This window comes from Somniosus microcephalus, chromosome 6 (assembly GCF_052327205.1).
Source record: "Somniosus microcephalus isolate GS21.2 chromosome 6, FLI_Smic_1.0, whole genome shotgun sequence".
Classification (NCBI taxonomy): domain Eukaryota; kingdom Metazoa; phylum Chordata; class Chondrichthyes; order Squaliformes; family Somniosidae; genus Somniosus; species Somniosus microcephalus.
In genome coordinates this window covers 189,454,682-189,526,770 of record NC_140992.1, presented here as the reverse complement: position 1 = coordinate 189,526,770, position 72,089 = coordinate 189,454,682, and the positions used below count along the sequence as shown (strand labels likewise).

Genomic DNA, 72,089 nt, shown 5'->3' with positions numbered 1-72,089 from the left:
GTTAGGGGGGAGCCCGAACAGCTAGGCCCCGCCCCTGACACGATTCTGGAGGAGGTGGAGTCGGAGGATGGAGGTCCCACCCTCGGCTCAAGCTTAGGGGAGGTAGAACTTGGGGGCGGAGATTCTCCACCTGTAGGGATAGGTAGGGAGGAGTCGTCTGCCACAGACCCAAATCCCAAAGGGGCGGAGTCTGAGGGAAGGGAGCCAAAGCCGACAGTTGTGGAGAAGCCACGGGCTGTGAGGGCTAAAGTCCCAACCAAAGGTCCACTCGCAAAGGGAGCCTCGCCAGAGGTACCCCCTTGCAGGTCGTCTGACCCGAGCACAGTTAGGGGGGAGTCCGAACAGCTAGGCCCCGCCCCTGACATGATTCTGGAGGAGGTGGAGTCGGAGGATGGAGGTCCCGCCCTCGGCTCAAGCTTAGGGGAGGTAGAACTTGGGGGCGGAGATTCTCCACCTGTAGGGACAGGTAGGGAGGAGTCGTCTGCCACAGACCCAAATCCCAAAGGGGCGGAGTCTGAGGGAAGGGAGCCGAAGCCGACAGTCGTGGAGAAGCCACGGGCTGTGAGGGCTAAAGTCCCAACCAAAGGTCCACTCGCAAAGGGAGCCTCACCCGAAGTACCCCCTCGCAGGTCGTCTCGGATGCCTCAGCCAATAAAACTCTGGCCCGATTCCCCCTACTTCAGCAGACACCGACTTGGGAAATCCCTAGAAAGACGCAGTCCCCAATTGGCAGCAAAAGGCTGCGGGGGACTCAAGCTACAGGTCAGTGCGGCCCCGCCACAGGGAGCGGTGAGCTGCAGTTCGAACAGGGATTAGGCAGGCCACCCGGGGACGGGCGGCACTGTACATAAGTTTAGTTAAGTTTAAGTTTGGTTAAATATAAGGTGTGCAAATTTTTAAGGTGATGGGTGTTATAAGAAATAGTTTTGGAATCTGCCCAGCATGTGTGTTTGTTTTGGATCGAGGTCGAAAGACCCGATCATGCCTTCACCTAGGCCAGAATCTCTCGGGAGCCTGGCTGTATCGTTTAATCTGTTGCAGGAACCAAAAGTACCATGGAGAGGATTCTCATCGTGTTCACGGTGATCGGGTGTAGCTTGGCCTATCGGGGCTACACCAAGGACTCCATCGTGTATAGATGTTCCGGGGACACAGCCCCCATCGCGACTGATGGGACAGGTGAACGGGACGTTGAGGAAACAGCCACCTACTTCCACAAAGGGAGGTGGCCAGGATGGCTGGGGTCGAACTCTACGGGATACTCCAGCCAGTCCGGGTTTGCATACGGAGAGACTTCTCTAATGTGTCCCAGGGTGAGGATCATCACACCCAGAGTCAGCGTCACCGTCGGAAGGAAGATTTGTTTGGTGTGCAACGGACATGTTCCTTTGGACAGATGGTGGTGGCTCCGGAAGCTGAGTAAAACCATGAAAAATTCCACGGTCGAGTGTGAGTGACTGGGTAACAATACCCATCGGGCTATTACAGGGACTCATGGGGAATTGAGTGTCTGTTGGGACAAATGGTAGAAACCAGATGAGGGGATTTACATCTGCATGTGGGGTTCAGAACGCGTCTGCCCCACAGACGTCTCCATCTTTTTCCAAAGCCAGTGGCAGGATGCTGGGAAAGGGATGAGGTGGGACGTCAGCACACGGGCGTGCGGAGTCCCATACTCTCAGATCCCGATAAATGCCACTGAACTCATCACCCGCCCCCACAAGCCCCTGCCCACGATTCCGGTTGCCAAAGCCCGCAAGGTAGGGTGCCATGCCACTACCAAGGGACCCGGGAACAGACTGGTATTAGTACCCACAGGTCAGGTGCTGTACCAAGGGGTGCACTATGCGGTGGCCTCGGTGATTTTAAACCTCACCGAGGTGCGATTGCCAGAGTGGTGCCCCAAGGAAACGGAGCAATTGTACCAGGTCCTGTTAACAAATATGATCAGACAATTTTATAAGTTCGACTTTGCCGATGTCGAAAGAGCCGGATTGTACACCACACCACATGAGGTCTTGGACAGGGTAGGGAGACAAAGAAGGGGTACAGCCAATGATATTTTTACCACTTTTAACACAGGGACTTCCGTCATCAACACTCTGGATGATGTGGAGCTGCAGACTCAGATCAATGGTTTAAAAGCGCGGTTAAGAAAGGTACTGATGGACGAGAATAAGGTAGTGGGATCTGAGTTACACGAGGACCAGGCCATGACACTACACTTAAAAGAAATCATAGCTGAGCTGGAGAAACACACTAAAATGGTAAATGCTCTCATCAGAGAGGATCGGAATGCGTCAGATCAGGCTGCGCAGAACGAAGCGTGCATGCTGTATGGGGCGTGGTTATTGGGCGAGGGCCGCAGTAATCTGGAGGATTTAAAACAAGGTTTGGTCCCCTCCTGGATCAGCAATAAGCACCTCGCAGCCTTCCACCCTTTTGAGAACACATTAAGTCCGTGCCAGCTCAGACTAGCTTCAGAGGCCTACCCAGTCCCAGTGGACTGTGGGTGGTCTAATCACACCATTATGGGTATAGTGGTAAGAATGCCGGTTATGGGAAAGACAGCTAAACCCGTCCCGGTATACAGAGTGGAGAACATTGGAGTCATTCAAGGGGGTGCACACATTCGCTACACAGCGGTCCCACCTTACGTCATTCGATGGGAGCACGCAATGAGGGTACCGACCTCTCGGGGTGCCGGAGCCAGGGAGCACACATCATCCTGTGTCCCCAGCGCTTGAATGCCTATTCGAAACCACAGTGCGGGTTCAGAACTGCTGGCGCGAAGCCTATAAATTGCACCATGGAGGCAATGGCACAAGGCCATGTGCCCCCCCAGGTGGCATATATAGGAGGTGGGACATACTGTGTCACCACTGCAGCACCCCACTACCAACATGGACAGCACGGCTGGTGTCCGGTCAGTGACAGCAGTTTCTGCTTCAAACCCAAGGCAGAAGTTCAAGTGGCCCAAGAGCGAATTGTCCCTATTCCTGAACCTTCCACTGTTCACTTCACTGTCAAGGAAAATTTCACCGATCTGCAACGATTCGTTGCACATTTTGGCTACGTCATTCCCCCTCTCCCTGAACACCTCACCAAGATACTAAAAGCAGTTGCCATTTTCACAGAAACATTTTTACACACTGGAGCAGAAGACAATAGAAATAGGGGCAGACATATTAGATATAGTGACCCCACAGTGGTGGGACCTGTTCATTAATATAGAAGTCCCTTCATGGATTAGGATAGCCTCCCACATCCTCGTAGTATGTCAGATTTTTATTGTGATTTATTTACTCTTTGTACATTGTAAGAGGGACAAACGTTTCCAGAAGTATGAGAACAGAGGAGAGTGGAGGGAGCATAATGTGCGGGTAGATGAGGAGACACCTGTTTAAATTTTTGCTGCTATGTATAGAGTTAGAGCTTCCCTCCCTCCTCTATTTTTTATAGTATTCACGTGTGATTTTGTGTGTATTTTCTTTGTTTATTATTTTTATTGAAGTTTATTATGTGTGTTGTTATTAATAAAAATAATATGTATGAACCAGGTGGTGTAGGGGTATTAGGCCCCCCTCCACATCTGGAAATGTGTGTGTCAGATTTTAATTCCAATGTATTGCCATCTATAGATGCTTAATGTACACTGAAACTTTACATAAGAACATAGGAAATAGGAGCAGGAGTAGGCCCTACTCCGCAATTCAATGAGATCATGGCTGATCTTCTGCCTCAACTCCATTCACCGGCCCTATCGCCATATCCCTTGATGCCTTTACTAGTCAGAAATCTATCAACTTCTGTTTTGAATATACCAAATGACTGAGCCTCCGCAGCCCTCTGGGGTAGAGAATTCCAAAGATTCACCACCCTCTGTGTGAAGAAATTTCTTCTCATCTCAGTCCTGAATGGCCTACCCTTTATCCTGAGGCTGTGGCCTCTGGTTCGAGACTCCCCAGCCAAGGGAAACATTCTCCCAGCATCCACCCTATCAAGCCCTGTAATAATTTTGTATGCTTCAATGAGATCCCCTCTCATTCTTCTGAATTCAAGAGAATACCGGCCTAGTTTACTCAATCTCTTCTCATATGATAGTCCCGCCAACCCAGGAATCAATCTCGTGAACCTTCATTGCACTCCCTCTATGGCAAGTATATCCTTCCTTAGGTAAGGAGACCAAAATTGTACACAGTACTCCAGGTGTGGTCTCACCAAGGCCCTATATAATTGGAGTAAGACTTCTTTACTCCTGTACTCAAATCCTCTTGTAATGAAGCCCAGCATACCATTTGCCTTCCTAATGGCTTGCTGCACCTGCACATTCACTTTCAGTGACTCATGTACAAGGACACCCAGCTCCCTTTGAGCATCTGCATTCCCCAATCTTTCATCATTTAGTAAATACTCTGCCTTTCTGTTTTTTCTACCAAAGTGGATAACTTTACATTTATCCACATTATATTCCATCTGCCATGTTCTCGCCCACTCACTGAGCATGTCGAGATCCCCTTGAAGCCTCTTCACATCCTCTTCACAAATGACACTGCCACCTAGCTTTGTATCATCAGCAAATTTGGAAATGTTACATTTAGTCCCCTCATCCAAATCATTGATATAGATTGTGAATAGCTGGGGCCCAAGCACCGATCCTTCTGGTACCCCACTAGTCACAGCCTGCCATCCTGAAAAAGATCCGTTTATCCCTACCCTTTGCTTTCTGTCTGTTAACCAATTCTCAATCCATGCTCGTATATTACCCCCAATTCCATGTGCCCTAACTTTGTTCACCAACCTCTTGTGTGGTACCTTATCGAAGGCCTACTGAAAATCCAGATACACCACATCTACCAGTTCCCCTTTGTCTACTCCACTAGTTACATCCTCAAATAACTCCAATAGGTTTGTCAAACAGGATTTCCCTTTCATAAATCCATATTGACTCTGCCCAATCTCACTATTAGTTTCTAAGTGCCCAGTTATTGCATCCTTTATAATAGATTCCAGCATTTTCCCAACTACTGATGTGAGGCTAACAGGACCTCAAAGGTAGTAATCTCAGGATTGCTACCAGTGCCACGTGCTAGTCAGAGTAGAAATAGAAGGATATTTCAGATGAATACGTGGCTAGAGGAATGGTGCCAGGGGGAGGGATTCAAATTCCTGGGACATTGGAACCGGTTCTGGGGGAGGTGGGACCAGTTCAAATCGAATGGTTTGCACCTGGGCAGGGCCGGGACCGATGTCCTAGGGGGAGTGTTTGCTAGCACTCTGGGGGAGGGTTTAAACTAAAATGGCCGGGGGTTGGGAACCTGAGCGGGGAAACAGAGGAAAGGGAAACAAGGATAAAAGCAAAAGACAGGAAGGAGAAAAACAAAAGTGACAGGCAGAGAAATCAAGGGTTTAAATCAAACATGGCCACAGTAAATAATAATTCTAAAAGATCTAAGAGCGTTAAAAAAACAAGCCTGAAGGCCTTGTGGCTTAATGCGAGGAGCATTCGTAATAAGGTGGATGAATTAGCTGCGCAAAGAGAGGTAAACAACTATGATATGATTGGGATTACAGGGTGGTCAAGGCTGGGAACTCAACATCCAGGGGTAGTCAATATTCAGGAAGGATAGGCAGAAAGGAAAAGGAGGTGGGGTAGCATTGCTGGTTAAAGAGGGGATTAACACAATTGAAAGGAAGGATATTAGCTCTGATGATGTGGAATCTGTATGGGTAGAACTGAGAAATACCAAGGGGCAGAAAACCTTAGTGGGAGTGGTATATAGACCTCCAAACAGTAATGTGGAGGTCGGGGATGGCATTAATTGGGAAACTAGAGAAGTGTGCAATAAGGGCACAGCAGTTATCATGGGTGACTTTAATCTGCATATAGATTGGGCTAACCAAATTAGTAACAATACTGTGGAGGAGGAATTCCTGGAGTGTATACGGGATGGTTTCCAGGACCAATATGTCGAGGAACCAACTAGAGATCAGGCTATCGTGACTGGGTATTATGTAATGAGAAAGGATTAATTAGCAATCTTGTTGTGCGAGGCCCCTTGGGTCAGAGTGATCATAATATGATAGAATTCTTCATTAAGATGGAGAGTGAAATAGTTGATTCAGAGACTAGGGTCCTGAATTTAAATAAAGGAGACTACGATGGTATGAGGTGCGAGTTGGGTAGGATTGATTGGGGAATGTCACTCAAAGGGTTCACGGTGGATGGTCAATGGCAAACATTCAAAGATCGCATGGATGAACTACAGAATTTGTTCATCCCAGTTTGGCATAAAAATAAAACAAAAAAGGTGACTCAACCATGGCTAACAAGGGAAATTAGGGATAGCATAAGAGCCAAGGAGAGGCCCCAATAGTTGGCCAGAAAAAGCAGTAAACCTGAGGATTGGTAGCAGTTTAGGATCCAACAAAGGAGGACAAAGGGATTAATTAAGAGGGGGAAATAGAGTATGAGAGTAAGCTTTCAGGGAACATAAAAACTGACTGTAAAAGCTTTTATAGATATGTGAAGAGAAAAAGATTGGTGAAGTCAAGCATAGGTCCCTTGCAGTCAGAATCAGGGGAATTTATAATGGGGAACAAAGAAATGGCAGACCAATTAAATACATACTTTGTTTCTGTCTTCACAAAGGAGGACACAAATAACCTCCCAGAGATGTCGGGGATCGTAGGGTCTAATGAAAGGGAGGTACTGATAGAAATCAGTATTTGCAGAGAAATGGTTTTAGGGAAATTTATGGGATTGAGGGCCGATAAATCCGCAGGGCCTGATAATCTACATCCTAGGGTACTTAAGGGAGTGGCCCTAGAAATAGTAGATGCATTGCTGGCCATCTTCCAAAATTCGATAGAATCTGGAACAGTACCCATGGATTGGCGGGTAGCTAATGTTACCCCACTGTTCAAGAAGGGTGGTAGAGAGAAAACGGGGAATTACAGACTGGTAAGCCTGACATCGGTAGTGGGGAAAATGCTAGAGTCCATTATAAAGGATGTAATAGCAGAGCACTTGGAAAAAAGTGACCGGATCCGAGAAAGTCAACATGGCTTCACAAAGGGTAAATCGTGCTTGACTAATCTACTGGAATTTTTTGAGGATGTAACTGGTAAAATAGATAAGGGAGAACCAGTGGATGTGGTGTATTTGAATTTTCAAAAGGCTTTCGATAAGGTCCCGCATAAGAGATTAGTGTGTAAAATTAAGGCACATGGGATTGGGGGCAAGGTATTGACTTGGATAGAGAACTGGTTGGCAGACAGAAAGACAAGAGTTGGAATAAACGGCTCTTTTTCCGAGTGGCAGGCAGTGACTAGTGGGGTACCGCAGGGATTGGTCCTTGGACCCCAGCTATTCACAATATATATTAATGATCTGGACGAGGGAACTAGATGTAATATCTCCAAGTTTGCAGATGACACAAAGCTGGGTGGGCGTGTGTGCTGTGAGGAGGATGCCGAGAAACTCCAGTATGATTTGGGCAGGTTGGGTGATTGGGCACAAGCATGGCAGATGCAATATAATGTGGATAAATGTGAGGTTATCCACTTTGGTTTCAGAAACAGGAAGGCAGATTATTATCTAAATGGCAATAGATTGGGCGAAGGGGAAGTGCAATGAGACCTGGGCGTCCTTGTGCACCAGTCGCTGAAAGTAAGCTTGCAGGTGCAGCAAGCGGTTAAGAAGGCAAATGGTATGTTGGCCTTCGTAGCGAGAGGTTTTGAGTACAGGAACAAGGATGTCTTGCTGCAGTTGTACAGGGCCTTGGTGAGGCCACATCTTGAGTATTGTGTGCAGTTTTGGTCGCCTTATCTGAGGAAGGATGTTCTTGCCATGGAAGGAGTTCAGCGAAGATTCACCAGGCTGATACCTGGGATGGCAGGAATGACGTATGAGGAGAGATTGGGTCGATTGAGCTTGTACTCGCTGGAGTTTAGAAGAATGAGAGGGGATCTCATCGAAACTTATAAAATTCTAACAGGACTAGACAGACTAGATGCTGGAAGGATGTTCCCGATGGTCGGGGAGTCCAGAACCAGGGGTCACAGTCTAAGGATAAGGGGTAAGCCATTTAGGAGAGAGATGAGGAGAAATTTCTTCACCCAGAGAATGGTGAACCTGTGGAATTCTCTGCCAAAGAAGGCAGTAGAGGCCAATTCATTAAATATATTCAAGAAGGAGTTGGATATATTTCTTAAGGCTAAAGGGATCAAGGGATATGGAGAGAAGGCAGGAACAGGGTACTGAATTTGGATGATCAGCCATGATCTCATTGAATGGCGGAGCAGGCTCGAGGGGCCGAATGGCCTACTCCTGCTCCTATCTTCTATGTTTCTAAGTTTATATGTCTGTAGTTCTCTGTTTTCTCTCTCCCTCCTTTCTTAAATAGTGGGGTTACATTTGCTATCCTCCAATCTGCAGGAACCATTCCAGAACCTATAGAATTTTGGAAGATGACAACCAATGCGTCCACTATCCCAATGGCCACCACTTTCAAAACCCTAGGGTGTAGGTCATCTGGTCCTTGGGATTTATCGACTTTTTGTCCCCTTAATTTTGTTAGTACTGTTTTTTTAGTAATAAGAATTTATTTAAGTTCCTCATTCTCGCCACACCCTTGGTTTTCTCGTATTTCTGGGTGGTTTTTTGTGTCTTCCTCCATGAAGACAGAAACAAAGTATTTATTTAATTTGATAGCAAAATACTGCAGATGTTGGAAATCCGAAATAACAACAGAAAATGCTGGAAAAACTCAGCAGGTCAGGCAACATCCGTGGAGAGAAATTTGAGTTGACGTTTCGGGTTTGACCCTTCTTCAAAACTGGAGAGAAAAGGAACTAGATCGAAGGCAGGGCTGCGATCGGACAAAAGAATAAAAGAACCAAAAGAAGTAAAAGAGATTAGATGCTAGACGAGATGGTAATAGGCTGGGATTAGGTGTAAAGTGTACTGGCAGGGCAAAAGATAGCTGCCAGGTGTGAGAGAGAAACAAAAGGAAAGGGGGGGGGAGGAAAGGAGTGGAAAAATATAAGTAAAAATGAAATAGGGGCCGAGGTTATGATCTGAAATTGTTGAACTCGATATTGAGACCGGAAGGCTGCAGAGTGCCTAATCGGAAGATGAGGTGCTGTTCCTCGAGTTTACGTTGAGCTTCCGTGGAACAGTACAAGAGGCCAAGGACGGTGAGGTCCGAGTGGGAATGGAGCGGTGAATTGAAATGACAGGCGACCGGAAGCTCGGGGTCACCCTTACGGACTGAACGGAGGTGTTCCGCAAAGCGGTCACCCAATCTGCGTTTGGTCTCCCCAATGTAGAGGAGACCGCATCGTGAGCAGCGAATACAGTATACTAGATTGCGAGAAGTACAAGTAAATCGCTGTTTCACCTGGAAGGGGTGTTTGGGGCCCTGGACAGTGGGGAGGGGGGAGGTATAGGGGCAGGTGTTACACCTCCTCCGCTTGCACGGGAAGGTGCCAGGCGAAGGGGAAGGGCTGTTTGGGGTGATAGAGGAGTGGACTAGGGTGTCTCGGAGAGAGCAGTCCCTGCGGAATGCTGAAAGGGGAGGGGAGGGGAAGATACGTTTGGTGGTGGGATCACTTTGGAGGTAGCGGAAATGCCGGAGGATGATCCGTTGAATGTGGAGGCTGGTGGGGTGAAAGGTGAGGACAAGGGGAACCCTATCGTGGTTCCGGGAGGGAGGGGCAGGGGTGAGGGCAGAGGTGCGGGAGATAGAACTGACACGGTCGAGGGCAGTGTCCACCACGGTAGAGGGGAATCCTCGGTTGCGGAAAAAGGAAGACATGTCTGAAGCACTGGTGTGGAAGGTGGCATCGTCGGAGCAGATACGGCGGAGGCGGAGAAACTGGGAGAATGGAATAGAGTCCTTACAGGAAGCGGGGTGGGAGGAAGTGTAGTCCAGGTAGCTGTGGGAGTCAGTGGGCTTGTAGTAAATATTGGTCGATAACCTATCCCCAGAGATGGAGACGGAGAAGTCGAGGAAGGGAAGGGAAGAGTCAGAGATGGACCATGTGAAGGTGAGGGAAGGGTGGAAATTGGAGGCAAAGTGAATGAAATTGTCAAGTTCGGGGCGAGAGCAGGAAACGGCACCGATACAGTCATCAATGTATCGGAAAAAGAGGTGAGGGAGGGGACCCGAGTAGGACTGGAACAAAGATTGTTCCACATAGCCCACGAAAAGGCAGGCATAGCTAGGACCCATGCGGGTACCCATGGCAACACCTTTGATTTGGAGGAAATGAGTGGAGTTAAAGGAGAAGTTGTTCAATGTGAGAACAAGTTCAGCCAGGCGGAGGAGGGTCGTGGTGGATGGGGACTGGTCGGGCCTCTGTTCAAGGAAGAAGCGGAGTGCCCTCAGGCCATCCGGGTGGGGGATGGAGGTGTAGAGGGATTGTACGTCCATGGTGAAAAGGAAGCGGTTGGGGCCAGGAAACTGGAAACTGTTAAAGTGGCGGAGGGCGTCCGAAGAGTCGCGGATGTAGGTGGGAAGAGACTGGACAAGGGGAGAAAAGATAGAGTCAAGATAGGAAGAGATAAGTTCCGTAGGGCAAGAACAGGCTGAAACGATGGGTCTACCAGGGCAGTCCTGTTTGTGGATCTTGGGAAGGAGGTAGAAGCGGGCTGTGCGGGGTTGGGGAACTATGAGGTTGGTGGCAGCGGGGGGAAGATCTCCAGAGGAGATGAGGTCAGTGACAGTCTTGGAAACAGTGGTTTGATGTTCGGTAGTGGGGTCATGGTCCAGGTGGAGGTAGGAGGAGGTGTCGGAGAGTTGGCGTTCAGCTTCCGCTAGGTAGAGGTCAGTACGCCAAACAACAACAGCACCACCCTTGTCAGCGGGTTTAATGACAATGTCAGGGTTGGATCTAAGAGAATGGAGTGCTGCAAGTTCAGAGGGAGGTAGGTTGGAGTGAGTGAGGGGAGCAGAGAAATGGAGACGGCCGATGTCACGTCGGCAGTTAGCGATGAAAAGATCTAGAGAGGGTAAGAGGCCAGGGGGAGGGGTCCAGGTAGAATGGGAATTCTGCAAGCGGGAGAAATTTCTTTGCCATTTCCTCATTCCCCATTATAATTTCTCCTGTCTCTGACTGTAAAGGACGTACATTTACCTTCGCCAGTCATTTCCTTTTCACATACCTATAGAGGCTTTTACAATCCATTTTTATATTTTTCGCTAATTTGTGCTCATATTCCATTTTCCCTTCCTTTATCAATTTCTTGGTCCCCCTTTGCTGATTTCTAAAAAACGACCCCAATCCTCAGGCTGACTGCATTTTCTGGCAACTTTATAAGCTTCCTCCTTTGACTTAATACTAGCTTTAATTTCTTTTGTTACCCATTGTTGGATCACTTTACCTTTTGGGTTTTTATGCCCGAGCGGAATATATGTTTGTTGCAAATTACGCATTATTTCCTTGAATGTTAGCCATTGTATGTCCACTTTCATACCTTTTAGTGTAGTCACCCAATCTACCATGGCCAACTTGTCCCTCATACCCTGGTAGTTTCCTTTGTTTAGATTGAAGGCCTTAGTTTCAGATTGGACTACATCACTCTCAAACTTAATGTAAAATTCAATCATATTACGGTCACTTGTCCCTAAAGGCCCCTTTACCACAAGACTATTGATTAGCCCTTTCTCATTACACTGTACCAGATCCAGAATAGCATGTTCCCTGGTTGGTTCCTCCACATACTGACCCAGGAAACCATCTCGCATGCATTCCAAGAATTCGTCCTCCACACCATTAGTGGTAATTTGATTTGCCCAGTCAATATGTAGATTAAAGTCCCCCATGATTACCGTATTGCCCTTGTTACATGCACTTCTAATTTCTTGATTGATGCTGTGCGCTACATTACCACTACTGTTGGGTGGCCTATACACAACTCTCACCAATTTTTTCCACCCTTTGCTGTTTCTTAGCTGCACCCAAACTGATTCCACTTCTACATGGCGATCTGCTGAGCCAAGATCTTTTATCCAATTCCAATTCAAATGCTTTATTGGCATGAAAGTTTACAGAGAACCATATTGCCAAAGCTTACATAGCAAAAAGGTACAGTTTTCCAACAGTTATCTCTACTGTACCGATCTCATCCCTTGTTAACTGCGCTACGTCACCTCCTTTTCCTTTTTGTCTGTCCTTCCTAAATGTTGACTACCCTGGAACACTCAATTCCCAGCTTTGGTTACCCTGCAAGCACGTCTCTGTAATGGCAATTACATCATACCCATTTACTTCTATTTGTGCCATTAATTCATCCACCTTGTTGTGACTGCTATGTGCATTTAGATAAAGTGCCTTCAACTTTGCCTGTTTAATATTTTTCTGCACTTTGACCCTCTTTAATGTTGGCCTTTGTTTCTGCTCCCTACTAGTTTTGCTGACTACTTTTCTAACTTGCACCTCCAGCTTTGTTTCTCTCCGTTCTGGGCCCACACTTAGGTTCCCAGCCCCCTGACAAACTAGTTTAAATCCTTCCCAACAGCAATAGCAAACCCTCCTGTGAGGATATTGGCCCCGGTCTGCCAAGGTGTAACCCGTCCAGCTTGTACAGGTCCCACCTTCCCCAGAATCGGTCCCAATGCCTCAGGAATTTAAATCCCTCCCTCCTACACCATCTCTCCAGCCACACATGCATTTGGTCTATTCTCCTATTTCTGCTCTCGCTAGCATGTGGCACTGGGAGTAATCCTGAGATGACTACCTTTGAGGTCCTACTTTTTAATTTATTTCCTAGCTCCCTATATTCTGCTTGCAGGACCTCGTCCCTCTTTCTACCCTTAGGATGTCTTTCTACTTTAAAGGCATTATTTCAATGTAGGTTGTCATTTGTGTCTCCTGCTTTAAATGCTATTTATCTTTATTTTTCCAGTTCTGATGAAAGGTTTGACTGAAAAGTTGGGGCAGTAATTCCTCCCCAAACGGGTGAGTATGGAAGGGGTACTCACGCGTCTGGCCGGAGGAAATGCCGGTTTTCAGCATGCACAGCGCATGCGCTGAAAACCGGCATTTCCTCTCCTGTAACCCAAGAGTTGAAGAGGCTAGCACGTGCGCTGTAGGGGGCAGCGCGTGCGTCTTGGATTTCCTCTGTTTTGGGGGATTTGCGCATGTGTAAAGGCCTCCGGTCTTTACGCTTGTAAAAAGCACACATAAATATTTATTTTTACAGGTAAGTGGTGTTTTAGTGCAATTTAGAATTTTTTTTCCCACAGGTTTATTATTTTAAAGAATCTACAATAAGGTAAGTTTAGTTTTAGACCCTTTTTATTAAAAATTTATTTTTTTCAAAAAAAAAATTATTGTTTAAATTATTTTTTTAAACTTATTTATACTTAATTTAATGATTGGGATGTTTTTTAAAATTTTATTTAAAGTTTAAGTAGTGTTTTGGGGTGCAGTACTTCTCATGAGTTTGACAGTTCTTACTCAAACTTATGAATGAAGTTTCCCCTCCCCTGATTGGCTGAACAGTGCTCACCTGATCCCAGCCAGCACATCGCACTAACTACGCCACTGGGTCAGGTTAGCACAGCGCGCCAACATCAGAACCGGGCCACTGACAGGAAATCCACTGCGGGCCAGGTTTCAGATGTCGGCGCGCCGGGTAAGTGCACATCGGGGGCTTGCACGCACGGCAAGCCCCTGACACCAAGTTCTGGGCCGTTAACTTGACCCCAGGACGCAAGCGTGACCCCAAGCTTCCGGTCACCTGTCACTTTAATTCTCCGTTCCACTCCCACTCTGACCTTTCGCTCCTTGGCCTCTTACACTGTTCCAACGAAGCTCAACATAAGCCCGAGGAACAGCACCTCATCTTTCGATTACGCACTTTACAGCCTTCTGGACTCAACATTGAGTTCAACAATTTCAGACCATAACCTCTGCCCCTATTTTTTCACATGGCAGCTGTTGATGTTTCTGCCATTCCCATGTACACCTCTTCTAGACTCACCTTTTTGTTTCTTTACTTGTCCCATTACCATCTCCTTTTGCTTTGTACTATCATACCTTTGTCATTTAATCTCTCCTGCCTTCCATCCTATCACAGACCTTCCCTTTGTTCTTTCCTCCCCTCCCCCCTCATCTTTACATCTCTAACTTTTTCCAGTTCTGATGAAAGGTCTTCGATCTGAAACGTTGGCCCAGAAATTCGGGTCGGGGGCTTCCCACGGGTGCAAGCCCCCGACCTGCACTTACCTTGCGCACCGGCAGTTGAGCTGTAGGGCCCCATGGAATTCCGCTCCGGGGCCTGGCCCAGCTGCCGGCGTGCTGTGCTTGCGTGTTCCAGGGGCGTAGTTAGTGCGATGCATCCCCTGGAATCATATAAGCCATGGGCAGCCAATCAGAGGAGGGAAAAGCACATTCATAAGATTGACAGGTAGACCTGTCAAAACTTGTAAATACTACGGGCCCAAAATAGCAGTAAACCTTCAAATAATTTTTTTTTTTAAATCACACTTTTTAAATAAACTATAAATTACATTAAATAACTATTTTAAACAATAATTTAAATTTTTGAAAAGAATAATTTTATAACGGAGCTAAAAATAAACTTACCTTGCTTTAAAGTATTTAAAAATAATAAACCTGTGGAAAAAATGTTTCAATTTTAATTAATTGACCACTTACCTTGCAAAAAGCAGGCCTTACACCTGCTTTTTAAATGTGTAAATCCTGCAGGCTTACCCTCCTGGGAAAACCTGTAAAAAAAAACCTACGTTCAAAGCGCATGCGCAGCCTCCCCTGCACGCGCGTTCGACCTCTGAACCTCTTCGTTCAGAGGATCAGAAGTGACGGTTTTCCGCGCATGCGCAGTGCATGCAGGAAACCAGCAATTCCATTCGGCCTACGGGTGAGTACCCCATGTGTACTCACCCGGGGAGAGCTGAATTTCTGGGCCGTTGTTTCTCTCTCTACAGATGCTACCTGACCTGCTGATTATTTCTAGCATTTTCTGTTTTTATTTCAGATTTCCAGCATCTGCAGCACTTTGCTTTTACATTAACTTGCCTGTACTCTTGGCAGATGTCGATTGACCCACTGAGTGTTTCCAGCATGTTCTGGTTTACATTACATATAATTACATAGAACTACATAAAGTCTACAGCATAGAAACAGGCCATTAGGCCCAACTGGTCTATGCCACCATTTATGCTCCTTCGAGCCTCCTCCCTCCATCTTCATCTATCCCTATCAATATATCCTTCTATCCCTTTCTTCCTCATGTGCTTATCAAGCTTCCCTTTTAATGCATCCAAGCTATTCATTTCAACGACTCCTTTTTCTAGTGCATTCCACATTCTTATCACTCTTTGGGTAAAGAAGTTTCTCCTGAATTTCCTATTGGATTTATTAGTGACTATCTTATATTTATGACCTCTAGTTTTGGACTCCCCACAAGTCAAAACATTTTCTCTAAGTCTACTCTATCAAACCCTTTCATAATCTTAAAGACCTCTATCAGGTCACCCCTCAGCCTTCCCTTTTCGAGCGAAAAGAGCCCTGGCCTTTTCAACCTTTCCTGAGAAGTAAATCCTTTCCATTCTAGTATTGTTGTGAATCTTTATTGCACCTTCTTCAGTGCCTCTTTTATAATATGGAGACCAGAATTGTAAACAGTATTCCAAGTGTGGTCTAACCAAAGTTCGATACAAGTTTAATATAACTTCTCTGCTTTTCATTTCTATCCCTCTAGAAATAAACCCCAGTGCTTAGTTTGCTAATTTTTATGACCTCCATTACCTGTGTCACTACTTTTAGTGATTTATGTATTTGTACACTGGCAGAGACCCACAGGTAGGTGCTCGGAGGGGGGTGGGGTGGGTTGGTCACGATGCTAAGGTGGTGCAAGACCAGGCTGGCAAAGACCTGCAATAATTCTGTGAAGCCAGGAGGTGCACTCCTGCTCCTTCCAGCAGTTAAAAGGATTCCATAGGGTACATAAGGAGGAACTATTTCCTCTGACGGAGAATCCAGAACAAGGGGGCATAATTTTAAAATTAGAACCAGGCCATTCAAGAGCGAAATCAGGAAGAACGTTTTCACACAAAGGGTCGTAGAATCTGGAACCATCTCCACAAAAGGCTGTGGATGCTTGGACGATTGAAGCGTTCAATATTAAGATGATAAGGTTTGTATTAGTTAAGGGTATCAAGGGATATGGAGCTGAGGCAGGTAATTTGAGTTGAGGTGCAGATCAACCATTGGGAGGAGCAGGCTGCAGAGGCTGAATGGTCTATTCCTGTTCCTAAGGTAGGGCGACAGAAACCATTTTAAGACCCATACCACCCCGTTAACGACGATTTTCTCAAGTAAAAGTCTTCTGTGGCGACACGCCACCACTGGACACAATCCGCTCACGGCGGTACGAACAGTTTAAGCAGACGCCCCCAACCGGGGGCCCTTTCCTCCAGCAACTTGTTTCCCACAGGGACAGGCTGCCGGGAGCACTTCCTGTCTGGGGAGTATTTAAGTCAGGCGCGGGCTCTTCCAGTTCCTGTTTTGCCATGAGGCTGAAATAAAAAGCTGTTCTGTTTTACTAGCTCTGGTCTCGACTCCCACGTTTGCCGCGGTATCTCAACACTGGTGACCCCGACGCTCAGGACGACTCCTAAGCTAGCATGGCGGATACAAATGCAGTCACGGTTAAATTACCAGACTTTTGGGAAAACTTGGCCGAAGCCTGGTTTGTTCAAGCCGAGTCCAGATTCTGGCTGAAAGGCATCACAGGCGACACCACGAAGTACGACTACCTCGTCTCCTCGCTCACGTACGCTACCGTCCCCAAAGTTTGGGCAGCGCTGCAGGACCCACCACAGACTGGCAAGTACGAACATCTGAAGGCTGCGCTCCTTAAAAAATTTCAAACGTCCTCTTACCAGCGCCACTGCCAACTCCTTGACCTCCCCGGTCTCGGTGACGCTTCACCATCAGACCTGCTTTCCCACATGCTGTCCCTCGCGGACGACAAGCCCCCCGGCGCCCTCTTTTGCACGCTTTTCATTCGGCAGCTTCCCGCCAGCATCCGCCTGCTCATTGTGGAGTCCGGCTCCATGGACCTGAATGACATAGCAGAAAAGGCCGACCGGCTGCTCTCTGCACAGTCCGCGCGCGACGTCACGCCCGACCTCGCGGCAACGACCACGCGGTCTCCCCGGCCCACCAGGCCCGCCCGCCCTACCACTCCGGGCCACTGTTACTACCACACCCGTTTTGGCACTAGGGCCCAACGCTGCACGCCACCGTGTACCTTCAATTCCCCCCCCGCACCGGCCCCCGCGATGGCCGTGGGGCAAAAGGGGCCTCTACTGTACGTCACTGATGACAGAACCAACCGCCGATTTCTGTGCGACACAGGGGCCCAGCACAGCATCACCCCCGCCTCCGCCCTCGAAATCCAACGCGGCACACGAGGTATCACGCTGGCCGCCGCCAATGGCTCGGACATCCGCACATATGGCACCCGCATGGTCACGCTCGACCTCGCGGGCCACCGCTACCGCTGGGAGTTCCTCACCGCCGAGGTCCTCTGCCCACTCATCGGCGCCGACTTCCTACGCGCCCATGGCCTCCTTGTCGACATTCCGAGGCACCGCCTCGTCGACGCCAACACTATGGCCACCATCCCCGGCGCCTTTACCCCGGACCATTCGGCCGGCCTGACGACCTACTGCCTCGCCAGAGCCGTGGACGACTACTCGGCACTCCTAGCCGAGTTTCCCGCCCTCACCAACCCGACCTTTACGGCCAAAGCCGCCAAACACGGGGTGGAGCACTATATCCCCACCACCGGCCCTCCAGTTTCTGCCCATGCCCGCAGGCTCAACCCGGCCAAGCTGGAAATCGCGCGGGCCAAGTTCACCACCATGGAACAACTCGGCATCATCCGCCGCTCCAGCAGCCCCTGGGCCTCACCCCTCCACATCGCCCCTAAGCCCGGCGGAGGCTGGCGCCCTTGTGGGGACTACCGCCGCCTTAACGACGCCACCACCCCCGACCGATACCCGGTGCCTCACATCCAGGACTTCTCGGCCCGACTGGCCGGACGAACCGTCTTTTCCAAAGTCGACCTGGTGCGCGGTTACCACCAAGTCCCCGTACACCCCGCGGACATCCCCAAAACGGCCATCATCACCCCATTCGGCCTGTTTGAGTTCCTGAGGATGCCCTTCGGCCTCAAGAATGCAGCCCGGGCTTTCCAGCGCCTTATGGACTCGGTCCTGCGGGACCTGAACTTCCTATTCATCTATCTAGATGACATTCTCGTGGCCAGCTCCTCCAAACAGGAACACCTCGAACACCTTCGCGTCCTGTTCGGGCGCCTAGCCCAACACGGGCTCATCCTCAGCCCGGCGAAGTGCCAATTCGGCCTAACCGAGATCGATTTTCTCGGTCACCACATCACCCCTGCTGGGGCCGTCCCCCTGCCCAACAAGGTGCAGGCCGTCCAGCAGTTCCCCTGCTCCACAACCATCAAGGGCCTCCAGGAGTTCCTCGGGATGGTGAACTTCTACAACAGGTTCATCCCCAGAGCTGCAGCCCTCATGAAGCCCCTATACAACTCCCTCCAAGGTAAATCCGGCAAGATGGCCGTAGCCTGGACCACTGACACGTCAGCCGCCTTCGATGCCACCAAAAATGCGCTCGCCGACGCCACTCTGCTCGCGCACCCGAGGGCCGACGCCCGGGTCGCGGTCGGGGCCGTGTTCGAGCAGTGGGTTAATGGCGCGTGGCAGCCACTTGCCTTCTACAGCCGCCAACTGCGCCCCCCGGAGGTCAAATACTCCACTTTCGACCGCGAGCTTCTCGCGCTCCACCTGTCGGTCTGCCATTTCAGGTTCCTCCTGGAAGGCCGCCCCTTCACCGCGTACGTGGACCACAAGCCACTCATATACGCGATGGCCAAGCACACCGAACCCTGGTCCGCTCGGCAGCAATGCCAGCTCGCGGCCGTGTCCGAGTTTACCACGGACATCCAGCACGTCTCCGGTAGAGACAACGTTGTCGCCGACTGCCTTTCCCGTCCCGCCATCTGCGCAAATCACCTCGCAGTCGACAACGCGCAACTAGCAGCGGCCCAGCTCACGGACCCAGACCTCCTCTCGGCGGCTACCAGCCTGCCAGGGCTACGCCTAGCCAAGGTCGCGCACGGGCCCGAAGCCACGGCAGTTACTTGCGACATCACACTCAGCCAACCCAGGCCGGTCGTCCCTGAAGCCTGGCGCCGCCGCGTCTTCGACGTGCTCCACGGGCTCTCCCACCCGGGTTCCCGCGCGTCCGTCAAACTCCTCTCCCAGCGTTTCGTCTGGCGCGGCCTCAGCAGAGATGTTCGGACTTGGGCCACCTCCTGCCTCACCTGCCAACGGGCTAAGGTACAACGGCATACAAAAGCACCCCTGGGAGACTTCGAGGTACCCAGCCACTGCTTCGACCACGTACACGTCGACATCGTCGGGCCCCTGCCGCCATCGCAAGGCCAGACCTATCTCCTCACGATGGTCGACCGCTACACACGCTGGCCTGAGGCAGTGCCGCTGACCTCCACCACCACAGCTGACATCGCCAGGGCGTTCGTTAACACCTGGGTAGCGAGGTTCGGCGTACCAGCTGACATAACCTCCAACAGAGGCGCCCAGTTCACCTCCGAACTCTGGACGGCCACAGCACGCAACCTCGGTGTGACGTTCCACCGAACCACGGCGTACCACCCACAGGCCAACGGGCTTTGTGAACGCTTCCACCGGTCACTCAAGGCCTCACTCCGCGCCGGCCTGCAGGACAGTACCTGGACTGACCGCCTACCGTGGGTACTACTAGGCCTACGCACCGCGGTCAAAGAAGACCTCCAGTCCTTGGCAGCGGAGTTAGTCTACAGACAACCGCTGCACGTCCCAGGCGAATTCCTTCCGGAGGCTACCACGCCTTGGTCGGCCGACCAGCAGCGGCTCAACTTTTTCTCTTCCGCTCAGCAGTTCGCCCCACTTCCGGTCAACCGACACGGCGAACTCGCACCTCACGTTCCGCCAAATTTACAGCAGGCGTGCTTCGTCTTCGTGCGACACGACGCGCACCATGGACCCCTGCGACCCCCGTACGACGGACCGTACGAAGTACTACAAACCGGGGACAAGGTCTTCAAGCTGCGACTCGGCGACAGGGTCGAGACAGTCTCCATCGACCGGCTCAAACCAGCACACACAGAACCAGGGGAACAGGTCCCCGTGGCCCGGCCTCCAACTAGAGGCCGTCCCGCCAGCAAGCCAGCACAGCCGGCGGCGAACCGCCAGGCCCTGCCAACTAGACCGGTGATCACGCAGAGCCGCTGCGGCAGAACCATCAGACCACCGTCACGACTCGTCCACTCCTCCTAAGCGGATTCTGGGGGGAGCTCTGTGGCGACACGCCACCACTGGACACAATCCGCTCACGGCGGTACGGACAGTTTAAGCAGATGCCCCCAACCAGGGGCCCTTTCCTCCAGCAACTTGTTTCCCACAGGGACAGGCTGCCGGGAGCACTTCCTGTCTGGGGAGTATTTAAGTCAGGCGCGGGCTCTTCCAGTTCCTGTTTTGCCATGAGGCTGAAATAAAAAGCTGTTCTGTTTTACTAGCTCTGGTCTCGACTCCCACGTTTGTCGCGGTATCTCAACACTACCCTTTTTTCTTCGGATTTCATGGATCTCCCACAGAAGTTACGTGGGAGACCGGAAGACCCCTGTCTGAATTATTGGCTTATATCTCTAGAACTGACCAACCGCGCTGCAAATTACACAATCGAGCTGCTCGGGTTTGAATTTTCTCGTCCGATGGTCGGCCCTAACTGCCGCGGTAAATCTGCGAAACCACGGAGAAACGCTGTAAATAGCCATTTAACCGGTTTTTCCGGGGATTCCAATCTGTTCCCAAAGTTAGGGCGGGGAATCGGCGGAAATTCTACCCAGTGAACCTATTACCCAATGGCGGCATTGGTCGCATTGCATAAACTACAATGTAAAATCCTGACATCAGTCTTATTCATCAGGGATGTCTTGAAATGTATTGGATTTCATTATCTAGTTCAGACAGTTCATTTTCAAGGTCAAATAGCTTTAGATTTATTGAACTATTTGTTTTGGGCAACATCATCAGGCAGTTGCTGAGAATCCATTGCATTCACTTTGGTGAGGGCGGCGCACTGGGCAGTGCCCGGATTGTTGAGCGACTCTCTGCCCATGTCCTCAGTGTGCAAATTGCACTCTGGGATTAGAGGGAGTGTGTGAGGGGAGGGCGGGGGGCGGGGGGTTTGTTGCTCCATATTCCTGTATTTCACATACATCTTCGGGCACTGGTACAACTGTTCAGACGAGGAGGACCAGTAGGGTAAGTTCAACACCCTTTGGAAAAGCAGGTCCATTGATCAGATCCCCAGAGGAAATCCTTAGAATCTGTTACTTATATTACTCTAACTAGTAGGAGCCCAGGGAGGGAAATTAACAAAACATCAAATTAAGAGAAACATGGGGGCAATTTTAACTTTGGTATAAAGTAGGCGATATTGAAGAGACCGTCCCTTATACACCAAGCCCGATTTTCATTTACTTCAAAGGAAAATCAGGCGCGGCTAATTCAAGATTGCCCGGTTCACACGATAGCCCGAAGTTAAAATGAATTCCATGGACACTGAAGACCGCTGAATTTTACATCCAAACAATTTCATTTCCGGTAATCTTACCATTGCTATCAAGGACATAATTGAAATAATCACTTTGTTTGAGGGACATTGCATTGAAAATATGTTATTGAATAAACTCCACGATGTTACAAACAGGAATAGCAGATTCCAATAAAGAGCTGGCATTACCCGACATGATGGTTAGATTTTCAACTTACCGCCCAGGCGGTTTCTACAGGGACGGCTGATTCGCAATGCCAGTTTTACACCTGGGTGGCAAATTGAAAATCTATCCCACGTGCTCTGTGGCGAAGGTAATATTCTCAGTACATTGTATAATGCGGATGCTAATTTAAACACAACTGGGCTAGAATCATCCCGCGTCTCCAAATGTATCATTAGAAGTATTTTTTTAAACAAGACAAAGTTTATTCATAGTAAACACGATGGAAATTTTTCCTCTGAGGAGAAAATGGACTAGATCTTGAATTTGTGCGATAGTGTAAGACGGTTGATAACCAGGTAGCAGCCCGCTTTACAGCTCTCCTGATTTTTATTGCCACTGACTTCAATTGGGAGATATATAAATCAGGCTGCCAACTTGCTATCACCGTTTTACAAGAGCTATCTCACCATCCTTTGCTTTTATTAATCCAATCACTACTAATACACTGGTTGCATGTCATCATTATTAAATATTTTATTTCTGTGATTTTAATCACAAGCTCGGCTACCAATTTTTTAAAATGACCATATATCGCTAAAATTAAATTTGCATTACTTGTAGTAGAACTCATGGAGGCTCACAGTTTAACTATTGTATCCAGATACCTGATGCTACAGGAAACATGGGGCGAAACCTTGACTTTGTGCGTCCTAAATCTAAACAAAGGAATCTACGATGGTATGAGGAGTGAGTTGGCTATGATAGATAGGGGAGCTTCATTAAAAGGCGTGACGGTGGATAGGCAATGGCTAACACTTAAGGAATGAATGCATGAATTGCAACAGTTATACATTCCATTCTGGTGCAAAAGCACAAACGGAAAAGCGGCCCAGCCATGGCTAACAAAAGAAATTAAGGATAGTATTAGATCCAAAGAGGAGTCATATAAAGTTGCCAGAAAAAGTAGCAAGCCTGAGGATTGGGAGCAGTTTAGAGTTCAGCAAAAAAGGACCAAGAGATTGATTAAGAGGGGAAAAATAAAGTATGAGAGTAAACTTTCAAGGAACATAAAAGCGGATTGTAAAAGCTTCTACAAGTATGTAAAAGGAAAAAGATTAATGAAGACAAATGTAGGTCCCTTACAGTCAGAAATGGAAGAATTTATAATGGGGAACAAGGAAATGGCAGAGCAATTAAACAAATACTTTGGTTCTGTCTTCATGGAAGAGGACACAAATAACTTCCCAGAAATGCTAGGGAACCATGGGTCTAGTAAGAAGGAGGAATTAATGGAAATTAGTATTAGTAAAAAAATAGTGCTGGAAAAATTAATGGGACTGAAAGCTGATAAATCCCCAGGGCCTGATAATCCCAGAGTACTAAAAGAGGTAGCCATGGAAATAGTGGATGCATTGGTTGTCATCTTCCAAAATTCTATAGATTATGGAACAGTTCCTGCAGATTGGAGGGTGGCAAATGTAACCCCACTATTTAAAAAAGGAGAGAGAAAACAGGGAACTACAGATCAGTTAGCCTAACATCAGTAGTAGGGAAAATGCTGGAGTCCATTATAAAGGATGTGATAACAGGACACTTAGGAAATATCAACGGGATTAGACAATGTCAACATGGATTTATGAAAGGGAAATCGTGTTTGACAAACCTACTGGAGTTTTTTGAGGATGTAACTGGTAGAATAGATAAGGGAGAACCAGTGGATGTGGTGTATTTGGATTTTCAGAAGGCCCACATAAGAGGCTAGTGCGCAAAATGAAAGCACAAGGGATTGGGGGTAATATACTGGCATGGATTGAAAATTTGTTAACAGACAGGAAACAGACAGTAGGAATAAATGGGTCTTTTTTGGGGTGGCAGGCGGTGACTAGTGGGGTACTGCATGGATCTGTGCTTGGGCCCCAGCTATTCACAAGATATATCAATGGTTTGGATGAGGGAACCAAATGTAATATTTCCAAGTTTGTTGATGTCACAAAACTAGGTGGGATTGTGAGTTGTGAGGAGGATGCAAAGAGGCTTCAAGGCGATTTAGACAAGTTGAGTGAGTGGGTAAATACATGGCAGATGCAGTATAACATGGATAAATGTGAAGTTATCCACTTCGGTAGGAAAAACAGAAAGGCAGAGTATTATTTAAATGGTGATAGATTGGGAAATGCTGATGTACAAAGGGACCTGGGTGTCCTTGTACACCAGTCACTGAAAGCAAACATGCAGGTGCAGCAAGCAGTTAGGAAGGGAAATTGTATGTTGGCCTTCATTGCAAGAGAATTTGAGTACAGGAGCAAGGATGTCTTACTACAGTTGTACAGGGCCTTGGTGAGACTACACCTGGAGTACTGTGTGCAGTTCTCATCTCCTTACCTAAGAAAGGATATACTTGCCATAGAGGGAGTGCAGCAAAGGTTCACCAGACTGATTCCTGGGATGGCAGGACTGTCGCATGAGGAGAGATTGGGTCGACTAGGCTTGTATTCACTAGAGTTTAGAAGAATGAGAAGGGATCTCATTGAAACATATAAAATTCTGACAGGGCTAGACGACTGGATGCAGGGAGGATGTTTCCTCTGGTTGGGGGTCTAGAACGAGGTGTCGCAGTCTCAGGATATGGGGTAGGACATGAGGAGATGTTTCTTCACTCAGAGGGTGGTGAACCTGAGGAATTCTCTACCACAGAAGGCTGTGGAGGTCAAGTCACTGAATATATTTAAGAAGGAGATAGATAGATTTCTAGACACAAAATGCATCAAGGGGCATGGGGAGAGAGCATCAGCCATGATCATATTGAATGGTGGAGCAAGCTCGAAGGGCCGAATGGCCTAGTCCTGTTCCTATTTTTCCATGTTTTTATGTTTTATGATACTGAGTTGGCAGCCTGTTTTACAGCTCTCCCGATTTTTATTTCCATTGACTTCAATTGAAATCGAACTATCGAGAGATCTAACAGATGCTGCCAACTCGCTATCACTCATTTTACACTAGCTCACAAAGTCAAAATCTACCCCCTCATACGTTGGGGCTTGAGAGTCATACTCTGTTCAGAATACCAGACCCACAATTTTCTTGAAGACAGTGAAATCTTCAGCACAGTGTGTCATGTTCCAGTCAGTTGTTTCTTGCATGACCTGCTGAAGAAGCACAACATTTTACACTGGCAGTGAATTGAATTATTGATTACTTTGATCAATTACTACTTCCCCCACACCTTCCTGTCAATCTTAACCCGTCTTCTCCCAAATGCGCTGACTCCTAGTCAGGTCCGTTTCAATGTCCGTAGTACACTCTGATACATCGCCCGAGTGGCCAACTTTCAGGGGTGAGTCTAGACAGTAAGGCGACAGTGGGCGACAGTGCAAAACTGGCGATAGCGAATTATTTTTGAATTCTGCCTGATTTTAATTTCCATCGATTTCAATGAAAAAGCAAATGGGACAGAGTGTAAAACGAGCTGTCGATTCGCAAAGCCCGTTTAACGCCACTGCCCCAAACTATTTTATATCCCTCAGTGTCAGCAGGATTTTGGAATGAAGGGAGGGGGACCTCACAGCCAAGCACTATCCTGAACTCCACACCCGAAGTCTTTCGGAAGGAGTCACTGGACAGGGATCAGGAGTTTGACCTTCCCAGCCAAGAACAATGTCATGGGGACCCACTGCATAGTTCAGCATAGTCCCGGGATGGAACCTGCGACCTTCCTAATCTGTGCACACAGCCTTTGGCGACAGGGCTATTGGTTACTGGTTATTTTTAACCAGAAGCAGATTGGGAAATATATTTGTTTCAACCTTTAACGAGTTTATCAGATTATCCCCAGTCTGCAATAATCGCAGTGTCATCAGTGCAATTCATCTCGGCGCTGAACATGGTTAAAGTCAGACTCCAATCCAACCATTGGAACAAATGTAATCTACTTTCAATTTACCAATAAACAAACATCTGGTAGATTGACTATATTGATCTTTGTGGACACATTATCGGCACCCACGCCTACACGTAAAATCTGGTTCTGAATATTTTACTGAGTTACACAATACGCATTGAAACAAGAAAAACAACTTCACAGCTGAACAGACCGGGAAACTCTGTGCGGAGGAAGGAACCCGCTCTGGTTAGGTGCAGCCAATTCACAAACACTCTTTAAAAACGCATTTACCATGTCCCCACACAATCACCAGAGCAATCCTTCTTCATTTAAAATCATTGTTCTGAAAGAAAAAATTGGTCCGATAACGAGGCAGTTGGATTTGAATTCCCATTTAATAAGGGGGGGGGGGTGGGGGGAGATTTCCTCTGGTTGCTATTTCTAGTGAAATCCTAAACGCCTTCTCTTAAAACACTTCTACTATTTCCCCAGAACATGGACATCCTCCAAATATCTTCGCAATGTTACTAACCCACAGGGACCAGAGGAGGTCGTTGTCCTTTGTGAGGTACTGTTGGTCTGGAGCTATAGTTGACAGAACTCTGCACCAACTATTGCCCGGGATAGACATCCTCTTACTTCCAATGTTTAAATTGTGGTCCAAATGTCTCCGATCAGTTAACACGACGTTATTTGCTGATTTATAACACAGATTTGCTCTGTAAAGCGACGATGCGCTCTGGTAATAAACGAGTGTCTCACCTTTGACAGTATCTTAGCTTAAAATAATTCCCAACGATGGCTACCAGCAGCATTATGACCAATGTAACCCCTAAATATCGAATCGCCAAAAAGAGGGCAGAGACGCGCAGAGTCAGAGTAACGGAGATATAAAGCCGACGGGCAGTAATGTCAATTAAACCAGCGAGAAAACCCTGGGGCACACGGGATCAGAATTAATCGTGTAAAGGCCATACCGATATGTTTCAAAAAATATTCAAATCAAATGCCTACAAATGAAACAATTCACAATCGGACAAATAGACCCTCAGTGTAATAAACGAATGCATCAAATGTTAACAAAAGTGTTCACAAACTTATCTCTGTATTTAAAAAAACTGTAAACGAACGAACGTTTCTGAAAAATGTATTGACCGTACCTTCAAAGTTGTAATTAACCCTGGCTGGAGTCTGAAGAGAGGCATGAGACACTTGGCAGCTGTACACAGCTCCACTGTGGACAGGCGCCGTATCTTTCAAAGTGCTGGAAACCTCATACAGTCCCACCGCGTCGCGCTGTTTAGTAGTATTGATTCCGGTCACAAGCGTTTCGTTGTTTTTATACCAAGTCACATTGAGATCTTCAGGGTAAAACTTAGCTGTTTTACACACGAGCGTCGGGGAAGTGGGTGCATGGAATTCAGACCGAACCAAGGCGATCCTCAGAGGAGTGGGTCGAGCTTGGGAGGAAAAGAAAATGATTTTGTGTTTGAAATACTAATTATTATTTTATTTCTGTAGTCTATAATTTAGAACACGAGTTTACGATGGGTCCGTTGTTCATCGTGTTTCATCCGAACGTTCTTAATTTCTGTTTTTTCGAATATTACTAAACGTTAAACTGGAAATTACATGGGCACCGTCACGGAGAGAGAAAAGTGCAATGTTTGGTAGATTCATAGAATCATCGAGCACGGAAGGAGGGCATTCGGCCCATTGTGCCTGTGCCGGCTCTTTGAAAGAGTTATCCAATTAGTCCCACTCCCCTGCGCTTTCCCCACAGCTCTGCAAAATGTTCCTTTTCAAGTATATATCCAATTCCTTTTTGAAAGTTACAATTGAATCTGCTTCCACCGCCCTTCCAGGCGGTGAATTACAGGTCATAATAACTTGCCATGTAAAACAATTTTTCCTCATTTCCCCTCTGGTTCTTTTGCCAATTATTTTAAATCTGTGTCCTCTAGTTACCGGATTATAGTTATCTGATTATAAAATCATAGGACTTTACAGTACTGGGGTCCATTCGGCTCAGTGTGCTTGTGTCGGCTCTGAAAGAGCAGTCTAGTTAGTCCTATTAATGTATGTATCCACTTTCCTTAAAGAAACACTTATAGATTCTGCTTCCACCACTGTTTCTGAAAGCATATTCCACGCCCTTAGAACCCTGTGTGTAAAAGAAATTCACCCAACTGCTCCCCTCAGCTCTTTAAGTATTCGCGTCAGAACAGTGGAGCTGCTTATTTCTGCTCTAATATATTCCATTCGTTCCCAAACAGCTTGAAACCTCCGTTTATGTCGTATAACTTGTGTACATATGATTATCAAGAACCTGCTAACATTTCAGGAATTGTAAAACTTCAAAACAAAGGACGATTCCTCATTTCACAAGGATAACTTAACAACTTCCACCGGGGTGCTCCCGCTGGTCCGCCGTAACTTCGGCGGACGAGCCGCGGAAACCCAGGAAAAACGGAAGTTCCGCGGTTCTTCAGCCGAAGTTAATCCCCCGCGTAGTGTGGAGAGGAACCTGAAGAAGGGTTTCCTGTGGCGGCTATTTGCAGGGACATAGTAAATGTATTCACTGAGGTCCCTTGTGGTTTTGTTTCTAGTGAAACCATAAAGCTGCTCCAAAAGACTTACCTTTCATGCCAATATTAACAACGTTGCTACACACGTTGCGACCAGTCCAACATTCCTCACACAGCAGAAATTCCCCGTGTTTGCAATTTCCAGTGAAATTGTAGGAGTTTTCTAAAATAATATTTAGCCACAGGCGATCTTCACCCCAGAAATCAGCCCATACTTCGCTCACATTGGAGTAGATTTTGACTTTGCGCGATAGTGTAAATTGGGCTATCGTCCGTCGGCAGCCCCTTTAACATCTCTCCCGATTGTAATTTCCATTGACGTTGGAATCACCAACGTGCTGTTTTACGCTATCCCACAAAGTCAAGATCTACCCTTTGTCACTGAAGGGGGAAGATTTACTCCCTTGCACTGCGTAAGAAAATTGCAAACCATTTTTTAAATATAAAGGATGAGATTGCACAGAACGTACGCAGAAAAGCTTCCCCGTAAATTTGTCACATTTGTCCACCCCAGTCCAACTCCGGCATCTCCACACCGTAAATCGACAACCTCACCACTGGACTAGCTTGGTGCTGACACTGGATGCAAAAACCTGGGCAGGTATCCTATTCCGGCACGCTTCTCTAACTCTTTGGTATTCTACCAAATACCTATTGCGCAATTGACACTTGTGAAATCAGCATCAGCGACTCACCAGGCACAAGGAGCTCTGAGCCGGTCCCGTTCCCAAACAATCTTCCCCGGCGGTACACGGAGCAGTAATAGCGGCCAGAGTCTTTGAAGCTGACATTCAGGAGATGGAAGACGGCTCCCCCTTTTTTCAGAAGCTTATACTGTCTCTTGTTCGCTTCCCCGTCGTCCAGGAACTCCTCATCACCGTGTCTCCACCAGTGAACCGTTACACCTGACTCCTCTTGAAAGAGGGGGAGCGTGCAGTAGAAGGTGATGTTTGTTCCTTTGAGCGCAACCGTGAGTGGAGGGATTTGGCCGACTATGTAACCCCCAACAACTATCAGAAAGCAAATGTAAACACAAATGTATCATTGTACGGATAAATAGAGAAAAGAGGTTAAAATAATAATAATATATGAAGGATGAACCGTGAATGGAAATAAGTGCACTGATCAAATAATATAACTATACATCGATTCTTATCTCTACCTATCTTGTAAATAAATATATATATAAAGGTACCGGTGTGTGTAATCCCCAGGATCAGTATGCATGGAAGCATTTCGGTCAATGGAAGTTGAATGGATGCCAGTAAGCAAGGGAACCTTGATATTTTGGAGTGAGTGGGTTTACGGAAGACCGGACCAGAAATAGTTAGAGCTTGGTGACATCACGCGTAGAACTGTGGTTTCAATAAAACCGTGTATTTCCGGAGATCATCATAATAATAAAGACGCGCCTAATGACAAGGGCGGCGTCAATCGCGGTTTCTAACCCTAAACCCTAACCCTAACCACTAGCCCCACCCCTAACGCTAACCACTAACCCTAACACAATAACCCTAATTCTATCAGCCTAACCCCTAATCCTAAACCATGGTGCTCACCCTAACCCTAAACCTAAACCCCGCGGTGTCAATAGCACGAAGCATGGCAGGCCAGGCGTCAATCGTCAATGTGACACCATCATTGACACAGGTCGGCTGCTTTATCAACAGTTACTTCCTAACTGGGTGTTGGTAGAATTTTGTGCGGGAATAACATTTTGGGATGCAGTATATGAGTAATTTGAGTCATGACATGTGAGTGTAGCATGATTGGGAGGGACAGGTGCTTTGGGCTCCCAAAGCTCTCCAGCACTGGGGATTTCCTCCTGTCATTTCTGGGTCTGTTGTAGACTAATTGATAGAGATTAAATGCTGTGATTAGTCAGCAACTCTATTATCATGTGACTACCAGGATGGTAGAAGGGGAGCTAGATGGAGCTTGGTCTTTTTTTGTCTAACAATTCCTATGTTCATATGCGAAGAGTTGGCCATGACATAGACCTGAATTTTCCGGGGTGGTTGCGGGCGCGATCGGAGGCGGGTCGGGTGGGAAAGTTGATAATTTTGGGAGCGGGTCGGGAACCTGCCATCATCCCGCTCCCACGCGCCTTTCCCTCGGGCGTGTTCGCCGGTGTGGCAGTGACCCAACCGGCAGAGGCGGGCGACCAAATTGAAATCATTATAACCTTGTTTGCAAAACACTTAAGCGTCTTTCTCCCCCTACATTTTAAATTTGCCTGGATGGCCACGGGAACCATGCTGTTCGGGGACCACATCTGTCAACCTGAGGCTGGTGTTGAGTGGCCATTGTTCCAGCTGATTAGTTGACAGCATGAAATATGTTATAAAAGCTCCCCCCTGACAGCTGATTACTTTCCTTAGCAGATGCTGTTGCTCACTGCATTCTCTGCACAGATTCTGCAGGCTGCAAGTCTCTCCAGCAAAGTCTCCATCCAGTGTCACCTCATTGAAAGAACCTCTCTTGCCATTGACAGGTTGCTTCTGTCATCTCTACTTCACCTGCCATCTATTCCATCAACATGGGTGCCATTTATATTGTCTCACCTTGGTCCTCAGAATCTGAACACGATGAGCTCCAACACCAGCAGCACCAGGCACACCAGCAGCACCAACAACACCACCACCAACCTTCTCTGCAATCGCCTGACACTGCACAGGACAGAGGGCATCAGCACCTGAGCACATTGCTGCCCAGGAGGCCAGGGATGGCCTCATTATGGCCAGATTTACTTAACTTGATGCTGTACACCCATTCAGCTGCCAAATGATGTGCCAGGTTGACACCACCACACACCAACACCATAAAGCATCTCTGCAATGACCAAGCCATTGCTGGAGGTACCGTTATGTCTCACCCTACACTGCAACTCACTAAGCCACTTCCAAAGGTGCACACAAATGTGTCCAAGATGGGAAAGTGGTGAAAATAAAGATTATGGGGCTAGGAATTCATCTGTTGAGCGCCACTCCGTAGCGCCATGAAATGGCGATAAAATGGCGGCAGCTGATCTTTCGCCAGCTGGTGGTGGGTCCCGTGGCAGCTGCCATATTCCTCTCCCCCATTGCGCTGCCAGTAACTGGCAGCACCCTGAAAAAAAATGGCAGCGTGGTGACGTCAATTGGCGTGCAACATAACGTCACCAATGCGAACTTTGATCCTAGTGATGAATTCAGCGCTGCGTCCTGTAAGAAATCGTAGACTGGAAGAAATAATAATCTGTTACGGGTTCCCTAGATCAGCAGTTTGCCTAAGTTGATGACACAGGATTCCAGTCATGTCAGAAAAAGAGTTGTACAGGAAGCTGAATTGAGGTCAGAACACAAAAACAAGCCTTCAAGGCATAGCTATGCTGATAAGGGATTTAACAAGGAGCCTTAAAGATAAACAAGCTGTCTCTTGAAAAGGCAACAAGACATTCAGACAGAGATAAGGAGGAAAATTACCTCATGAGGCTGGGAGGGGGCTGCCATAGGTACCTACTCCTCTGTAATTGGACAATTGAATGGGTAAAATTGATTGACGTGAGGTAGCCACTGGCCCACTGAAATAAGGTATATCAACAGGCAGCTGAAAGCCAGAAACAGGCAGAGAAGGGGAGAGTGTCCTCTGGGGTGGATCTCATGCTAGCTTTGGCTTAACACCTTGTTCAAGCTCAACATCTGAGGTGGATTTTATGCTGGCTTCGGCCTAACACCTCCGCCAGCCTCGGGAGATGACCAAAGAGGAAGAGACCGCTACCACAGGCTATAGGGATCTGATCTGAGACCACCGTTCTGCCTCAACGTCCGTCTGTCCATCTGTTCCTGGGCTGGTAAACAGCTCTCATCTGTTACAGGTTGTATGTCTACTATTGCATGCTGTACTTAACTTAAACCACCGCTCCTTAATAAAGTGACCTATGACTCCTAAGATCCTTTGGATAATCTGTGAGTGACCTGTGATCCAAATCTTACAGTCCTAAGCACGCCAGGTTAACTTGGTGTGCAAGCACGCTGACAGTGGCGATGTCTGCAGCCATTAAAGGGACACACACATCATTCAAGTAAGTTTGAATTTAAGGGTTTGGACATTTTTTTATTTTATTGAAATGGTTGCTTGCTGCAATAGATGTTAAAAGTTTTTTTAAGTGTGTAGGGAGTGCTGCTGGACGTCTGCAAGGGCACAGCTGGTAAGTAAAGATCTTTAAGAAGACAGAACATGCTGCAAATACTCAGCAGGTCATGCAACATCTGTGGAGAGAAAAACAGAGTTCACGTCTCAGGTCAAGATGCTGCCTGACCAATTGAGTATTTCCAGCATTTTATGCTGTCATTTCATATTTACAGCGGAAGACGCAGTAGAGGAAGACACAGAAGAAGAGGAAGCTGAAGAGGAGGAATCAGATGGAAGGATGCATGCCAGACAGCCCCTTTGTAGCCAGATTACCCGGGATGGAATCATCTGCCTGTGGTCCCACTGGCTGGGCAGGCTGCCTCTTCTTGTTGACCCACTGGCTGGGCAGGCTGCATTTCTTGGGAGTGTGAAATGAGGAAGGCACAAAGGTGGAGTTGTGCTGACGGAAGGGCGGAAAAGGAAGAGGTGCATGCCAGAGGGAGGATAACGTACAAGGATACCCGTATCTTGTATCCTTTTAGCCCCACCACTGGCCAAGAGCTCAGCCATGCCCCTGCCAAGAATGGCCAGCACTATCTCCTCCAAGGGGGTGAGGTGAGGCTAGGAATGGGAGTTTTGCCTTGTCATTGGTGCAGATTGTTGTTAGGTGAGTGATTGGAGGTTGTGCATTGAGCAGTGTGTGAGGCTAGTGGTGCAGTTGGTAGGAGATGGCTTTTGAAGATGCATTCACTGGCCTTGACCAGTGGTCTGAGGTCATGAAGCTTCTTTGGGCACTGGAGCCAGGTGGTGGGGGCGACACCGCTGTCAGTGACAGCCTTAGTGATGTACTCCCACATCGTTCTTTCTGGAGGGCCTCCTGGCCCCTGTGGGTAGAGGGTCGCTCTTACAGTGTTGACCCCCTGCACAAAGCTGGAGTGCTGTGTGTGAGACCTTTGGTGCCCCGTCCCTGACTTGTTGAGCCATTTGTGTTAGTGCTGAGGCAGTTTTTCCATTTGTTGAGGTTAGGAAGGTAATTCAGCGTTAACAGCTGAATATTCACATTTGGAACTTCTTTTAAATATTGAACATTTCTTAAAATGCAGAAAGGGCTTAAAAATGTCTTGATTCACTGCATTTTATTTTGTATTGCTTCAGTGGGCAGACCTCTTCATTGCCCACAATTCCTTATGAGCTCCACAGCTTCACTCACAGAGGCTGTGGGAAGCTGCAACGCCGGACCTGGACAGGAACTTCATCCCAGATCCCTCCAGCAATGCCACCAGGATGGCGTTGCATGGAAGGTGAGTGCTGAAATGGCTACCCTTGTGAATCTACCCTTATGAATCTACCCTTGTGAATCTACAGTGGTTGGAGTCAGGAGCTGAGAGGCCACAGACCCGGTGAGTATAAAAACTCACTTTCACAGGCTTTTCTTACAGCGGTTGGAGTCAGGAGCTGAGAGGCCACAGACCCGGTGAGTATCTCAGACCGGCGGTGGCGTTCCAGAGCCATGTCACGATTCAAAAGTGACGCGGGCAGGAGGGAGCAGCTGATTGGGTGAGTACAGCCAGGATAGTTTGACAGTTAAGGTTCATAGTTTATAAAGTTTAGAAGGTCTTAATTTTTTTTGTGGTTATTGTTTCTAGTGCTAGTAACCAAGGGCCCTTGAGTATATCATTTAATTGGTGGTATTGCTTTGATTTAAGTTAATTTAAATTAATTGAAGGGTAAGTCATGGCAGGACAGCCTGGCGCTGTAGTATGCTCCTCCTGCACTATGTGGGAAATCAGGAACACTTCCTGTGTCTCTGACGACCATGTGTGCAGGAAGTGTATCCAGCTGCAGCTACTGGCAGACCGCATTGTGGCGCTGGGGCTGCGAATGGATACATACTGGAGCATTCGCAATGCTGAGGACATCGTGGATAGCATGTTTAATGAGTTGGTCACACCGCAGGTAAAGGCTGCACAGGCAGGAAGGGAATGGGTGACCGCCAGGCAGAGTAGTAGGTGCAGGCAGGTAGTGCAGGGGTCCCCTGTGGTCATCCCCCTCTCAAACAGATATATTGATGCGCTATCAATTACTCATAAAAGACTGAGAGTTAGAAGAGTAACCAAAGGCTTTTATTAACAACAGAATGGAGGTCTGCCTCGAATGGTCGACCGGTCCAGGATACCAAGGGCTGGGGAGCAGTCACCTTTATACTAGGACCTGTGGGAGGAGTCAGCCGAGGCATGTCCAGGCATGTACACAGTGGAATACAAACAGGACAAACAGGAATACAAACAGTGGTTTACCACATTCACCCCTTGTTTAAAATTGAGTCCGGCGGGGTGAAGTGTATTAAAAGTTAGTGTATTGGAGTCTCTCCGGAGGTCTTGTCTGCCGCTGTGATCTGCATGGCGACGGCAGGGGTAGTGAAGTTTCCGGCGTCGAGTTCAGCGTAGGCTGTGGCACAGGCGTGTCGTCCTCGTAGATGTCGAGCGGGTCGCGGGGCCCAGGCCTGCCGTCTGCTGGGGCTGGATATCGGATCGTGGGGGGGGGTGGTAGTGGGTAGTGGGTTACTGCGGCCCCCGAGGGTGCAAGGTCTCTTATGGAGACTGTGTCCTCCCGCCCGTCCGGGTATGCGATGTAAGCATACTGGGGGTTGGCGTGGAGGAGGTCGACCCTCTCGACCAAGGGGTCCGTTTTATGGGTCCTCACGTGTCTTCTCAGTAGGACCGGCCCTGGGGACGTCAGCCATGGCAGTAGCGATGTCCCCGATGTGGACTTCCTTGGGAAGACAAACATTTTCTCATGAGGGGTGGCGTTAGTGGCAGTGCAGAGCAGTGACCGAATAGAGTGGAGCGCATCGGGGAGCACATCCTGCCAGCGGGAGGTTGGAAGGCCCCTAGACTTTAAGGCTAGCAGGACGGCCTTCCAAACTGTCGCATTTTCTCTTTCCACCTGTCCGTTCCCCCGGGGGTTGTAACTGGTGGTCCTGCTTGTGGCAATACCCCTAGTTAGCAGGTACTGACGGAGTTCGTCGCTCATAAACGATGAGCCCCGGTCGCTATGGATATAGCTGGGGAAGCCGAACAGGGTGAAGAGGTTGTTCAGACATTTAATGACCGTGGCACTGGTCATGTCCGGGCAGGGGAAGGCGAACGGGAAACGGGAGTACTCATCAATAATATTGAGGAAGTACACATTGCGGTCGGAGGAGGGGAGAGGCCCTTTAAAATCGACGCTCAGGCGCTCGAAGGGGCGAGTGGCTTTTATCAGGTGGGCCCTGTCTGGTCTATAAAAGTGCGGTTTGCACTCAGCGCAGACTTGGCAGTTCCTGGTCATGGTCCTGACCTCCTCAATAGAGTAAGGCAGGTTGCGGGCCTTGATGAAGTGGAAGAACCTGGTGACCCCCGGGTGGCAGAGGTCATTGTGGAGGGCCCGCAGTCTATCGATCTGCGCGCTGGCGCAGGTGCCACGCGATAGCGCATCCGGGGGTTCATTTAGCTTCCCGGGCCGGTACAAGATCTCGTAGTTGTAGGTGGAAAGTTCGATTCTCCACCTCAAGATCTTGTCATTTTTGATTTTGCCCCTCTGCTTGTTGTTAAACATAAAAGCAACTGAACGCTGGTCAGTGAGCAGGGTAAATCGTTTTCCGGCCAGGTAGTGCCTCCAATGACGCACAGCCTCCACAATCGCCTGGGCCTCCTTCTCAACAGCGGAGTGTCTGGTCTCCAGGCCTTGGAGGGTTCATGAAAAGAAGGCCACGGGTCTCCCCGCCTGATTGAGGGTAGCGGCCAGGGCAAAGTCAGACGCGTCGCTTTCCACCTGGAAGGGGATGGATTCGTCCACTGCGTGCATGGTGGCTTTGGCAATGTCCTCCTTGATACGGTGGAAGGCTAAGCGGGCCTCTGCCGTCAAGGGAAAAGAGGTGGACTTGATCAGCGGACGGGCCTTGTCCGCATAGTAGGGGACCCACTGGGCGTAATAGGAGAAAAACCCTAGGCACCTCTTCAGGGCCTTGAGGCAGTGGGGCAGTGGAAGTTCCATAAGGGGACGCATCCGGTCGGGGTCGGGGCCGATGACTCCGTGTTCCACAACACAGCCAAGGATGGCGAGGCGGTTTGTGCGGAATATGCACTTCTCCTTGTTATATGTCAGGTTTAGGAGTTGGGCGGTGCGGAGGAATTTTTCGAGGTTTGCGTCATGGTCCTGCAAGTCACGGCCGCAGATGGTCACATTGTCCAGATATGGGAAAGTGGCCTGCAACGCATTTTGATCTACCATCCGGTCCATCTCCCTTTGGAAGACGGAGACCCCGTTGGTGACGCCAAAGGGAACCCTAAGAAAGTGATAGAGGCGGCCGTTTGCCTCAAAGGCAGTGTACTGGCGGTCCTCAGGGCGGATGGGGAGCTGGTGGTACGCTGATTTCAGGTCAATGGTCGAGAAGACGCGGTACTGCGCGATCTGGTTGACCATATCAGCTATACGGGGGAGTGGGTAGGCGTCCAGCAGGGTGTAGCGATTTATTGTCTGGCTGTAGTCGATGACCAGGCGCTGCCTCTCGCCGGTCTTAACGACCACAACCTGGGCTCGCCAGGGGCTGGTGCTGCCCTCAATAATCCCTTCTTTCAGGAGCCGCTCCACTTCGGTTTTAATGAAAACCCTGTCCCCGGCACTGTATCGCCTGCTCTTTGTGGCGATGGGCTTACAGTCGGGGGTGAGGTTAGCAAACAGTTGGGGGGGGGGTGACTCTGAGTGTGGAGAGGTTGCACCTGGTGCGCGGCGGGCAGTTTGGAAGCTGCTGGCTGCGGACTGTGAGTGGGGGTAGGGGTCCACCGTACGCCATCGTAACACTTTTAAGGTGGCACTGAAAATCTAACCCCAGCAGGACGGCAGCGCAGAGGTCAGGCAGGACCAGAAGTTTAAAATGATCGTACACGGTCCCGTCTACTACGAGTGTCACCACGCAGTAGCCGCCGATGTCCGCCGACTGGGACTCGGAGGCCATAGAAATCCGCTGTTGCGCAGGCAGGACTGGGAGAGAGCAATGCCGCACCGTGTCGGGGTGGATGAAGCTCTCCGTGCTCCCAGAGTCAAAAAGGCAGATTGTATCGTGACCATTTACCTTAATGTCCATTGTGGAACTGGCCAGTTGGTGCGGTCTCGCTTGGTCCAGTGTAACGGATGCCAGCGTAGGGGTCGGTGTGTCGCTGCGGGTATCAGATGAGGTGGTGTCGGGGGCCTGCTGCGTCCCGGCTGTCGTCCAAGATGGCGGCGTCCATGATCCCCATGTGGCTGGAGGCGTCCAAAATGGCTGCTGTACCGGTGATTCGCACATGGCCGGGGAGGTCCAAGATGGCGGCCCGCATGGCCCACACGCGGCGCTGCTGGGGTTCGGGGTGGCTTTGGCCCTGCAGACGCTAGCGTAGTGTCCCTTCTTCCCGCAGCCCGAGCAGATCGCGTTTTTCGCCGGGCAGCGCGCTCTGGGGTGTTTTGCCTGGCCACAGAAGTAGCATTTCTGGCCTTGGGGCACTGCTGTCTGGCCTTGGGACACTGCTGCAGTAGTTGGGCCGTTGTTGGGGTGTGGCTGGGGTGGCACGGCGCTATGAGGCGGTCCTACCGTGTCCCAGGCTGTCATTCGCCGCGGCGTCCACGGTGCAGAGGAGTAGGCATCCATGCCCTGGTAGGCTGCATCCAACGATAGTGCGAGTTCAGAGGCCTTGTTGAGGTCGAGGTTACTCTGCTCCAACAGTCGCTGTCGGGTGTAATTGGATCTGTGGCCCGCTACAAAAGCGTCCCGGATAAGTTCCTCTGTGTACACGGTGGCCTTTACATCCTTACAACCACAGGCCCGGCCAAGCACAGACAGTGCCTGAAGGTATTCCACGGTTGATTCCCCAGGTTGTTGTTTACGACTCCCCAGGAGGTGCCTGGCGTACACTTCGTTCACTGGGCGCGTGTACTGGTCCTTGAGGAGCTTGATAGCGTCCGCGTACGAGGTCGCGTCTTGGATGACCGAGTACACTCGCTGGTTCACTTTGGAGGTCAGGACATCCAGTTTGTCCTCGTCCGATTTGATTGCTTCGGAGGCGGTCAGGAATTTTTCAAAACACTTAAGCCAGTGAGTAAACTTGGTGGATGAGTCCGCCTCCCGATGATCTAAGTCCAGGCATGCTGGTGTGAGGATCTTCTCCATTATAAAAATGTTGTTAATAAAATTGATGCGCTATCAATTACTCATAAAAGACTGAGAGTTAGAAGAGTAACCAAAGGCTTTTATTAACAACAGAATGGAGGTCTGCCTCGAGTGGTCGACCGGTCCAGGATACCAAGGGCTGGGGAGCAGTCACCTTTATACTAGGACCCGTGGGAGGAGTCAGCCGAGGCATGTCCAGGCATGTACACAGTGGAATACAAACAGGACAAACAGGAATACAAACAGTGGTTTACCACATATACCACTTTGGATACTGTTGGGGACAATGGCTTATCAGGGGAAGGCAGCAGCAGCCAACTTCCTGGCACCATGGTGGTTCTGCTGCACAGGATGGGAGGAAAAAGAGGGGTGGAGCTATAGTAATAGGGGATTCTATTGTAAGGGGAATAGATAGGTGTTTCTGCAGCTGCAAATGAGACTCCAGGATGGTATGTTGCCTCCCTGGTGCAAGGGTCAAGGATGTCTCGGAGCGGCTGCAGGGCATTCTGGAGGGGAAGGGTGAACAGCCAGTTGTTGTGGTGCATATAGGTACCAATGATATAGGTAAAAAACGGGATGAAGTCCTAAAAGCTGAATATAGGGAGTTAGGAGGTAAATTAACAAATAGGACCTCAAAGGTAGTAATCTCAGGATTGTTACCAGTGCCACGTGCTAGTCAGAGTAGAAATAGAAGGATATTTCAGATGAATATGTGGCTAGAGGAATGTGCAAGGGGGAGGGATTCAAATTCCTGAGATATTGGAACTGGTTCTGGGGGAGGTGGGACTAGTACAAAACGTACGGTTTGCTCCTGGGCAGGACCGGGACCGATGCACTAGGGGGAGTGTCTGCTAGTGCTCTGGGGGAGGGTTTAAACTAAAATGGCAGGGGGTTGGGAACCTGTGCAGGGAGGCAGAGGAAAGGGAAACAAGGATAGAAGCAAAAGACAGGAAGGAGAAAAGCAAAGGTGGCAGCCAGAGAAATCAAGGGTTTAAATCAAACATGGCCACAGTAAATAATAATTCTAAAAGGTCTAAGAGTGTTAAAAAAACAAGCCTGAAGGCTTTGGGGAAAAAATTCAGTTGTTAGCACCACCCGTTAGTGCCTTAAGAGGGCGGTAAGTGGGGCGCGATGCGGCTAGCGTCCGGGCGCGGCGAGACCTGCGCCTCTCACAAAATTGAGCAGACATTTAGCGGTGGCGCAAAACTGCAATGCCCGCTCAGCTGCGCGCGCAGATCCTGACGTCATTTCATGGTGCAACGCCCTTGGGGCGCCCCGAACCAGAACTTTAGTGGTACCCCCTTCCTTTCCACCTGGCGTTCCCAGCGACTGGTTGACTGGAACGGTTCCCAGTCGCTGTGGGGCTGGGGCGGCGCTATTTAAAGTTGGCTCTTCCTGGCTTCTTTGTGGTAGCCATTTTTGGACCACTCCTTCTGTGAGAGAGAGAGAGATTTGCAGAGAGACAAAGGGAGAGAGCTTTCTGCATTGAGTCAGCGCTCACAGAGGTACTTCTGGCTTCGGCCCAGAACTTTGTAGTTGGTTTGCTTTTTCACTGGCATAACCTTGAGTGGCCACATACTATGGGGGCTGCAATGGGTGGACATGTTGGGCTTCTCCATTACATTGAGAGGGCTCAGAGACGCCGAGAGAGAGTGCCAATCATGGCCAGACAGTGGAAGGCCAACAGGCATCGACACAGGAGACCTTACCCTCCCAGGGTATTCCGCCAACAGTTCTCATACCTCAACATGTCTGAGAAGCAGTGTTTTCGAGGCTTCAATTCAGCAGGGAGGTGGTCACTGAACTCTGTCACCTGCTTCAGCCAGATCTGCAGCCCAATTGAGGAGCAGGACGTCTCTGTCAGTGGCAGTGAAGGTGACAGTGGCTCTCAACTTCTATGTCACCGGCTCCTTCCAATCCGCTACTGGGGACATTGCCAATATCTCCCAGTTCGCGGTGCATTGCTGCATCCGTCAAGTCACGAATGCCCTCTTTAAAAGGAGACATCAGTACATTTCCTTCCCCATGACCCTGGACAAGCAGCAAGAGCGCACAATGGGATTTGCAAGAATAGCAGGCTTCCCCATGGTCCAGGGCGCCATTGACTGCACACATGTGGCTTTGCGGGCACTGCAAGAGAATGCCGAGGATTACCGCAACTGGAAGGGGTTCCATTCGTTGAACATCCAGTTGGTGTGTGACCACAGACAGCTGATACTCATTGTCAATGCCCGCTTTCCAGGCAGCAGCCACGATGCCTTCATCCTGTGCCAGACTTCTGTGGCAGACCTTTTCGAAGCCCCGGCTCACCCAGGAGGCTGGCTTCCCGGGGACAAGGGCTATCCTCTGTGCACCTGGCTGATGACCGCGCTCCGTGTGCCCAGCACCCCTGCTGAAGAACGATACAATGAGAGCCATCAAGCAACCAGGAACATCATTGAGCACACAATCGGCGTGCTAAAGCAATGGTTCCGCTGTCTGGACCATTCCAGGGGAGCCCTTCAGTACTCACCTGAGCGAGTCTCCCATTTTGTTGTAGTGTGCTGCATGCTGCATAACCTGGCAATCCTCAGGACTCAGCCACTGCCACCAGACATTGGAGTACCAGCAGAGGAGGAGGAGGAGGAGCACCAGGATGGGAGGGAGGCACAAAGTGCAAGGGCCGTCCGTCAGCAGCTTATTGCAAGTCGGTTCTAGGCCCCCTCTGAGGGAATGGCTTGTGCCATTGAAAGAACATGAATGGAACCGTTCCGCAACCCCTGAGCCGGTCAAGGCAACAAATAGTTCAAAGAGCAAACATGCACAATCTGAATAAAGACAATTCTTTATTTAATAAACTGTGTGCCCTTCCCACATGACAAAGTAACAGAGAGAAACCCCCAAAAAAGCAGTCAGACACATAACTGGCTCTCACAACCTGGAGACAATGAACAAAAGAGTAACCAAAAAATGACCATGATCCTCGGCCTTCAGTAAAAAAATTTACAGCATTTTGCCACACCTCCTACTTTTTGCCCTTCGAGGGTGATCTGCTTCACTTGCGAGATTGGCCCCTTCCCACCCTGCAGCTCCTCCTCAATGGGACCCCAATGGCTGCAGCAAGGCTGGGGGAAGGCTGCTGAGTGTCAGAAACTGAGATGGCAGATGCCCTTGAGGTACGGCCTGGACCAGCTCTGGGCCTGGAGGGCCCGGCTGCTGACTGCTCCAACTCTGCATGGGCAGCAGCAGTCTGTCCTACAGGTGGTGGCAGCTGCAGTGGCCAAATGACAGTGTTGGCAGCAGGAATGCTGCCATCCTGACAGAGGACAGCCACTCCCTGGTCGGACGACACACTGGCATTCCCATGGGGCAGCATGGAGCATGCAGAGCAATCTGCTGAAGCACAGACTGCTGGCCTGCTGTGGTGCGGTGAGGGCCCCGGCGATTCGTGCCCGATCCAGTGAGGGTGGCAGCAGTCAGTGCTCGTGTGGCCTCAATCTGCGTCTGCATCAGACCAGCCACTGACTGCATTGCACCACTAAGCACTTGCGTGGAAGCCGCCTGTGCTACACCGAAGTCCTGCAGACTCCTTGCCAGTGCTGCGCCAAAGTCCTGGACACTCCTTGCCAGTGACTCAATGGATTCAGGCATCCTTGCCACTGCAGCCATGAGCTCAATGTGCCTGTGCTCCGCCTGGGCGTCCATTTCAGTGAGGAGCCACACCTCTTCTGCGCTCACTGTAGCAGGACTTGAGGCCAGACTCTCCCTCCAGGGACAAGGCCGCTGAGCTTCCCTACCCCCCTGCATTGCTGCAGCCCACTGGGCCCCGGAGCTTCACCCTCCTCAGACCCTTCCCCCCTGCTCCTCTCCAGGGAAGACGTGTCCCCATTATGGCCATGGGTTGCCTCGGCTGAGGCTGGCACTGATGGTCTGGCTTCCTCTTCCTCCTCGCCTTCAGACTCACTCACAGTGGCAGCTTGAGGGCCCACCTCCTCACCTGGCGAATCAGCATCTGAAAGCAGGGAGGTACAAGAGTTGCTTTAGCGTGAGGAAAGGGCAGCAGCAAGGGAGGCATGAGTGCTGCAATGCACTGTATTGGTTTGATAGTGGCAAAGGATGCTGGTGTGAGGTACAAGTGGAAGGAGAGAGGTCAAAAAGGTGATGACCTTATCATTGCTGTCCGGAACGGGGTCGGCATCTCCAGTGGCGACGGGGCCAATCATCTGGCCTGCCATAATCCGCTGGACTCGCTGCTCCAGATCGCTGAGGTCTTGAAGGTGAGGCCGGCCTCCCCCGGTCCATTGCTGCTGCCTCTTGTTATGGGCCAGCTTGCCCTGCAAGAGAAAGGACAGGCTCTGAGTACAGTGTGAAGCCCTGATCTTGGCTGCACTGCCTCCCATGGTCGAATAGCCCTTACAGCGTGAAGCCCTGATCTTGGCTGCACTGCCTCCCATGGTCGAATGGCCCTTACAGTGTGAAGCCCGGATCTTGGCTGCACTGCCTCCTATGGTCGAATAGCCCTTACAGTGTGAAGCCCTGATCTTGGCTGCACTGCCTCCCATGGTCGAATAGCCCTTACAGTGTGAAGCCCTGATCTTGGCTGCACTGCCTCCCATGGTCAATTGGCCCTTACAGTGTGTAAAGTGCTGAATGTGCGTGTGAGTTTCATGAAAGGCCCATAGGTGTTGGATGAGTGCTGGGCATTGGGGCTTTCAGGACCCTTTGGCCATAAAGTGAGGTGGACATGCAGGGATGAAGAGGATACTGAAAAGGGTACTCACCCTGATGACCCGAGTGAGGTCATTGAACTTCTTCCTGCATTGCACAGGTGTCCTAGGCACCATGCTGCTGGAGGTCACTCTGTGAGCCACCTCACTCCAAGCTTTGCGACAGTTGTTGGGCAGCGGCCTCCTGCCACTGTTTGGAAACAGGATAGATCGCCTGCGCTCCACTGCGCCAACCAGAACCTGCAAGGCCCCCTCACTGAACCGCTGCGCTCACTCCCTGGCCCTCTCCGTGGTCCTAGGCGTTAGAATGTGGCAGCAGATCTGTCCAGGCCGAGAATCAGGGCTCCGATGCGCAGGGTGTGGCTGCAATCCAAGATCGAACATCCCCTTTAAGAGCTGACCGGCGCCAGCGTGTCTGCGTGCAATCACTAACTGGCCGCACCTGCGCTATGCCCGCCCTCGGTGGTAGCGCCTTGCTTCTCCGGCTTAGCACCTTCAGACAGTCGTGCAGCGCCTGTTTTAGTGCTCCAAGCACCTCCTGGGGCGAAGCAGGTCAATTTAGCAGTAGGTGGCGATAATTTGCGCCGGGTGCTAAATTTCGCGCCCGCTCGAGTACAACGCCCCAAACGTGGCGATATTGAATTTCTCCCCCTTTGTGTCTTAATGCGAGGAGCATTCGTAATAAGGTGGATGAATTAGCTGCGCAAATAGAGGTAAGCTGATATGATATGATTGGGATTACGGAAACATGGCTCCAGGGTGACCAAGGCTGGGAACTCAACATCCAGGGGTATTTAATATTTAGGAAAGACAGGCAAAAAGGAAAAGGAGGTGGGGTAGCATTGCTGGTTAAAGAGGGGATTAACAACAGTAAGGAAGGATATTAGCTCTGATGATGTGGAATCTGTATGGGTAGAATTGAGAAATACCAAGGGGCAGAAAACATTAGTGGGAGTGGTATACAGACCCCCAAACAGTAATGCGGAGGTTGGGGATGGTATCAAACTGGAAATTAGAAACATGTGCAATAAGGGCACAGCAGTTTTCATGGGTGACTTTAATCTACATATAGATTGGGCTAACCAAATTAGTAACAATACTGTGGAGGAGGAATTCCTGGAATGTATACAGGATTGTTTCCTGGACCAATACGTCCAGGAACCAACTAGAGATCAGGCCACCTTAGACTGGGTATTATGTAATGAGAAAGGAGTAATTAGCAATCTTGTTGTGCGAGGCCCCTTGGGGCAGAGCGATCATAATATGATAGAATTCTTCATTAAGATGGAGAGTGAAATAGTTGATTCAGAGACTAGGGTCCTGAATTTAAATAAAGGAAACTACGATGGTACGAGGCGCGAGTTGGGTAGGATTGATTGGGGAATGTTACTCAAAGGGTTCAGGGTGGATAGGCAATGGCAAACATTCAAAGATTGCATGGATGAACTACAGAATTTGTTTATCCCTGTTTGGCATAAAAATAAAACGAAAAAGGTGACTCAACCGTGGCTAACAAGGGAAATTAGGGATAGCATAAGATCCAAGGAGAGGACATATAAATTGGCCAGAAAAAGCAGTAAACCTGAGGATTGGGAGCAGTTTAGGTTTCAGCAAAGGATGACAAAGGGATTAATTAAGAGGGGGAAAATAGAGTATGAGAGTAAGCTTTCAGGGAACATAAAAACTGACTGTAAAAGCTTCTATAGATATGTGAAGAGAAAAAGATTGGTGAAGTCAAGCGTAGGTCCCTTGCAGTCAGAATTAGGGGAATTTATAATGGGGAACAAAGCAATGGCAGACCAATTAAATACATACTTAGGTTCTGCCTTCACAAAGGAGGACACAAATAACCTCCCAGAGAGGTCAGGGAACATAGAGTCTAATAAGAGGGAGGAACTGAATGAAATCAGTATTTGTAGGGAAATGGTGTTAGGGAAATTGACAGGATTGAAGGCCGATAAATCCCCAGGGCCTGATAATCTACATCCTAGGGTACTTAAGGAAGTGGCCTTAGAAATAGTAGATGCATTGCTGGTCATTTTCCAAAATTCTGTAGACTCTGGAACAGTTCCCATGGATTGGAGGGTAGCTAATGTTACCCCATTGTTCAAAAAAGGTGGTAGAGAGAAAACGGGGAATTATAGACCGGTAAGCCTGACATCAGTAGTGGGGAAAATGCTAGAGTCCATTATAAAAGATGTAATAGCAGAGCACTTGGAAAACAGTGACAGGATCGGACAAAGTCAACATGGATTTACAAAAGGTAAATCGTGCTTGACTAATCAACTGGAATTTTTTGAGGATGTAACTAGTAGAATAGATAAGGGAGAACCAGTGGATGTGGTGTATTTGGACTTTCAGAAGGCTTTCGATAAGGTCCCACATAAGAGATTAGCGTGTAAATTTAAGGCACATGGGATTGGGGGCAAGGTACTGACTTTGATAGAGAACTGGTTGGCAGACAGGAAGCAAAGAGTTGGAATAAATGGGTCTTTTTCCGAGTGGCAGGCAGTGGCTAGTGGGGCACTGCAGGGATCGGTCCTAGGATCACAATATATATTAATGATCTAGACAAGGGAACTAGATGTAATACCTCCAAATTTGCAGATGACACAAAGCTGGGTGGGCGTGTGTGCTGTGAGGAGGATGCTGAGAAACTCCAGTATGATTTGGACAGGTTGGGTGATTGGGCAGATGCATGGCAGATGCAGTATAATGTGGATAAATGCGAGGTTATCCACTTTGGTGGCAAAAACAGGAAGGCAGATTATTATCTGAATGGCAATAGATTGGGAGAAGGGAAGTGCAACGAGACCTGGGTGCCCTTGTGCACCAATCGCTGAAGGTAATCATGCAGGTGCAGCAGGCGGTTAAGAAGGCAAATAGTATGTTGGCCTTCGTAGCGAGAGGGTTTGAGTACAGGAACAAGGATGTCTTGCTGCAGTTGTACCGGGCCTTGGTGAGACCACACCTTGAGCATTGGGTGCAGTTTTGGTCGCCTTATCTGAGGAAGGATGTTCTGGCAATGGAGGGAGTGCAGCGAAGATTTACCAGACTGCCTCACAGTGCAAGGGACCCAGGCTCGAATCCGGCCTCGGGCGACTGTCTGTGTGGAGTTTGCACATTCTCCTCGTGTTTGCGTGGGTTTCCTCCGGGTGCTCCGGTTTCCTCCCACAGTCCAAAGATGTGCGGGTTAGGTTGATTGGCTATGATAAATTGACCCTTAGTGTTAGGGGGATTAAATACGTGGGGTTACGGGGATAGGGTGGGATATGTGTTGGTGTAGGGGTTACGGGGATTGGGTGGGATATGTGTCGGTGCAGGCTCGATGGGCCGAAATGGCCTCTATCTGCACTGTGGGGTTTCTGTGATTCTGTGATACCTGGGATGGCAGGAATGACGTATGAGGAGAGATTGGGTCGATTGGGCTTATACTCGCTGGAGTTTTGAAGAATGAGAGGGGATCTCATTGAAACTTATAAAATTTTAACAGGACTAGACAGACTAGATGCAGGAAGGATGTTTCCGATGGCGGGGGAGTCCAGAACCAGGGGTCACAGTCTAAAGGTAAGGGGTAAGCCATTTAGGACAGAGATGAGGAGGAATTTCTTCACCCAGAAAGTGGTGAACCTGTGGAATTCTCTACCACAGAAGGCAGTTGAGGCCAATTCATTAAACATATTCAAGAAGGAGTTAGATATATTTCTTAAGGCTAAAGGGATCAAGGGATGTGGGGAGAAGGCAGGGACAGCGTACTGAGTTTGGATGATCAGCCATGATCTCATTGAATGGCGGAGCAGGCTCGAGGGGCGACATCATTTGAAAACATAGCGTCAGTTTCCACATGTACGCAGATGGCACCCAATTCTACCTCAGTACCTCTTCTCTCGACTCCTCCACAGATTGTCAGACTGCTTGTCAGACTAACTTGCACAAAGTCCCATTTGCTCATCACTCTTGTGCTCGCTGTCCTACATTGGCTCCTGGTTAAGCAGCGCCTCGATTTCAAAATTCTCATCCTTGTTTTCAAATTCCTGCATGGCCTCACCCCTCTCTATCTCTGTAATCTCCTTCAGCCCCACAACCCCCCAAGATATCTGCGCTCCTCCAGTTGTGCCCTCTTGAGCATCCCTGATTATAATCACTCAACCATTGGTGGCCGTGCCTTCTGTTGCCTGGGCCTTAAGCTCTGGATTTCCCTGTCTAAACCTCTCTGTCTCGCTACCTCTCTGTTCTCCTTTAAGACCTACCTCTTTGACCAAACTTTTGGTCACCTGCCTTAATTTCTCCTTATGTGGCTCGGTGTCAATTTTTTTGACTTATAATACTCCTGTGCAGCGCCTTGGGACACTTTACTATGTTAATGGCACTATGTAAATACAAGTTGTTGTTGTTGTTGTTAGATAAAGAGACCAAAACTGTGCACAGCACTCCAGGTGTGGTTTCACCAAGGCCCTGTACAACTGTAGCAAGATTTCCTTACTCTTATACTCTAACCCCCTTGAAATAAAAGCCAACCTGCCATTTGCCTTCCTTATTGCTTGCTGTACCTGCATACTAGCTTTCTATGTGTCTTGCACAAGGACACCCAAATCTCTCTGAACACCAACATTTAAAAGTTTCTCAATATTTAAAAAATATTCTATTTTTCTATTCTTCCTACCAAAGTGAATAACCTCACATTTCCCTACATTATACTCCATCTGCCACCTTACTGCCCACTCACTTAGTCTATCTATATCCCTTTGCAGACTCTTTGTGTTCTCCTCACAGCTTACTGTCTCACCTAGCTTTGTATCGTCAGCAAACTTGGATACATTACACTTGGTCCCTTCATCTAGGTCATTAATGTAGATTGTAAATAGCTGAGGCCCCAGCACTGATCCTTGCGGCACCCCACTAGTTACAGCCTGCCCACCTGAAAAAGACCCGTTTATTCCTACTCTCTGTTTTCTGTCTGTTAACCATTCCTCTATCCATGCTACTATATTACACCCAACCCCATGGCCCTTATCATGTGTAATAACCTTTTATGTGGCACCTTATCGAATGCCTTTTGGAAATCCAAATATACTACATCCAATGATTTCCCCTTTATCTACCATGCTAGCACGATTTCCCTTTCATAAAACCATGTTGACTCTGCCTAACCATGTTGGCCCAGAACTTCGGGTCTCCACGGGTGAGTACGCACAGGGTACTCACCCATAGGCCCAATGGAAGTGCCGGTTTCCTGCATGCACTACGCATGCGTGGGAAACCGGCACTTCTGTTCCCCTGAAAGCAGGGGTTAAGAGGTCGAACGCGTGCGCAGTAGAGTCTGCGTGTGCGCATCGAACTTACGTTTTTTTTGCAGATTTTCCCGGGAGGGTAAGTCTCCAGAAGTTAGACATTTAAAAAGCAGTCACAAGGCCTGCTTTTTACAAGGTAAGTGGTGAATTAATTAAAATTAAAACATTTTCTCCACAGGTTTATTATTTTTAAATACTTTAAAGAAAGGTAAGTTTATTTTTAGCCCCGTTAGAAAATAAAATTATAGTTTATTTAAAAAATGTGATTATTTGAAGATTTAGTGATGTTTTGGGGCTCGTAGTATTTATAAGTTTGACAGCACTTCCTGTCAAACTTATGAATGAAGCATTCCCTGCTCCGATTGGCTCGCCATGGCCCACGTGATCCCAGGGGACGCATCGAACTAACTACGCCCCTGGGATACGCAAGCACTGCGCACTGGCAGTTGGAGGAGGCCCAGGATCACAATTCCAAGGGGGCCCACAGCTCAATGGCCGGCGCGCAAGGTAAGTGCAGGTCGGGGGCTTATACCCGCGGGACGCCCCCGACCCGAATTTCTGGGCCGTTATGATTTTCTAAGTGCCCTGATACCACTTCCTTAACAATGGATTCCAGCATTTTCCTGACGACTGATGTCAGGTTAACTGTTCTCTCTCTCTCTCTCCTTTCTTGAATAGCGGTGTTACATTGGCTGCTGTTAGTATGTTTCACCGGTCTGGCAATGCCTTGATTTAAAAATTCTCATCCTTATTTTCAGCTCCTTCCATGGCCTTGCTCCTTTCTATCTCTGGAACTTCCTCCAGCCCTGTAATGCTCCAAGATCTCTGTGCTCCTCCAATTCTGGCCTCTTGCGCATCCCCAATTGCTCCACCATTGCCAGCTGTGCCTTCAGCTGCCTAGGCCCTAGGCTCTGGAATTCTCACCCTAACCTTCTTTGCTTCCCTACCACTTTTTCCTTCTTTAAGACACTCCTTAAAACCCACCTCTTTGACCAGGTTTTTGGTCATCTGCCCTAATATCATCTTATGTAGCTTGGCGTCAAATTTTGTTTGATAACATGTGGTAAACCACTGTTTGTATTCCACTGTGTACATGCCTGGACATGCCTCAGCTGACTCCTCCCACAAGTCCTAGTATAAAGGTGACTGCTCCCCAGCCGTTTGTATTTCTGGACCGGTCGACCACTCGAGGCAGACCTTCATTCTTTTGTTAATAAAAGCCTTTAGTTACTCTCTTAACTCTCAGTCTTTTATGAGTAATTGATAGCGCATCAATTTTATTAACAAAATTTTTATAATGGAGAAGATCCTCACACCAGCATGCCTGGACTTAGATCATCGGGAGGCGGACTCATCCACCAAGTTTACTCACTGGCTTAAGTGTTTCGAAAGATTCCTGACCGCCTCCGCAGCAATCAAATCGGACGAGGACAAACTGGATGTCCTGACCTTCAAAGTGAACCACCGAGTGTACTCGGTCATCCAAGACGCGACCTCGTACGCGGACGCTATCAAGCTCCTCAAGGACCAGTACACGCGCCCAGTGAACGAAGTGTACGCCAGGCACCTTGTGGGGAGTCGTAAACAACAACCTGGGGAATCGACCGTGGAATACCTTCAGGCACTGTCTGTGCTTGGCCGGGCCTGTGGTTGTAAGGATGTAAAGGCCGCCGTGTACACAGAGGAACTTATCCGGGACGCTTTTGTAGCGGGCCACAGGTCCAATTACACCCGACAGCGACTGTTGGAGCAGAGTGACCTCGACCTCAACAAGGCCTCTGAACTCGCACTATCATTGGATGCAGCCTACCGGGGCATAGATGCCTACTCCTCTGCACCGTGGACGCCGCGGGGAATGACAGCCTGGGACACGGTAGGACCGCCTCATAGCGCCATGCCACCCCAGCCACACCCCAGCAACGGCCCAACTACCGCAGCAGTGTCCCAAGGCCAGACAGCAGTGCCCCAAGGCCAGAAATGCTACTTCTGTGGCCAGGCAAAACACCCCAGAGCGCGCTGCCCGGCGAAAAACGCGATCTGCTCGGGCTGCGGGAAGAAGGGACACTACGCTAACGTCTGCAGGGCCAAAGCCACCCCGAACCCCAGCAGCGCCGCGTGTGGGCCATGCGGGCCGCCATCTTGGGCCTCCCCGGCCATGTGCGAACCACCGGTACAGCAGCCATTTTGGACGCCTCCAGCCACATGGGGATCATGGACGCCGCCATCTTGGACGACAGCCGGAACGCAGCAGGCCCCCAACACCGCCTCATCTGATACCCGCAGCGACACACCGACCCCTACGCTGGCATCCGTTACACTGGACCAAGCGAGACCGCACCAGCTGGCCAGTTCCACAATGGACATTAAGGTAAATGGCCACGATACAATCTGCCTTTTTGACTCTGGGAGCACGGAGAGCTTCATCCACCCCGACACGGTGCGGCGTTGCTCTCTCCCAGTCCTGCCTGCGCACCAGCGGATTTCTATGGCCTCCGAGCCCCAGTCGGCGGACATCGGCGGCTACTGCGTAGTGACATTCGTAGTAGACGGGACCGTGTATGATCATTTTAAACTTCTGGTCCTGCCTGACCTCTGCGCTGCCGTCCTGCTGGGGTTAGATTTTCAGTGCCACCTTAAAAGTGTTACGATGGCGTACGGTGGACCCCCACCCCCACTCACAGTCCGCAGCCAGCAGCTCCCAAATTGCCCGCCGCGCACCAGGTGCAACCTCTCCACACTCAGAGTCACCCCCCCCCCACTGTTTGCTAACCTCACCCCCGACTGTAAGCCCATCGCCACAAAGAGCAGGCGATACAGTGCCGGGGACAGGGTTTTCATTAAAACTGAAGTGGAGCGGCTCCTGAAGGAAGGGATTATTGAGGGCAGCACCAGCCCCTGGCGAGCCCAGGTTGTGGTCGTTAAGACCGGCGAGAAGCAGCGCCTGGTCATCGACTACAGCCAGACAATAAATCGCTACACCCTGCTGGACGCCTACCCACTCCCCCGCATAGCTGATATGGTCAACCAGATCGCGCAGTACCGTGTCTTCTCGACCATTGACCTGAAATCAGCGTACCACCAGCTCCCTATCCGCCCCGAGGACTGCCAGTATACTGCCTTTGAGGCAAACGGCCGCCTCTACCACTTCCTTAGGGTTCCCTTTGGCGTCACCAACGGGGTCTCCGTCTTCCAAAGGGAGATGGACCGGATGGTAGATCAAAATGTGTGGCAGGTCACTTTCCCATATCTGGACAATGTGACCATCTGCGGCCGTGACTTGCAGGACCATGACGCAAACCTCGAAAAATTCCTCTGCACCGCCCAACTCCTGAACCTGACATATAACAAGAAGAAGTGCATATTCCGCACAAACCGCCTCGCCATCCTTGGCTGTGTTGTGGAACACGGAGTCATCGGCCCCGACCCCGACCGGATGCGTCCCCTTATGGAGCTCCCACTGCCCCACTGCCTCAAGGCCCTGAAGAGGTGCCTAGGGTTTTTCTCCTATTATGGCCAGTGGGTCCCCTACTATGCGGACAAGGCCCATCCGCTGATCAAGTCCACCTCTTTTCCCTTGACGGCAGAGGCCCGCTTAGCCTTCCACCGTATCAAGGAAGACATTGCCAAAGCCACCATGCACGCAGTGGACGAATCCATCCCCTTCCAGGTGGAAAGCGACGCGTCCGACTTTGCCCTGGCCGCTACCCTCAATCAGGCGGGGAGACCCGTGGCCTTCTTTTCACGAACCCTCCAAGGCCCGGAGACCAGACACTCCGCTGTTGAGAAGGAGGCCCAGGCGATTGTGGAGGCTGTGCGTCATTGGAGGCACTACCTGGCCGGAAAACGATTTACCCTGCTCACTGACCAACGTTCAGTTGCTTTCATGTTTAACAACAAGCAGAGGGGCAAAATCAAAAATGACAAGATCTTGAGGTGGAGAATCAAACTTTCCACCTACAATTACGAGATCTTGTACCGGCCCAGGAAGCTCAATGAACCCCCGGATGCGCTATCGCGTGGCACCTGCGCCAGCGCGCAGATCGATAGACTGCGGGCCCTCCACAATGACCTCTGCCACCCGGGGGTCACCAGGTTCTTCCACTTCATCAAGGCCCGCAACCTGCCTTACTCTATTGAGGAGGTCAGGACCATGACCAGGAACTGCCAAGTCTGCGCTGAGTGCAAACCGCACTTTTATAGACCAGACAGGGCCCACCTGATAAAAGCCACTCGCCCCTTCGAGCGCCTGAGCGTTGATTTTAAAGGGCCTCTCCCCTCCTCCGACCGCAATGTGTACTTCCTCAATATTATTGATGAGTACTCCCGTTTCCCGTTCGCCATCCCCTGCCCGGACATGACCAGTGCCACGGTCATTAAATGTCTGAACGACCTCTTCACCCTGTTCGGTTTCCCCAGCTATATCCATAGCGACCGGGGCTCATCGTTTATGAGCGATGAACTCCGTCAGTACCTGCTAACTAGGGGTATTGCCACAAGCAGGACCACCAGTTACAACCCCCGGGGGAACGGACAGGTGGAAAGAGAAAATGCGACAGTTTGGAAGGCCGCCCTGCTAGCCTTAAAGTCTAGGGGCCTTCCAACCTCCCGCTGGCAGGATGTGCTCCCCGATGCGCTCCACTCTATTCGGTCACTGCTCTGCACTGCCACTAACGCCACCCCTCATGAGAAAATGTTTGTCTTCCCAAGGAAGTCCACATCGGGGACATCGCTACCGCCATGGCTGACGTCCCCAGGGCCGGTCCTACTGAGAAGGCACGTGAGGACCCATAAAATGGACCCCCTGGTCGAGAGGGTCGACCTCCTCCACGCCAACCCCCAGTATGCTTACATTGCATACCCGGACGGGCGGGAGGACACAGTCTCCATAAGAGACCTTGCACCCTCGGGGGCCGCAGTAACCCACTACTCACTACCACCCCCCCCCCACGATCCGATATCCAGCCCCAGCAGATGGCAGGCCTGGGCCCCGCGACCCGCTCGACATCTACGAGGACAACACGCCTGTGCCACAGCCTACGCAGGACTCGACGCCGGAAGCTCCACTACCCCTGCCGTCGCCATGCCGATCACAGCGGCAGACAAGACCTCCGGAGAGACTCCAATACACTAACTTTTAATACACTTCACCCCGCCGGACTCAATTTTAAACAAGGGGTGAATGTGGTAAACCACTGTTTGTATTCCACTGTGTACATGCCTGGACATGCCCCGGCTGACTCCTCCCACAAGTCCTAGTATAAAGGTGACTGCTCCCCAGCCCTTTGTATTTCTGGACCGGTCGACCACTCGAGGCAGACCTTCATTCTTTTGTTAATAAAAGCCTTTAGTTACTCTCTTAACTCTCAGTCTTTTATGAGTAATTGATAGCGCATCATAACACTCCTGTGAAAAGCCTTGGAATGTTTTACTACATTAAAGGCGCTATATCAATGCAAGTTGTTGTTGTTGTCGATAAGCACAAAAATTCACTCCAATTAGTTATGTTATCAAACACAAACGAGTAACTATCACGTCTAAGCAGCTGATTGGTTGGTTGTTGGCACTCTTTCAGATAAGCTGACACATTGCGCTAATAACTTTTCCTGATGGCTCGAAACAGGCAATATTGAATTGGCTGCCCTTTTTTTTACTCATTCATGGGATGTTGGCGTTGCTGGCAAGGCCAGCCTTAATATTGCCCATCGCTAATTGCCCTTGAGAAGGTGGTGGTGCGCCGCCTTGAACTGCTGCAGTCCGTGTGGTGAAGGTATACCTACAATGTTGTTAGGGAGGGATTTCCAGGATTTTGACCCAGTGACGATGAAGGAACGGCAATATACTTCCAAGTCAGGGTGCTGTGTAACTTGGAGAGGAAATTGCAGGTGATGGTGTTCCCATGCGCCTGCTGCCCTTGTCCTTCTAGGTGGAAGAGGTCGCGGGTTTGGGAGGTGCTGCCGAAGAATCCTTGGTGAGTTGCTGCAGTGCATCTTGTAGATGGTACACACTGCAGCCACGGTACGCTGGTGGTGGAGGGTGTGAATGTGTGAATGTTTAACGTGGTGGATGGGGTGACAATCAAGTGGGCTGCTTTGTCCTGGATGCTGTCGAGCTTCTTGAGTGTTGTTGGAGCTGCACTCATCCAGGCAAGTGGAGAGTAGTCCATCACACTCCTGACTTGTGCCTTGTAGATGGTGGAAAGGCTTTGGGGAGTCAGGAGGCGAGACGCTCGCCACAGAATACCCAGCCTCTGACCTGCCCTTGTTGCCACAGTATTTATGTGGCTGGTCCAGTTAATTTTCTGGTCAATGGTGACCCCTAGGATGCATATGGTGTGGGATTCAGCGATGGTAATGCCGTTGAATGTCAAGGGGCGGTGGTTAGACTCTCGCTTGTTGGAGATAGTCATTGGCTGGCAATTGTGTGGCGCGAATGTTACTTGCCACTTATCAGCCCAAGCCTGACTTTCATTCAGGTCTTGCTGCATGCGGGCATGGACTGCTTCATTATCTGGGGAGTTGCAAATTGCACTGAACACTGCAGTCATCAGCGAACATCCCCACTTCTGACCTTATGATGGAGGGAAGGTCATTGATGAAGCAGCTGAAGATGGTTGGGCCTAGGACACTGCCCTGAGGAACTCCTGCAGCGATATCCTGGGGCTGAGATGAATGACCTCCAACCATCACAACCATCTTCAATTTGTGCTAGGTATGACTCCAGCCAGTGAAGAATTTTCCCCCTGATTACAAAACCTGCCCAATTTTCCTTTCCATTTAAGTAATTGGAATGCAAAATCGGGTGCGGTGTATAGTCAAGAGGAGTGCCAGGCTCACGGAGAGCAGCCGGTACCCCATGGGGGGGGGCTTCACGGGGGCTGGGGACAGCAATGGGGGCAGGTGCTGGCAGGTGGCCAGCAACAAAAATGGCCGTCCTCCACCTCCCCTTTAACTAGCGCCGCCCCGGCTGCAGGTAGGCCCCCCTGACTCCGGCAGACATAGTGTCCGGCGGTAAGTCGGGGGGTGCCACCCAATATTACAGCCGGGGTGCGAGTGGGGCACAGCGCTAATGGTTAGCACCACCACTAACCTCCCGCGGAATTTCGCAGGAGGCGATAGCGGCGCCTCGCCCAGGCGCTACTTGATTTGCACCCCATTAGCACCCTCTTAAGGCGCTAATGGGACACGCAAATCAACCAAATTTAGCCCCCATAGAGTCATAGTGGGCTAAATTCGGTTGATTTGCGCCTCCCTAAGAGGGCGCTAATGGGGCGCAAATCAACTAGCATCTGGGTGCGGCGCTGCTAATGCCTCCCGCGAAATTCAGCAGGAGGTTAGTGGCGGCATTAACCACTAGCGCCGCAGGGCGCTGCGCCACCAGCGATGTCGTCATCGCCATGCGCAGCGCTGTGCTCGCACCCCGGCTGTAATATTGGGTGGCACCCTGCGACTTAGCTCCGGACGCTATGTCTGTCAGGGTCAGGGGGGGCCTACCTGCGGCTGGGGTGATGCTAGTTAAAGGGGAGCTGGCGGGCGGCCATTTTTGTTGCTGGCCGCCTGCCAGCACCTGTCCCCGTTGCTGTCCCTGGCCCCCATGAAGCCCCCCCATGGGGAGCTGGCTGCTCTCTGTGAGACCGGCACTCCTCTCAATGCTGGGCTCATTTGCCAGCAGTCCCAATCCCTGGTGTCCCAGCTGGGTGCCGGGACGCGCTGCGCCAGGCCCCTCCCCTCTATTAAGGGGCGGAAGGCCTGCAGTACTATGGTGCGAAGTGCCTCAGCGCATGGCGCTGCGGCACGTTGCGCCGCGATATTAGCTCACAGCGCCCCAAGAGGGACGCAGGGTGCTTCCAGTAGTGCCCTTCCTCTCTCTTGGGGTGTTACCTGGGAAAATTGGTCACGGGGGCGCTAGCTTTTTCGGGGTGCAAAAATTAGCGCCACAGTGAAGGTAGTGCCCCAAAGAGGGCGCTACCCAATTTTTATCCCATAGTGTCATAACAGCACAGAAGGAGACTATTTGGTCCATCGAGTCCGTGCCAGCTCTCTGTAGAGCAATCCAGTCAGTCCCATTCCCCCGCTCTATCCCTGTAGCCCTGCAAATTTATTTCCCTCGTGCATATCCAGTCTCCCCTTGAAAACATTGATGTCTCCGCTTCCACCACTTCCGTCGGCAGTGAATTCCAGGTCCTCACCCCTTGCTGCGCAAAAAAGCTTTTCCTCTCATCCCCCTGTATCTCTTGCCCAAAACCTTAAATCTGTGTCCCCTAGTCCTTGTACCATCAACTAGTGGGAACAGCCTTTCCCCATCTAGCCTATCCAAACCTGTCATAATCTTGTACACATCTATCAAATCACCCCTCAACCTCCTTTGCTCTAATGAAAAAAAATTCAGCTTCTCCAATCTGTCCTTGTAGCTAAGATCCCCCAACCCCGGAACCATTCTGGTAAATCTCCTCTGCACCCTCTCAAGGGCCTTCACATCCTTCCTAAAGTGTGGTGACCAGAACTGGAAGCAATACTCCAGTTGTGGCCTAACCAGCGCTTTATAAACTTTCAGCATTACTTTTGCACTCAATACCTCTATTTATGAAGCCCAAGATCCCATATGCTTTGTTAACCACTCTCTCAATATGTCCTGCCACCCCTTCAGCAACCTATGCCCATTAACTCCCAGGTCCCTCTGGCCCTGCACACTCTTTAAAACTGCCATTAAGTGTATATTTCCTTTCCCTGTTCCTTCTGCCAAAATGCATCACCTCGCACTTCTCTGTATTAAATTCCATCTACCACTTGTCTGCCCATTCTGCTAGCCTTTCTATGTCCTGTTCCAGTCGATTGGTATCATCATCACTGTTTGCCACACCCCCAAGTTTAGTGTCATCGGCAAATTTAGAAATTCCATCTGTTTTCCAACATCCAGGTCATTTATATCTATCAAAAAAAGCAGTGGCCTCAGCACTGACCCTTAGGGAACACCATTGTCTACCATCCTCCAGTCTGAAAAACAGCCATTTACCACGACTCATTGTTTTCTGTCCTTAAGCCAATTCCTTATCCAAGCTGCCACTGACTGACCCACCTATTCCATGAGCCTCAATTTTGTTAACCAGCCTTCTATGTGGAACTTTGTCAAACGCCATCCGAAAATCCATGTAAACAACATCCATTGCATTCCCTTCATCAATCCTCTCTGTTACTTCATCAAAAAATTCAATCAGATTAGTCAAACATGGTCTGCCTTTTACAAATCCATATTGGCTCTCCTTAATTAGCTTAAACCTCTCCAAGCGCCCGTTAATTTTTTCCTTGATTATTGTTTCTAAAACTTTACCCACCACTGATGTTAAACTGACTGGCCTGTAATTACTAGGATTGTCCTTACACCCTTTCTTGAACAATGGTGTCACATTTGCCACTTTCCAATTCTCAGGCACCTCCCCCGCATCTAGGGAAGATTGGAAAACTATGGCAAGCCCTTCCGCTATCTCCTCCCCCAATTCCCTTAGCAACCTGGGATGTAAGCCATCTGGACCAGGTGACTTGTCCACTCTAAGCATACGCAGCCTTTCTAGTATATCCTGCCTATCTTTTTTCACCCCTTCCATTGCTTCTACCTTTTCCACTTCTACAGATATTTTGTCAGCATCCACCTCCTTAGTAAACACCGATACAAAGTACTCATTGAGTATTCTAGCCTTGCCCTGCGCCTCTAAGCATATATGACCTTCTTTGTCTCTAATAGGTTCCACCCCGCCTCTTACTACCCACTTACTGTTTACATGCTGGTAGAAGATTTTTGGGTTCCCTTTTATGTTAACTGCCATTCTACTCTCATATTCTCTCTTTGCCAATCTTATTTTCATCTTCACATCCCCTCTCAACTTATTGTATTTGGTTTGGTTCTCCCTTGAAGAATTCACCTGACATGCATCATAGCCCTTTTTTTTGTTTCATCATCTTCTCTATCTCTCTCATCACCCAAGGAGCCCTTGCTTTGGTTCCCTTTCACTTCCCTTTTGTTGGCATGTACCTAGCCTGTACTTGGAACATCTCCTCCTTAAAGATCACCCATTGTTCCATTAGTTTTTCCTGTCAGTCTTTGGTCCCATTTTACCCTGGCTAGATCCTTTTGCATCCCATTGAAGTTAGCCCTATTGCAGTTTAGAAGTTCGACTCCAGATTGTTCCTTGCTCCTCTCCATTGCTAATCTAAATCTTATGATACGATGATCACTCGTACCCAAGTGTTCTCCCACAGACATTTGGTCGACCTGGCCCACCTCATTCCCCAGCACCAGATCCAGCAATGCCTCCTTCCTAGTTGGGCCAAGAACATATTGGTCAAGGAAATTCACCTGAACACATTTCAGAAACTCCTCCCCCTCCTTTTCCTTTACCCTAGCATTATCCCAATCGATATTTGGGTAATTAAAGTCCCCCATTATCATCACTCTATAGCTCGTGCATATCTCTGCAATTTTCCTGCAGATTTGCTCCTCTACCTCCCTCTCACTATTTGGGGGCCTATAGAATACCCCCAATTGGGTGATCATACCCTTTTTGCTCCTCAACTCTAACCAAATGGATTCTGTCCTTGTCCCCTCAAGAAAATCTTCCCTTTCCAACACTACAATTTCTTCCTTAATCAGCACTGCCACCCCACCTCCCTTTTTTCCATTCTTATCTTTTCTGAACACCTTGTACCCTTGAATATTAAGTGTCCAGTCCTCACTGTTTTTAAGCTATGTTTCCGTTATTGCCACAACATCATATTGCCACACAGTTAGTAGTGCTTGTAGCTCACCAACCTTATTCGCCACACTTTGTGCCTTTAAGTACATGCATTCTAAACTCATTTTTTAATTTTTCATAGTCTCTCTTAGTCTACCTCTATCTAATATGGTATTAATACCACCTCTAGTACTATCTTCTCTAGTACTATCCAACACAATCACTTTTTTATGCACTAATCCCTCTTTTCTACTCCTATATGCTGGTACCCATCCCCCTGCCTGTTGTGTATGTACCTTTAAGAGAATAACTGGTCTCAGACTGCAGTACCGGCAGTGACCACCCCTGTATAAAAGGCGCTAGTAAGCCTCTGTAGTTTCAGTTTCCCGATTGACTCCTTTCAGTAAAGACTTGTTTTGTTCAACTCCTGCTGTCCATGTTGCAATCATACACGGACATAATACTGGCGACGAGCAGATACGAACTTACCTACAGTCTGCACCACCTCCTGGGATCCATTCCTGCAGCGAAGTGAGCAGAGGTCGAGGCCAGAAGGAAGAAAGAAGCAGTAGAAACGGGCGTCGACCGTGGGCATCCACCCCTGTGTTAGCGGAGTTGAAGATTGCTGGAGAAGCTGTCGAAAGCGGGGCCTGGTTCCTGTCGACGGTGCTTCAGCTAATCGGGCTGGTGGCAGGTAGTACACTGATCCTTCCTGGGCTGCGGCAGTCGCGAACTTGAGCGGGTGGCTTGCAACTGGGCCGAGCAGCATTGTCGGGAAGAGGAGAGAGAGAGGGTGGAGCACACAGGGCGCGGCCGGTGCTACGAAGCCGGGCTGCATATAGACCCGAGAAGAGGGAGGCAAGAGTCCCACAGGGTTGTTCCACGATGGGAAAATAATAAAAAAAAGAAATATTAAACGCGTAGGAAACCGCGAGGAGCTGCAGGTTGCAACGGAAACCGCAGAAAGCAGCGCTAGCAACAGCGGGGAAGAAGGCAAAGCGCAGGAGGCGCCATCTTAATCAGCGGGGAAGAAGGCAAAGCGCGGGAGGTGCCATTTTGTTAAATTGGGGAAGAAGGCAAAGCGCGGGAGGCGCCATTTTAGATTTTCAAGATGCCGAAGACTGGCTGTATCACTGCCTTTGATAATACAATAGAGGACTGGACCACGTATGTGGAAAGAGTTGAGGTATATTGCGAGGCAAACGAAATAGCTGATGAGAAAAAGGCATCGGTATTGCTAAACTTAATGGGCGCTAGAACGTACGGCCTATTGCGGGACCTGATTACTCCAGCCAAACCGAAGGTGAAGAGTTTTAACAAAATTGTTGCTGTCCTACAGGAACACCTAAACCCTGCACCGCTGTTGATAGCAGAAAGATTTAAATTCCACAGGAGAACTCAGCATAAAGATGAGAGCAATGCTGAGTACCTTACGGAACTACGCAAGCTATCAAAGCACTGCCAGTTCGGAGCAGGACTGGCAGATACACTATGGGACAAATTTGTCTGTGGACTCCTGAGTGAAGGAACACAGAAGAAGTTACTCTCAGAGAAAGAGCTGACGCTAGATAAGGCTTTCAGCGTGGCAGTATCGTACGAAGCAGCAGCCAGGGGAGCTGCAGAAATTCAACAAAAGCCACAGGAATACGGCACCCACGAAATGACACGGGGATTTGCAAAATGTTATCGTTGCGGCAGAACTAACCATGACCAGAAGGACTGCTGGTCCAAGGACAAAATATGCAGGCAATGCGGAAAGATGGGACACATTGCACGAGTTTGCAGGTCTGGGAAGAGGACCAGCGACAACAAAAAGGCTACTAAGGAACCGTACAAGAAAGTACAAAAGATGACGGACAGTAGTTCCGAAGACCAGATGAGCGATAGTGAATCCGGGAACAGGAGACTAAGCTGTCTCAAACTTCACAATGTACTCGCAAAAGAGGATCACTGAACCATTTGGGTCACCCTCACGATAGCAGGGTCCCAAGTTAAAATGGAATTGGATACAGGATCAGCGCTAACCGTCATGAATCGACGAGACTACGAGCGGCTATTCTCACACATACCCTTGAGAGAGACATCCATCGTCTTGACGACGTATACGGGGCAAAAAGTATACCCCAGAGGAAAAATAAGGGTGCCTGTCGAATACAATGACAAGAAAATACGGAAATTGTATCTCTACATACTGCAAAATGGTGGACCACCGTTATTGGGACGTGAATGGATCAGGAAGATAAGCTTAGATTGGCACTCCATTCATGCAATGATGGTGGATGGTAAAAAAGATGAAGACGTCACTCCTGGACGATTGTCAACAATCTTAGCTAACGCCAAAGAGGTATTTCAACAAGAACTGGGCACTCTTAAAGGCATAACCGCCTCGATAAAAATAGAAGAGAATGCAATTCCCAAGTTTTTCAAAGCAAGACCGGTACCATATGCAATTCGCCCACTCACAGAGGTCTTTACCAGTATAATCGACTGGTATTCGGAGTAGCATCAGCTCCGGCGATATGGCAAAGAGCGATGGAACAAGTCCTGCATGGGATTCCGGGGACTCAGTGTTACTTGGACGACATCCTAGTGACAGGTGAAGATGACAGTGAACACCTTGCCAACCTAGAGCAGGTGCTCACTAGACTACGTGAACATGGGCTACGAGCCAATCGCCCTAAGTGCGAGTTTTTTAAGAAACAGATATCGTATTGTGGCCATGCGATTGATGAAGAGGGGTTGCATAAGTCCCCTGACAAAATTGAAGCGGCTGCAGAGGTGGTCCCTTTTCCTAGGGGCACACCAATATGACATCGAGTACAAAGGAACTAAACAGCATGGGAATGCTGATGGATTGTCACGCCTACCGTTGCCGACGGTGGAAGAAGAAGACCTTGCAGTGGATCCAATGGAGTTATTCCACTCGACCATAGTCGAATGTCTCCCTGTGACGAATGCAAACATAGAAAAGGAAACACGGAATGACCCGACACTATCACGGGTCTATGATTTAACGGTGAAGGGATGGCCAGCACATGGCGAACCACTGCTGCCAGCATTCTCGCCGAGAAGAGAACAGCTGTCAGTGTGCAGAGGAACCTTGATGTGTGGATCCAGAGTAGTAATTCCATCTAAGTTGATGGATAGAGTGCTCAATGAGCTTCATGAGGGTCATCTGGGTGGGGTAAAAATGAAGAACTTAGCCAGAGCGTTTGTGTGGTGGCTGGGAATCGATAGAGAAATCGAAGAGATGACCAAGAGCTGTGCAGGATGCCAGAAGGTCCAAAACGCCCCACCACAAGCTCCTCTACATCCATGGGAGTGGCCCTCATCTCCATGGCAAAGGGTGTACATTGATTTTGCTGGTCCCTTCATGGACTTGATGTTTTTAATTGCGGTGGATGCACATTCAAAGTGGCCAGAGGTAATAAAAATGTCCTCAACCACCACGGAAAAAACTATCACAGTTTTACGAAGCATATTTGCCAGGAATGGGCTGCCTGAACAGATTTGCTCTGACAATGGACCACAGTTTGTGTCTGAAGAATTCCGGAGGTTCTTAAAGAACAATGGTGTTAAGCATTACACATCTGCCCCATATCATCCAGCCACTAATGGATTGGCCGAGAGGTTTGTTCAAACATTCAAGAAGGCTATCAAGGCAATGTGTAATGAAGATATACCCCTACAACACAAGGTAGACAACTTCTTGTTTGCCTACCGGAATGCGACACATGCGGTTACCAACCAAACTCCAGCCATGATGTTCTTCAATCGAAAACTACGATGCCGCTTGGATTTGGTTAAGCCAAACATCCAAAGAGATGTGGAGAACAGGCAGTTTCAGAATATGAATGAAAGGCCGACCAGGAGTTTTAAGATAGGTCAACCAGTTTTGGCCCGGGACTACCGCACTGAGAAATGGCAGCCAGGAACAATTTGTACACAGCAAGGACCTCTCATGTATACCGTGGACATTGGAGAAAGCATTGTAAGACGCCATGCTGACCAGATTCTAGAGTCACAGGAAAACGTCAACTCCACACCACGATCTGATGCACCTGGCAATGAAATCGACGTACCAATTGCAGCTACCGCAGAATCGGTGATATTGGAAGCAGATGAACCAAACAACGACATTGATCCCGACTCAACCTTGCCAGAGGAACCTGATACCCCAAAGAGGTGTTATCCAGACAGAATCAGGAAGCCCCCTCAAAGACTGAACTTATAATTGCTTAAACTTAACCAATGTATCTAGCAACCGTAATTGTGATTGTAATTAGTTATCATTTAGTTGTTAAATGAATGTTATGTACTGTTTATCTAAAAGGGGAGGAATTGTTGTGTATGTACCTTTAAGAGAATAACTGGTCTCAGACTGCAGTACCAGCAGTGACCACCCCTGTATAAAAGGCGCTAGTAAGCCTCTGTAGTTTCAGTTTCCCGATTGACTCCTTTCAGTAAAGACTTGTTTTGTTCAACTCCTGCTGTCCGTGTCTCAATCATACACAGACATAATACTGCCAAGCGAGTTTAAACCCTCTCCAACAGCACCAACAAACCTCCCCACGAGAATATTGGTCCTGGCTCTGTTGAGGTATAACCCGTCCGGCTTGTACAGGCATTCATCAGTTCTATCTTCCTATTCCTGTACTCACTAGCAAGTGGCACCAGGAGTAATCCAGAGATTACTACCTTTGAGGCCCTGCTTTTTAATCTCTCTCCTAGCTCCCTAAACTCTGCCTGCAAGACCTCATCCCTCTTTCTGCGTATGTCATTGGTACCAATATGGGCAACGACCTTTGGCTGTTCACCCTCCCCCCTCAGAGTGTCCTGCAGCTGCTCAGTGATATCTTTGACCCTGGCACCAGGGAGGCAACATACCATCCTGGAGTCATGTCTACGGCCACAGAAATGCCTGTCTGCTCCCCTAACTATTGAATCCCCTACCACTATTACTCTTCCACTCTTTTTCCTCCCCCCTGTGCAGCTGAGCCACCCATGGTGCCATGGACTTGACTCTGGCTGCACTCGCCAAAGGAACCATCGCCCTCACCAGTATTCAGAACAGAATACTGGTTGGAGAGCGCGATGCACTCTGGGGACTCCTGCACTACCTGCCTGGTCCGCCTCTTCTGTCTGGCGGTCACCCATTCCCTCTCTGCCTGCACACTCTTGAGCTGCAGGGTGACCACCTCTAGAAGCGTGCTATCCACGTAACTCTCAGCCTCGCAGGTGCACCGCAGTGACTCCAGCCGCCGCTCAAACTCTGAAATCCGGAGTTCGAGTTGCTGTAGCTGGTGACACTTCCCACACATGTGGTCGTCCAGGCTACGCGAAGGATGTGCACTCCACGGGACTGAGCTGCCCTCCCATGCCTCTATTTACTAGACTAAGAACTAACTTAGCAGAAATAAACTTAAAACTTAACAAAAAACACTCACCAGCTACTCACCAATCAGCTCCTTCCCTTGTGCCGATGTCACTTTTTCTACTCTGACGTCTCTCTTTCGGATTCTGCCTCTGTTGAGTTGCTGCCTCTCTCGCTCTGGTCCCCGGTCTCACCCAGCTCCGCTGCTACCTCCCAAATAAGTCTAGACTTATTTTATTTATTTAGTTAAAGTCTTTAATCAACAATTATTTGTAGTTAAATTAATTAGTTTAACTAGTTAAGCTATAAATTTAATACAGTATATTAAAGTTTCCCGCTCCTAGTTTAAACCACTGTCCTATGTTAGAGAGAAAAAACCTTAATACTCACCAACCAATTACCTACCTGCTGTCCTGGGATGTCACACTTCTTTTTTGGACTCCTGGATTTTTTCCCTCTCTGCTCCGGTTCCCGGCTAGGTCCGCTCCTCCTTGGCTGCTCGCAGTGAGTTCAGGCCCCTCTCTGACCGCGCTCTTTATTTACTGGCCTCTGCTCCGGTTCCTGGCTAGGTCCGCTCCTCCTTGGCTGCTCGCAGTGAGTTCAGGCCCCTCTCTGACCGCGCTCTTTATTTACTGGCCTCTGCTCTGGTTCCTGGCTAGGTCTGTTCCTCCTTGGCTGCTCGCAGTGAGTTCAGGCCCCTCTCTGACCGCGCTCTTTATTTACTGGCCTCTGCTCTGGTTCCTGGCTAGGTCCGTTCCTCCTTGGCTGCTCGCTGTGAGTTCAGGCCCCTCTCTGACCGCGCTCTTTATTTACTGGCCTCTGCTCTGGTTCCTGGCTAGGTCCGTTCCTCCTTGGCTGCTCGCAGTGAGTTCAGGCCCCTCTCCGACCTGTACGAATTCGCAATAATTTACAGTTCTGAAGATTAATTTTTTTGATTAAAGAATCCCTGGGCAATGTGCCTTTAAATTTCCAGGGATAAAAATGGCCGTCGGACCGCATGGCCGAAGACAAAAAAAGGACTTGGAAAGAGCAGCTTGTGTCTGTGAGAAAAGGACAATGGAGCAGTCAAACTGCCAATCAAAGGGGAGTTTCCCCCACCCCCCTCCCTGCAGAGACAATCGTTGTGTTTACAGAAACTGCTACTTTGTGTACACAAGGGAGTAACCACTTGAGACTGCAGTTTCAGTTGACCACAGAAAAATGACTTTCTGTTTACAATACCTTCAAGGCTATTTACTCAAGCAAATAGCTTTATTCGATGGCCCATCACAGACAATGAAGACACATTCAAACCACTGCAGCTTTATTCGATAGCCATCACAGACAATGGACACATTTAAACTGCAACTTTATTCAAACCCACCCTAGACAATGGGGCAGTTTGGATCCCTTTTGTTTTAGCCCAGAAACTTCCGGAGCTGGGCGGGCCCCAAAAGGGGGTATAAAAGATAGCTTCCCAGAAGCTCTCTCTCTCTCTGGCCTTGCCTCCATGTGCCTCTACAGCGTGGGAGTCTGCCTGTGGAAGCGAAACACCAGCAGTTTACTTTTAAAACACTGGGGTGTTTTTCACTTCGGGGCAGTGAAGATCTAAGTTCGCATGGCATGGAGCTGGCATTACAGTGGTGAGCATATATTTTTCTGGCCTTCCACAAGGCAACTTAGGATAGGCATAGGGGTGGGAGTAAAGTGGGAATTTTGTTAGAATTGTGTATTTTAGTCAATTTCCCGCGTTGTGTCCATTTTTTTCTCCCCTATTTAAGTAAGACAGTGTTGCACCTAGCAGAGAAGTGCTATAGTGAACACTGGATTCGGTATTTAAAACTGTATTAAAAGGGAGTAGCTGTTTCAAAGTACTGTATTTAAAACTGTATTAAAAGGAGTAGCTGTTTTAAAGTACTGTATTTAAAACTGTATTAAAAGGAGTGTTGTATCAAGCTGAGTGCTGTGGTGAATGCTATTAGCTGTTTTAAAGTAACTGTATTAAAGTGCTGTGTTTTTAAGTAAAAGCCACTAAGCTGAGGTGCTGTAGTGAGTAAAGGGTCTTTTAAGTAAAAAGTACTGGATTTAAAGTAAAAGCAGTGTTGCACTAAGCAGGGAGCCCTCTAGTGGACACTGAGTGTACTGCGTGTATTAATCAAAGGAGAATTGCACTGAGTAGGGAGCCCTCTAGTGGACACTAAGTGTACTGCGTTTAAGCAAAAGTGTTATTTTAAGTTGTTTCTTTCTTTTGTTTTCAATAAATACTGCTCTGTTTTGCACCCAAACCATGAGTCACGTTGTTTTCTGTCTACATCGCCACCAAATAAGTCCGGGGATCAGAACTCAGGAATAGGGGAGCACTTCGAAAACGCAAGGGGGTCCCTGGAGCAGCTCAGAGGCTCCTGACTGGCCAGAGACAAATAACCCCAGTCCCGCTATTAATTCCATACAGACCGCGCTCCTTATTTACTGGCCTCTGCTCCGGTTCCCGGCTAGGACAGCTCCTCCTCGGCTGCTCGCAGTAAGTTCAGGCCCCTCTCCGACCGCGCTCCTTATTTACTGGCCTCTGCTCCGGTTCCCGGCTAGGACAGCTCCTTCTCAGCTGCTCATTTTACACCACTGATGAAAGTTAAAATTACCTCCAAATGAGTGTTGCCTTCTAGCCAATTCATTGGCCACTGTTAACAGTCAGCAATTAGCCAATGGAAATAACGATCATGTTGCCATGGATGACATCACAAAGCTGCTTCCGAGTGACTATTTTTAACAATTATTAGTTGACCTGTTCTGTCATTGCATACTGGTAGTGTGGTGCCTGGGGCAGAGTTGTGATGTTTATCAGGTATCCTGACATCCCTTTAAGGCCACTGCTCAGGTATTCAAGAGAAGTGCTTTAAATAAGTTCCGAGGTCAATCCAAGTTTAACTGTTGTTTGGTGAGAAGAGGCTGCACATTGCCAAGTATTTATAAATTTCTGGCTTCAGGTCAAAAAAAAGCATGGGAGTGAATTTTAACTTTGGGATGGGTGCAAAATGGGCGATAGGAAATCAACCGCCTGTTACGCACCCTGCTTAAAAATCGTGTGGGATGTAAAATGGGTGGACGATCAGCTATCACCTGTTTTGCGCCTTGCTGAAGTTGACTTTCATCCCCCATGTCTTTCTTTAGCTATTTTGTATACCTTTAACGCTTTGATGTCTAGCGTGTGATGGACCCTCCCAATACTTTAAAATTTGCCAGAAAGTTGGAAGCCATTACTGATTACCATTAATGACAATGTCATTAAAAGTTTTTACTCCTGGTCAATATAATAAGAACATAAGAAATAGGAGCAGGAGTAGGCCTTATGGCCCTTGAGCCTGTTCCGCTATTCAATAAGTTCAAGGCTGATCTTCTACGTCAACTCACCTTTTCCTCCCTATCCCCATATCCCTCAATTCCATTAGTGCCCAAAAGCATTTGATCTCATTCTTGGATATACTCATTGGCTGAGCATTCACAACCATCTGAGGTAGAGAATTCCAAAAATTCACAACCCTCTGAGTGAAGAAATGTCTCCTTATCTCAGTCCTAAATGGCCGACTCCTTATCCTGAGATTATGGCCCCTAGCTCTAGATTCTCCAGTCTGGGGAAACAGCCTCTCATCTCAGCATCTACCCTGTCAAGCCCTCTCAGAATGTTATACATTTCAATGAGATCACCTCTCATTCTTCTAAACTCTAGAGAATATATTCCCATTCTACTCAATCTCTCCTCATAGGACAGCCCTCTCATCCCAGGAATCAATCTAGTGAACCTTTGTTGCACTCTCTCTAAGGCAAGTACATCCTTCCTTAGGGTAAGGAGACCAAAACTGTATGCAGTACTTCAAGTGTGGTCTCACCAAAGCCCGATATAATTGAAGCAAGACTTCCTTACTCTTATACTCCAACCCCCTTGCAATAAAAGCTAATATACCATTTGCCTTCCTAATAGTTTTGCTGTACCTGCATGTTATCTTTCTTTGATCCATGTACAAGAACACTCAAATCTCTCTGAATACCAACATTAACTAGTCTCTCACCTTTTAAAAAATATTCTGCTTTTCTATTCTTCCTACCAAATTGGATAATTTCACATTGCCCCACATGATTGTCCACCTGCCACCATCTTGACCAATCACCTTCTTGGGATCAACTGTATCTCTTTGCAGCATCTTTGCGTCCTCCTTACAGCTTACTTTCCCACCTAGCTTTGTATCATCAGGAAACTTAGGTATATTACACTCGTTCCCCTCACCTAAGCCATTGTTATAGATTGTAAATAACTGAGGCCCAAGCACTGATCTTTGCGGCACTCCACTAGTTACAACCTGCCAACCTGAAAATGACCCGTTTATTGCTAATCTCTGTTCTCTGTACATTAACCAATCTTCAATTCATGCTAACATATTACCCCCATCCCATGAGACCTAACTTTTTTTTGTAACAACCTCTTGTGCGGCACCTTATCAAATGCCTTCTGAAAAACCAAGTATAATACACCCACTGGTTCGCCCTTATCTGTCCTGTCAGTTACACCCTCAAAAAACTCTAATAGTTTTGCCCAACACAATTTCCCTTTCATAAAACTGTGTTGACTCTGCTTAATCATATTATGATTTTTTAAGTGTCCTGTTACCGAGGGGCGATTTTGACAGCCCTGGGGAGGCAGGTTTGGAGCCGGGAAAATGGCAGAATCTGGGGGCGGGTACCCATCCCGCCCCCAGCCCGCCTCTGTGTCATCTTCCCAGGAGGCGGGTACCCGACCCTCACCGGGTCCTGTCTCCCGGAGGTGGGAAGGGGATTATAACCACTTAACTGCCTGTTAACAGGTAGTTAACAGGCAGTTAAGAGGATTATCCCCATTTTTACAGCTAGGTGCAGGCTTCCCGATGTCTGGAAACCTCGTCAGGGTCAGCAAGGCGAGCAGTGGGTCTGCGCGGGTGAGAGGGGTCCAAAAGTGCGATGTGGAGGTAAGTGATCGGTGCAAGTGTGGAGAGGTAAGAATGTGAGGTGAGTGAAAAGTGTTAGAAAAAGTTTACTTACCTTTTTTCTTCATGCAGGCTTCAATTGTTGGGGATCTGGAGGCTCCGGCATCTCCACGGCAGAGATGACAGAATGGCTGCTGCATTCTCCGATGCAACAGCCATCTGCTTTCTGCTCAGGAAATAGATTTGCTGAGCCTTGAGTACAAGAACTCACCAAACAACAGAGATTGTCAGTGTTTGACAGCTTCTCAAAGCTGTCAAACGATGGCAATTCATCTGTCAAAAATTTTTGACAGATGAAACGTCATACACCGACGTTCTCTGTAACCGCCTTCCCCTTAATTGGCCTGCTAAGCCCGCTGGGCAGCTTAACAAGGTCAATCAAGGGAAAATAGCGTGGATTGGCCACAAGTCGATGGAGGCGGGACTAAAACCCGACAAGCAGCAGTCCCGCCTCCAACGTGCCCCCATTGACAAAATCACCCCCCATGTCTCTAATAATAGATTCTAGCATTTTCCCTACTACCAATGTCAGGCTAACTGACCTATAGTTCCCTGTTTTCTCTCTCCCTCCTTTCTTGAACAGCGGGATTACATTTGCTACCTTCCAATCTACGGGGACCATTCTAGAATCTATTGAATTCTGGAAGATCAAAACCAATGCATCCACTATCATAACATAAAAGAGAATTCAAAAGTCTTCTATAGGCATATAAATAGTAAATGGGTAGTAAGAGAAGGGGTGGGGCTGATTAGGGACCAAAAAGGAGGCAGAGGGCATCACTGAGGTACTAAATGAGTACTTTGCATCTGTCTTCACCAAGGAAGAAGATGCGGCCAAAGTCATAGTGAAAGAGGAAGTAATGGAGATACTGGATGGGATCAAAATTGATAAAGATGAGGTACTAGAAAGGCTGGCTGTACTTAAAGTAAATAAGTCACCAGGACTGGATGGGATGCATCCTAGGATGCTGAGGGAAGTTAAGGTGGAAATCGTGGAGGTACTGGCCATAATCTTCCAGTCCTCCTTAGATACAGGTGTGGAGCCAGAGGACAGGAAAATTGCAAATGTGACACCCTTGTTCAAAAAAGGGTATAAGGATAAACCCAGCAACTCCAGGCCAGTCAGTTTAACCTTGGTGGTGGGGAAGCTTTTAGGAACAATAATCAGGGACAAAATTAACAATCACTTGGACAAGTGTGGATTAATTAACGAAAGCCAGCATGGATTTGTTTAAGGCAAATTGTGTTTAACTAACTTGATCGAGTTTTTTGATGAGGCAACAGGGAGGGTTGATGAGGGCAATGCAGTTGATGTGGTGTACATGGACTTCCAAAAGGCATTTGATAAAGTGCCACATAATAGGCTTGCCAGCAAAGTTGAAGCCCATGGAATAAAAGGGACAGTGGCAGCATGGATATGAAATTGGCTAAGTGACAGGAAACAGAGAGTAGTGGTGATCGGTTGTTTTCCGGACTGGAGGAAGGTATACAGCAGTGTTCCCCAGGGGTCCGTACTAGGACCACTGCTTTTCTTGATATATATTAATGACTTGGACTTGGGTATACAGGGCACAATTTCAACATTTGCAGATGACACAAAACTTGGAAGTATAGTGAACAGTGAGGAGGATAGTGATAGACTTCAAGAGGACATAAACAGGCTGGTGGAATGGGCGGACATGTGGCAACTGAAATTTAACGCAGAAAAGTGCGAAGTGATACATTTTGATACAAAGAATGAGGAAAGGAAATATAAACTCAAGGGTACAATCCTAAAGGGGGTGCATAAACAGAGAGACCTAGGGGTATATGTGCACAAATCATTTAAGGGGAAGTTAAGAAAGCGGTTAAAAAGCTTGCGGGATCCTGGGCTTCATGAAAATAGGTATAGAGTGCAAAAGCATGGAAATTATGATGAACCTGTATAAAACACTAGTTCGGCCTCAACTGGAGTATTGTGTCCAATTCTGGGCATTGCAATTTAGGAAGGATGTGCAGGCCTTAGAGAGGGTGCAGAAAATATTCCGAGAATGATTCCAGGAATGAGGGACTTCAGTTACGTGGATAGACTGGAGAAGCCGGGATTTTTCTCCATGGAGCAGAGAGGAGATCTAATAGAGGTATTCAAATCATGATGGGTCTAAACAGAGCAGATAGAGAGAAACTGTTCCCATTGGCGGAAGGGTCAAGAACCAGTGGACACAGATTTAAGGTGACTAGCAAAAGAAACAAAGGTGACATGAGGAAAAACTTTTTTACTGAGCGCGTGGTTAGGATCTGGAATGCGCTGCCTGAAAGGGTGGTGGAGGCAGACTGAATCATGGCTATCAAAGGGGAATTGGATAAGTACCTTAAGGAAAAAAAATTGTAGGGTTATGGGGAT

General features: G+C 48.9%; 1 protein-coding gene across 1 annotated transcript; it reads right to left on the bottom strand.

Annotated features, from left to right (window-relative positions):
- Positions 1-20,805: 20,805 nt before the first annotated feature.
- Positions 20,806-69,774, bottom strand: LOC147116268 (tapasin-related protein-like). Its single transcript, XM_085992037.1, has 4 exons — positions 69,762-69,774; positions 29,020-29,334; positions 26,897-27,196; positions 20,806-20,873 (listed from the first exon to the last, which is right to left on the bottom strand). The coding sequence occupies exons 1-4, from the start codon at positions 69,772-69,774 to the stop codon at positions 20,806-20,808; spliced, it is 696 nt and encodes a 231-aa protein (XP_085848163.1).
- Positions 69,775-72,089: the final 2,315 nt, after the last annotated feature.

Excerpts from the sequence above, each read along its gene's own strand:
- LOC147116268 (XM_085992037.1), bottom strand. Across the intron at positions 27,197-29,019 it reads CTCAGAGCTCCTTGTGCCTG|CTCGACCCACTCCTCTGAGG; the intron begins GTGAGTCGCTGA and ends TTTCCTCCCAAG. Across the intron at positions 20,874-26,896 it reads GGTTAATTACAACTTTGAAG|ATTTACCGCGGCAGTTAGGG; the intron begins GTACGGTCAATA and ends GTGGTTTCGCAG.